The sequence below is a fragment of the Gambusia affinis genome, linkage group LG03 (genome assembly GCF_019740435.1).
Source record: "Gambusia affinis linkage group LG03, SWU_Gaff_1.0, whole genome shotgun sequence".
Lineage (NCBI taxonomy): Eukaryota > Metazoa > Chordata > Actinopteri > Cyprinodontiformes > Poeciliidae > Gambusia > Gambusia affinis.
Window position 1 is genome coordinate 4,016,892 of NC_057870.1, and position 63,098 is coordinate 4,079,989.

The 63,098-nt window shown below is 38.1% G+C and overlaps 4 protein-coding genes across 8 annotated transcripts; 3 read left to right on the top strand and 1 right to left on the bottom strand.

Moving 5' to 3' along the window:
- Window positions 1–11,074: 11,074 nt before the first annotated feature.
- LOC122828156 (microtubule-associated tumor suppressor 1 homolog A-like) lies at window positions 11,075–14,544 on the bottom strand. The gene is made up of 2 exons (XM_044111463.1): window positions 13,699–14,544; window positions 11,075–11,193 (listed from the first exon to the last, which is right to left on the bottom strand). The coding sequence occupies exon 1, from the start codon at window positions 14,485–14,487 to the stop codon at window positions 13,732–13,734; it is 756 nt and encodes a 251-aa protein (XP_043967398.1). The 5' UTR covers window positions 14,488–14,544; the 3' UTR covers window positions 11,075–11,193; window positions 13,699–13,731.
- An 8,928-nt stretch (window positions 14,545–23,472) lies between these two features.
- ncaph (non-SMC condensin I complex, subunit H) lies at window positions 23,473–37,718 on the top strand. Of its 4 annotated transcripts, none has more exons than XM_044112427.1 (18): window positions 23,473–23,606; window positions 24,687–24,912; window positions 25,007–25,097; window positions 25,724–25,816; window positions 26,131–26,248; window positions 26,916–27,067; window positions 28,122–28,311; window positions 28,472–28,554; window positions 29,972–30,165; window positions 31,169–31,314; window positions 32,710–32,816; window positions 33,452–33,571; window positions 34,312–34,419; window positions 34,624–34,767; window positions 36,291–36,401; window positions 36,563–36,639; window positions 36,918–36,993; window positions 37,357–37,718. In XM_044112427.1, exons 2-18 carry the CDS (start codon window positions 24,692–24,694, stop codon window positions 37,414–37,416), a joined length of 2,091 nt encoding a protein of 696 aa, XP_043968362.1. In that variant the 5' UTR covers window positions 23,473–23,606; window positions 24,687–24,691; the 3' UTR covers window positions 37,417–37,718. The 4 variants fall into 4 exon arrangements, with proteins under 4 accessions (XP_043968362.1, XP_043968363.1, XP_043968364.1 ...); XM_044112428.1 differs by having other exon boundaries at window positions 23,478–23,606; window positions 24,691–24,912; XM_044112429.1 differs by lacking the exon at window positions 23,473–23,606 and adding an exon at window positions 23,738–23,752.
- A 2,128-nt stretch (window positions 37,719–39,846) lies between these two features.
- On the top strand, window positions 39,847–46,557 carry vamp8 (vesicle-associated membrane protein 8 (endobrevin)). Its single transcript, XM_044109678.1, has 3 exons — window positions 39,847–40,085; window positions 44,342–44,509; window positions 45,216–46,557. Exons 1-3 carry the CDS (start codon window positions 40,071–40,073, stop codon window positions 45,399–45,401), a joined length of 369 nt encoding a protein of 122 aa, XP_043965613.1. The 5' UTR covers window positions 39,847–40,070; the 3' UTR covers window positions 45,402–46,557.
- A 154-nt stretch (window positions 46,558–46,711) lies between these two features.
- LOC122828412 (vesicle-associated membrane protein 8-like) lies at window positions 46,712–56,667 on the top strand. 2 transcript variants are annotated; one of them, XM_044111953.1, is made up of 6 exons: window positions 46,712–46,790; window positions 47,380–47,484; window positions 47,788–47,852; window positions 50,287–50,454; window positions 53,511–53,678; window positions 56,215–56,667. In XM_044111953.1, the coding sequence occupies exons 4-6, from the start codon at window positions 50,290–50,292 to the stop codon at window positions 56,398–56,400; spliced, it is 519 nt and encodes a 172-aa protein (XP_043967888.1). In that variant the 5' UTR covers window positions 46,712–46,790; window positions 47,380–47,484; window positions 47,788–47,852; window positions 50,287–50,289; the 3' UTR covers window positions 56,401–56,667. The 2 variants fall into 2 exon arrangements, with proteins under 2 accessions (XP_043967888.1, XP_043967887.1); XM_044111952.1 differs by having other exon boundaries at window positions 47,788–47,845.
- Window positions 56,668–63,098: the final 6,431 nt, after the last annotated feature.

Sequence of the window (63,098 nt, forward strand, 5' to 3'; positions counted from 1 at the left end):
CATTGTCTGGTAACCACGGGCCACAATGTAAACATTACATATTTTAGTTTTTCAAAGATTCCCAACTCTAAATTTCTTGTCTAAGCATATAAGCAGTATTTCAAAAGAACTTATATCTTACGAACAATATTATAACTTATTAATTTAGTGCTAAGAAATGAGCGTTTTTTTCTTTTTCTGGTAACAATCTGCCACGAAGTATAAATCATATTTTTACTTTTGTGATCTGTGTACCATTAATGGTAAAAAAAAAAAAAAAAAACATTTTCAAATTCTCCAAAATTCAGCAAAGTGACGATTTTTAAGTATTATAAGATACGTAGTGTTTCAAAAGAGCAGAGGAAATCTTATGTTCTTTGAACAATAACAATATTTGTTGTTAAGCAGTTGCTAAGAGATGACAGCGTTTTCTGGTAACCAAGGGCCACAATGTAAACATCAGATATGTTAGTTTTGCAAAGTTTACCAACTCTAAATTTGTTGTCTAAGCATATAAGCAGTATTTCAAAACAACTTATGTTTTATAAACAATAATATTACTTATTAATTTGGTGCTAAGAGATGAGCGTTTTTCTTTTTCTGGTAACAAACTGTCACGAAGCATAAATCAGATTTTTACTTTTATGTTCAATTTCTGTTTTATAGTATATCTACCATCAATGATAAAAAAAAAAATAAATAAATAAAAAAAACTAACTTTTCTGTAAAATTCACCAAAGTGACGATTCTTAAGTATTATAAGATACATGAGGCACATGTCAGCTTAACCAATGAACAGCGTCAGTGAGCTGTTTCTCCATTGGGCTGCCTTCAGGGACAGTCGAAAATTACAGTTTTCCTGGCAAATCTTTGCCGATCTCATAAGTATTATATTTTAAAATGACCATTTCCAGTGGGGTGGCAGTAGGGGTGGCAAGGTTTCTGTTGGGGGTGGCAAATGCCACCCCTGACACCCCTCTGGCTCCGCCACTGGGTTTGGGGCTGTATATAGAAGTTACTGCAGAACCTCAAGTGTTAAAGGAAGATTCGGCCCAATTAGAGCATTTAGAGTTCACAAAATAAACATCAGAGAAAATATTGTAGTAATAATTAGAACCGCAGCAAAAAGCCAAACACGCCACAATGAAATCAATCAAAATGTGTCTAAAGCATCAGCGGACTGACAGGGGCCACTGGTAGATTCCAGGTAGATTCCAGGTAGATTCCAGGTAGATTCCAGAGATGCGCATCGCAGCGGCTGTTCATGCAGGCCCGGCCCAAGGTAGAACCCGTCCTATTAAGAACCTCAGCATCACGAACATATTTAAATATTGATAAGATGAATCTGTGAGAGGGAGACCAGGTTTATTGGCTGAGTTTAAAATCAATCACTGATTATTGGTTATTTGCTGTGATCTATTTGTGAACAAACCCAATTCAAAGACAAAGATTACACCATATTGTAGCCATGGTAACACAACAATCAAACTATCAAGATGATTCTTTAAACTTTTAAAAAGTAAACTTCCTAATTAAATCCTAAATGTACTATTTATTTTTCTCAGCTGAATGCATTAAATAAAATTTAATAACATTGTCATTCTCTATAAATAATGCTACAGGTTTCGATCTATGGTCTGTGTTACAATTAAACCATTTCTAGGGGCCCCTGAATGTTTGGAGGCCCCTAAATGGCCCCTACCACCAGCTACTGAGTTTTCTTTATCTTGATATTCCAGTCTTATAATTCTAGGTCTCAAAGGTGCTAACATCAAGCTATTATGTAGTTAACCCCTTTGAGCTCTTTAGATCTATAAATCACTCTGCATCCAGGTTGTTCTAGAAGTTAAATAGATATCATCGGGGCTTAATTAGTAAAATGGCAGCAATTTTGCTTATTTCATAACTTCATAACCAGAGACTTTCTCTCCTCTGATCAGAGGAGAGAAAGTCTCAGATCAACTCAGCCCTCCAGGACTGTCAGCAGCAGAAACAGAAACTTTATGCTTGTTGGGGAAATTTTAGACTATATTTACTTTGGATTTCCCCATGTGATGGCAATGATGTAGTAGGATCCAGTTAGATTATTGATTAATATGGGTATGTTGTTGTACAGTGTTTTTGTTCAATGTGCCCCTTTTTCAAATTTGAGCCCCTGCCCCTCCAAAGGTCTCTGCACGGCCCTGATCAGAACCAAAATAGTTCTGGTTAGGGTCGGGTGTTAGCAAGACAATAAAAAACCTGAAAATTTTGGAAGAAACTGCCACTGGCCTGCCACAGCATTTCCAACACTGGGTCTCAACGCTCAGTGTTCTGTTCTGAAGCTGAAAATTTCTCACAATGGTAAGGTCAAGTAACACATGGTCAATAGCATGTGGAGTATCATTATTATATTGACTAACATGGACTAACTCCGTTCAGTATGCTAGCATTAGTGTATAAAGTACAAATAGCTAAAATGCTAAGGTTAGCTTGAATGCTGTCAGTAGCATGTTAGGTATCACCAGCATGTTGACTTACATTGACCTGCTTCATTTAGTATGATAAACATAGCTAGTAAATAAAAAATTAGGAAAAAATGCTTATTTTAGTTACTAGACTAATGTTAGCATGGGGGGCTATCATTGAGTTACTAGCATGTTACTAGGATGAGGGTTATCACTAGCATGTTGATTATCTCAAAATTTTAGGTACAAAGTTAATGTTAGCATGAGAGTGATCACTAACATGTAGAGCGAATAGCATGTTGACTCTATAGTAGGATGTGGGTTATCAGCAGCATGTTGACTAACAAAAAATGACTCCATTGTGTCCTAACATTAGTGTAAAGTAAAATTAGCCAAAATGCTAAGGCTAGCTTAAATGCTGCCAGTAGCACGTTTGATATCACCAGCATGTTGATTTACATTTAGTCAATCCATTCAATATGATAAACACAACTAATAAATCAAAAATTATGTAAATGCTTATTTTAGGTAAAAGCCACTCATGGCACATGCACTATCAGCTTAGAAAAAGGATGTGTCCCTACAGAATGCCTGCTTTTTTTTCTGTCTGTATCCACTTTTTCCTTCAACAAAAATTACTTTTTGGGGGGAGGGATCGCTTTAAATTGATTTATTTTTTTTCTCTCCGCCTGCATTTATGTCTTTGTTCAATAAAAATTTGATGCCTTTAAGAAAACTTCAGAACTTCAAGAGTCTGCAGTTTGTGGTTACAAAGGTTCAGCAGATTGAGAGGAAAAAAAATGAAATAAACTCAATATAAGTGAAAAATGAGTGGGAAAAGGTTTGCGGTGGCTACGGCAAGAACTCATCGTCCCTTCAGGTCAGGATCCATTTGAAGGTCAAACACACAGAAAATCCCATTTTTTTTCCTGTCAGCGTGTCCATTATTTTTTTTTTTTTGAAGACATTAGGAGGAAAGGAAGCCCTCAACACATGTAGTGTGAGTCTGACTGACTCAGACGTATCCAATATGACAAGATTTGATACGGAGAAAACCAATACAGCTAATCCACCAGCCTGTGTCAGAAAATGATCTGTGTTCTGAGAAACAGGACAGACGGACAGAGATAATTACCGTCTAGTTTATGTTGTTGAATGAATGTGCAATTTGAAAACTTTCTGTCAAAAGAACAACAGCTGGTGTTTGACGAGACTTTTGTCTTCATAAGAAATCTCTCAAATGTCTTTTGTCTCTTTTCCTTTTAGCTAATGTAGAGTTGATAATTATCCAATATAAATAGTCAGATTTTGTTGCTCACTAAGTTTCTACACTTCCAAGCAATGAGAAAATAAAAGAATAGTTTAATATCTTTTAGCTAAAAGCACATATGTGAATTAATAATAAACTCCGAAATTTCTTTTTTAATTTTATTTCTTTGATTGGCGCTCGGAGTCAGGAATTAATCAAATATTTAAGAAGAAATTAATGCGCCGTTTTCTAACAAGGAAAAGGTTTTTTCCATTTTAACGATAATCTATTATCATAATAATAGATAAATTTTTATAGCCCTTTACAGTAACCACTAGGTTAACCAAACTGCTTCACAGTCAGAGACATAAAAAATATGGAAGACATGTGCTGGTAGAATAAAGTAAAAAGATACCAAAAATAAATAAAAAATTAATAAAATTAAGTAAAATTTAGTTAGTTAGTTAGTTAGTTAGTTAGTTAGTTAGTTAGTTAGTTAGTTAGTTAGTTAGTTAGTTAGTTAGTTCGTTAGTTCGTTAGTTAGTTGGTTTTAAGAACTGAAAAATTAAATACCACAACTTCTTCATCTTTGGTTTCCATGATATATTTAGAAGGTAAAAATAATTGATTAGGCAAACATACACGTTAAAAGAAGATCAGAGTAATTCGCTGTTGCAGGCTTAATTGTTTTAAATGTCAAACAAATATTCGCCTCTTAAGGATCAGACCAGCTGCTACACACTTTCATCCTATTTTTTTAAGAGGAATTTGCTGTAAGCCATTTAAAACAGCAGTTCATAGGATTTTAACTACACACAAAGTCATCCTTAGTGTCTTTCCATCTGTTCCATGACTGAATAGAGAATAGGGAAAAATAAATGAGCAAACTTAAGTTAGTAAATAACCGACAGACTGGCAACCTGTCCAGAGATTTAAAGAGACAGAGGCCCAATTTCAAGGAGTTAAATGACAGTCAAATTTCTTTGAAGTCATATTTGATATGAAGAACATTTTCATAACAGCTGAAAGAGACGCAGTTTATGTTATAAAATGGCACTATGTGGCTGGAAAATACATAATACGGCCTCTTATATGATGACTATTTGGTGTGTGTGTGTGTGTGTGTGTGTCCTTGGATAAACACCACATTAAGATGCAGAGGACTTCTCAAAAGCGGGTTATATAGGCCGTCCAGCACAGTGCCTGTTAATCGCATCACAACTTATCAGAGGCAAAGCTGAAGCCCTGAAACATCGATGCATTTAACTCAAAGCCTAACAGCCATCTCTAAGTGAAGTTGAGAACTTCACCACGTGAAAGATCCAACGTCAGGCGCTGCCTGAGCACGAATGCTTACATTTTTCTGTGAAAGGAATTTAGCAGAGTCTGTGGGCTGAAATCTGCCACTGATTCAGTGCAGCTCAAAGGAGAATATGATAATGAAGGCAGTAAATCAGTCCATGCTCATGGAGTTTGGTTTGTTTATCTCAGAGCACGAGCAACTTGCTACTGCAAGACTAGCATGGTCAAATAAAAGATGGCAAGCTGCTGTAAACACCTCCTCCATATGGGGAATAAAATGGAATTATCTCACTCTGCAGCACACATCCTACAGAGTTTATGGCGTATATAAAGATTGATTTGGATTTGCTCCCACTCTTCTCTGTGAAAAGATCAGGCTGGTTGCTGGTGAACTGCAGGGTGTTAAATAAAAACATACACACTAGGAAACTTCTACAAAAATTACTTTTGTTTACTTATTTGCTAAAGAAAAAAGTAATATACATATACATTTTCTTATGCTTCCATCCAGTCGTGAATAAGTTCAAACAGTATTTTACCTAATTGAAATAGTGTTTAGCTGAAAATTAAAAAGTAAAAAAAAAATAGAATATGTTGGGTTTTTGGCATCTTGAGAACAAATTTAATGATAGTGGCCTTGATGTGAAGAAATTTGGCATAATCTGTTGGTCTGGGTTTAGTTTTGTAAATTTTGTTTCACTGTACGATCTTATATTTCTCATTGTATTCCTGTTTTTTGGTTACCATAGTGACTCGTTTACCTTGGAGCTTGAGTCTCCTGGTCGTTAAGAGCTGCTTCCCATCTTTTCACTCACTGACCTGTGAGGAAATCAATCATAAAACTCTTAGTCTAAATATTCTTTGTTTACAGTTTACTCATGACCTATCAAGAATTATCCTCAGTGTATTTACAGAGGGAATCCTTATCAACAACCATTTAGTGATGTTTCACGTCTTTGTTTGGTTCACTTTAACACTCAGTATGTTTGTTTCCACCTAAACCAGTGTTATGTTTCAAGTAGGAAACATGAGGACATAAAAAAAGGCCTTCACCATCTTTGATGCAGAGTCGCCCCCAAAGGGAACCATCACAGAGTAGTCATGACGACTGCACTCTACAGTCCACAGCCCTGGTCCTGCAGGGCCAAACCTGTTGAATGTTTTGATGCGACCCTGCAGAAACACACTTGATTGAAATGATTGTATATGCATCCAACCAGAGAAAGTCCTAAAACCCCGGCCCCTGAGGACCAGGGTTGGGAGCCACTGCTCTACAGGATGCACACTTCAACAGCCAGGCGAATATAAAGGAAGTGCTCTTCCCAGTTCAGGTTAAATTGGGGACCAAAATTACAACATTTGTTACATTTTCAGATGCTGTGGTTCGCTTTCACACTGCACTGTCAAACGAACCAAACGTTTTTCTTTCACCTGTGCTGGCGCTGCACCAAGAACCAAGAAGGGAGGAAATGACATGGAAACCTCTGAAAAAGACACTGGGCGCAACGTCTTTCTTCCCAAAATGTAAGCAGAAATGGAGTGGCATCAGATTTTAGCAGTTGTAGGATTTCTCTTTTGTCTTTGGTAAAAAACCACCAATCATTTCTCCTGCTAGCTCTAGATTCGCACATTTGTTTTGATTGTATTTACCCAGAAAGCCTTGCACTATAGTTCACTTCCTGATTTCGGGCCAGTCTTCCGTTCACTTGGCGTTCACATATGCATTCAAAGTTCACTTCATCCGAACCGAGCACGAGGTACGTAGGCAGACCGGAGTTCACTTCTTTATTCCACGTCAGAGTTTGATTACGCATGCACACCACCCCAAACCAGCTGGACTCAAACAAACTGGAGTTCAATTAAAGTGGGCCAGACAGGGCTGGTGTGACTGAAGCTTCCTGCATTCTGCAGTAACATTATGGAACAGTCTGCATTGCATCAGGAGGCGTTCAAGTCTTCAAAACAGAGCCTAAACTTTTCACTTGTCAGCAGAGGACCGCAAATCCCAAATACAAGTCAAAATATTCCAGCTTGTAAAATTGCCTAACGGGATTTTCTTGGCAAGTTCACACTCTGTATCTGCCAGAGACAGAGATAAAAGAAAAACATTTGCACCAAGATTGTGACTGCTTATTTTCACATGACAAATACAACAACAACAACAACGTCCAGGACCCTGAATAGGATTAAGCAGGTAACTATAAATTAAATGGCTTGACAGAGATAATAAAAAAAAAGATAGCAAAACATCTTCCTAGTTTGTTCCTAGCAGCTACATAAACTGTGGGAGCTCATTATCCTATTTAATATGCCAAAGGCTGGTGTAGTGTGTCCAAAGGTTCTCGAAAAGGAGATAAGGCAGGAAGCACTGCAGCACCTTCCTTTAGCATTGACTGAGATAACTTAAGCTTTGAGACGGTTGCCAGGGTAACTGTCTCTGTGAGTCTAACCATCGCATTTGGAGGTTTTCTCCAATATATTGGGTTGCTCTCAGACTCCTCCTCTCCTGCTTAGCTAACGTAGCTGTCAGACCGTCACACTGCCTTATTTATGAAGGCATCATGGAGCAAACACCAAAATACACAGAAGAGTGCAACATATCTAATCCACTAACACAAGTACTTGAAGTGAATGATTTAGGACAGGAGATAGGAGCAGCTTACAGTGGATAAAGTGCAGCTGTTGTTTAGGACGATCATCCCACAAATCAAGGAAGTCTGGTGGAGATTTACTACATTTACCAGACCATAAAATATATTAGCACAATTTGAACTTTTCCACATTTTGTCACATAACCACAAGAAGCTATTGTGCTGCGGCAACATGCAGCAACCTTTCACCTACTGCTGTTGAAGGAATTGCATCATGAGGGGTTACGGCCTTCAAACAGAGAGTAATAAGCTCCTCCTCGGCATGGGGCTGTAATCCCATTAAATTAAAAACACTTCAACATTTAAAATTATCTATCTGATTGCATTTTGTCTGAGCAGCTGCGGATCGGCATAAGGGACTTTTATGAATGCAGCTTCTGGATCTGCCAGATTTGTCGAAGAGACACGTTCTGCTGCAGTTAACACTGCAAAACCCTGGGCGGTATGTCTCCGCCCACTTTGCACCGCTGGACGTGTTTTGCCTTCTCATATTTGCAAAATAACTCCAGATCAGTCAGAATGGACAGACTGTGTTTGGTGAACCGCAGTTTTCAAGTTTTGCTACAGAATTCAGTTGGATTTAAATGATCAGATCATATTAGACCAGATTCATTGTCTGTAAAAAAAAAAATCGCAACATGCACAAAAGTCCATGCACGCAAAGAAACTTCAATGTTTGCTCCAAACTGAACATCGAGCCAGCAGACCATCTACTTCCATATATTTGTTGTGACCCTGCATGACCTGTGTCATGCAGGGTCACAGGTCATGCATGACCTGTCACAGGTAATTATAATTATTATAATTACCTGTCCTGGATAATAATTGTCCTGTATTATCCAGGACAATTATCCATTGTCCTGGATAATACAGGACAATGTACCTGTATTATCCAGGCACATTGTCCCATTTTATAACACAATTAAGTAACCATGTTACCTGCAAGTGTTATGAAAATGTTTTATGTATAAATATAAATAAGTTAATTAACAAATAATATCAAAAATGTTTGCAAATGTAGATAGAGCAAATCAAGTTAATTTTCACAATAATATTAGACTAAATGCAGCTAATACTTTTTAGATCTTTTTTATTTTTGAAATATATGTGTGTGTGTGTGGTGGGGGGGGAGTTAATCACCATTTTCCACAAATATCAACATCATTGAAGAAAAACATGTCCATCCTCTTTTTGCAAGAATTGTGTTATTCTAAAGCTTATCACCTAAAAATTAAATTAATTAACTGCTGGCTCTTGAAAACTCACACCAACTGTCCTACAGCAGGTATCTATTAAAATGCATAAGTTTGTAAATGTACATTAATCACAGATTCATCAAGAACAATTAGCTACCGTGAAAATTAAATTGCACATTTAATTGTGTCACTAAGCATAACGTGATAAAAAAAAATTGAAAGAGGTCTTAACTCATGTAATAACATTAGCAACTCTAAGTCATTTTTATTTAGCTGGATTGAGGACATAAATGTCTCGCTAGATCACGTGTCAAACTCGAGGCCCGGGGGCCAAATCTGGCCCATCATAGCTTTTTATGTGGCTCTCTAACTCCACATTACATCAATAAGTCTTTCCAGTTTTTCACAAATCTAGAAAATTCACACAAAATCAATAAATGTCCAAAAAATATTTCTGATTTTATTGCAAATTTCTCTCAAAATTGGTCAGAAACATTGAGTTGAAGTGATTGCTTCCTCAGCCTTACTTGATGTCAAGTTATAGTCCATAACTGATATGACAAGTAATCAAAAGTCAAATTTAACATTACACATTAGCTCACATATTGTAAACATTCTTTACAAACATTTCTAAATTGGCACCACAACATCTGAAAATTTGATTGCAAACAACCACCAAGACAATCACAACATCCTGGAGACTCAGCTATTTATTGATATTTTAACAGATTCATTTATCAATATGTTCTGGCACAACCAGCCCTTTAAAAACATTCATATTTTTGATATGGCCCAAAATGAAGATGAGTCTGACTCCCCCGCCTGCTTTAGTTGGTAAAGGGGTTAACATTAGTTCAAGTGTGAACATAGTCTATTATTTCAGGATTAAAACCGAAATACAACATTTTTATCTGTTTTTAAATTACTTCATTCTTTCAAATTTAATAAACTAACTAATGATTTGTTAACCTGACAACAAAAAAAAACAACAACACACAGACACTTTTAAAGTTTCTTTTCAATCATCCTTCGTCCGACTTCTCCACGAACATTTTTCAGACAGCAAGTCGACGCCGAGCTCTACTTCTCAGTGACACTGAAACAGAAAGTGGCTGAACCTCTTGTCCACTCAGTCACGTAGGCCTGTAATCACCACACTTCTCTGAACGCCAGCCCCGCTCTCGATTTGCCACAGTGATCTGGGAGCTCTTTGTGAGGGAGCTGATTGGTCGGGCATTGTGGAGCCCAGCAGGACGGCAGCATGATTAAAACGTTCAGATCGTTCCTGAGATGTTCCTCAAATCGTCGCTGCACTCCAACAAACGCATGATTGTTGCTTGTTAGTCAGCTTACATGGTTACATTTGATAAGACAGTGGAAGGATGGGAGAGCAAGAAAACGTCCATGACACCATGGCAGGATAGGCGGGCGAATGCACCTGCAGGTAAAAGATATTGAACATTTTGATCTACAAATGTTCTTTTTTTCATTATTATTATAATATCACAAGCAGCTTTTTTTTTGCATGTGATTGTTTGAAATACAATCAGATATTATTTTCACATATAATGTCATACCTTCATAACAAAAATGAAGAAAAAAAACATATCTTGTAAATGTTGCATACCACAGCTTTAAGTTTTTTTTATGTCTCCACAAAAACAATGCCTTTTTAAAATAAATAAATAAACAAATAAACATCTCAGCGTTATTTTTGCACAGAAATGTTTTCATTTTCTGATCCCGTCGCCAAGAGCCATTTCTGTAATGGCGTACCGCATGGAGAGTAAGGATGTGAATGCAGATTTTACGGGGGTGGACACACCTGCATCTCCCCCCCCATGTTGAGGCCCAAATTAGCATAATGACAGTTCTTGAAACATCTATAGCATTACAAAAGCAGAAAACACGTGAAAGCATCACTGACATCTACAGGTGCCGTTTATTTCATTTCTGTTTTACTCTCCTGGCTTTTCATCAAACTGCTTGCAGATTTATTTATTTTTTTCTCCCTTTCCTGTTCCGCCATCATCACTACCTGCCTTCAATTACCATGGCTGACTCCTTGAACAGGACAGAGGAACATTATTAGCATAATGCATTCCTGAATATTTCTCTTTTGTTGTGCTTGTAATGCCGTAACCTTAAACCTTGTTTTTTTCGTCCAGAACAAATACATGGGAGAGGAATTGGGCAATTTTATTTAGTTTTAAAAGAAAAAAAAAGCTATTCTCTGTTGTGTTTCTTTTTTTCTTTTTTTTTTACATTCTCCTCATCATTACGTCCATGTCAGCGCTCAAAGGTTTCCTCTTCATCTCGCTGCCTCCCCTTCTGATGGGAAATTGTGGATTCCTTATCACCAGCCTCTCCTGAAAATGGGATGGCTTTTATTCAAGATATCCTGTTGCCAGGGAACCAAAACTTCCTCCAAAGCATTCTGATTTGGGCAGATTTGTCATTTCCCTCAGTATGTGCATATATATATATATAAACATATATGCATAATGAAAACAGATATGTACAGAAACATGTAAAAAGATTTTCGCTTACAGAAAACCCATGAAGCTTGAGGAAGGAAAACCGAAACGTTTGTTCCAAGTCATACAGTTTAAAGGACAACCCCCCCCCCCCCCGCCCCGAAACTGACCAAATGTATGTAAACTTTTGAGTTTGAGGAAAGTTACGGAAATATTTCCAAAAAGTGTTCTTTGTAAGTTTTCTGACATTTAGCAAACACAAATAATTTGAGTAGTTAAGATCAAGCTAAAACAAGAAACGTTTGCTCTCAATTTAACTTAATACAGTAAGAAAAAAAAACGTGGTTGTGTCTTTTTATTAGGTGTGTGCAAATATCTGGTTTTAACTGTGTATTTAGATACATATTTTTTTATTATTATTATTACTTTGCAATGACTGCGTTTGTGCAATCTTATTCCTTTTAGATAACAAATTCCAGTCATATTTTGTTTGTGTGTAGGTCCTGGTATAGTAGAAGTTGCATCTTGTTGAAACCTTCAAAGGAAAAGCTATTTATTTTATCAATAGGCCCCAAGCAGCGTCGGATGTAATCTGGAAGAAAACTGCAATGATCACACTCGCATCACTGATTCCTAATTCTAGGCTGTCATAAACGTGTCCGGCACCAGAAGTTCAATTTTCCATGTCTTCGAGCGTTGGCTCGGGTTGAACACTAATTAAGTACCCGTCAGTCTTTGTATTGACATTTTATTTTTAAGATTTAGAACTCAAATCAATATTTGGACTGGCACCACCTGCCTCCTGAAATGAGCCATCAGTATTCACGGATCACCTCAGCGCTCTGCGGTGAAAGGTGTTGGAACTCCCTGGGGACATCACAGAGAGATGATTTTATCTGGTTAGCCTTGGTGTGCATTATTATATTTAAACAGATGCCACGCATAATGTGGGGCTGGGGGTAAACAAACTGTACTGCAATTGTGCTGTAATATTTCACATATTTGAAGTTTTTACTTTTGTTGTGCAATTTTTCGGAGAATCTAAGCAAAAGACAGAGAGCGTGCCTTAGCAAAGGAGTCTCACTCACACAATCCCAAATCAGAAAGAAAGTCATATTCTGATGCTTCCAGGTCTGAATCTGGATACTTGATTTGTCTTGTTGGCTTCATATTATCTGGTTATGTACAGATTTTTTTATTTTTGAAAGAATTTGTGGCTCTTGTGGTCTTTGGACAGAGGCTACACAGGAATGCTGCAGAGAAGAGTGAAAAAATGCTGATTGTCTGAGCTGACAGTCAAACCAAGGACACACAATGTTCCAACTAGCCGGCCCACTGAGTCCACATAGACAACCATTCTAATCTAAACGGCACAAAAATAACTTGATTTTGATCAATTCCCAACAGGCTGGTACAATACCTGTTTATTACAACTGTTGTGTCTTCTGTAAAATCGACTCTTTTTTAGCTTTACATCATGTTATAATGTTATTCCTTAATCAAAAACACAACTGGAGAGTTGCCTTAATGTTTTCATGCAAGTTTGAGAAATCCTCTACTCTCCTGTGGCAACCATTCAGCTGTGTGAAACACCTGTGTGGATGACGAAGCTCTTGCTTGGAGCTGCAGCTTCCAAGATCCCCAGCCAAGTGACTCCCCAACTCAACTCCTTCAGACTAGCCAGCAGCGATTAGCAAAGACCTGGTGGAACTGCGTATCAGCTGAGCTCATTATTACTTCTCAATGCATCTCTGGTAAAAACGTTGTTAATTAAGGAGCCTTTACACAATGACTTACTGAGTTTTGGAAAAAGCATGACTTTTTAAAGAGACAGAGACCCAATTTCAAGGTTTAAAATGGCAAAGTGAAATTTCTTTAAGTCATATTTGATATATAAATTAATAGCATTTTTTTCTAACAACTGAAGATGACATTCTTGACCAGGGGCGCGGTAGAAGGGGAAAAAGTTAGGACAATTCCAAGGGCCCCTGACCGACAGGGGGCCCCCCCACAAAATAGTTTTTTTTCTTCATAGAAATAGGGGGTCGGGGAATGGGACCCTGTCTATTACAGAATTAATATTATATCATGTTTTTACATTGTTTTCAAAGTAGAAAGTAAATGTTACCTTTCCCAGATCAAAAAAATACACATCCATATTTGTACTGAACCCCCTGAATCTGCATGAAATGGTGAAATTTCTGCGGCGGTGAGAACAAGAAGAGAACGACTGCTGTAGTTATTAATGCTGCTAAGAAAAACTATAAAGTCAGGTTTTCAAAGAGAGAGAGAAAAAAGACAAGAGTGTCAATTTGTAGCCCAGTTTTTCTCCAAGAGAGGGGAGTAGACTGTGAGAGATTATCAACCATTTAGCATATCCATATATTTAACTTGCACCTGCACCTTTTACCACACTTAACAACAGATGAGTCAGTCAGCAGCTGCTGTTTCCACACACAGGTCTGTCACTTTCATGGCTTCAGGATCAAGGAAACTTGAATCTCTCAGCATCTCGTTTACAAAGTCATTTAGCTCCTTGGGAGATGCATCAGGAAATTCAATATTCTCTAACAGATGATCCAGATCCATGGTCTCAGGGTCATAAATGGTTTTTACAGGGATAGTGTAGTTTTCCCTGTTTGGTTCTTGATGCCTGGCCACTTTTCTTCTTGGAGGTCCTAGTTCATCTCTGTCTTGGAGCTCCGTTTTCACATTTTCCAGCTCTGTTTCATAATTAACCTCACAGCTACAGTACCGTTGTTGGAGGACAGTGAGTTGCTTTTGGAGACTGTCCTTCTCGGCTCCAAGTTCACTGATGATCTTTTGGTCCCTCATCATTTTCTGTGACTGAGCTTTCATCTCTTTATCTACCTCCTGCTTAAATATTTCTGCTTGCTGTCTTAAAGCAGAAACATCTCCTTCATATTTCGATTGAAGCTCCTCGTAGCGAGTCTTGATTTGGTCCAGCTCTTGTTGGAGGGCGTCACTTTTCTCTTTTTCTTTCTGGATTTGTGACCTGAATGCTTCCTCACCCACAATATGAGCTACCTTCAATTGCTCAAATTCCTTCTGCAGCAGCCTTTTCGTCTTGTGTTTTATGTCGCTGTGCATCCTGGAAGCGATTATAGCTCGTCTGAGAGACTCTGAATCGGAAAACTCTTCTCCTGTCAGTAGTTCTCTCTTCATGTCCTTGAGTCTTTTCTGCCCTTGTAACTCGGCTTTTGTTTTCTCCAGTTCTCTTTGCACGTAGACAAGCTTTTGGTTCTCCTCAAACCATCTTGCTCTCTCCTTTTCCAGAAGAGAGCCAAGTCTCTGGATCTCTCTCTGTAACTCAATGGGAGGCGTTCTGTTCTGAGTCCAGCCTTGCAGATTTTGTCCAGCTCTCCATGCTCCATGCTGGGGTCTCATCTCACCGTTGGAGGAATGTGGCCTTTGGTTCCACATGTTTGGACAAAACAATGTTTGTTAAAATCCGTTTTGATCTGCAAACAATCTCAATGTTCAACTTTGAAAGCGCTTTGAGAACGTCTGAACTTGTCAGTAGTGCAGCAAACAATGACAAGAATGTAGAAGTTTGTTCCATACATACAGTGCTGATGACATCAGAAGCATGACTCTAGTCGTGACATCACAGAGTTTTCCTTCATCTCTGGAATGATGATGTGAGTGTTTGAGAAATCTACCACACTGACCAACCAACCTCCCCCATCATCCTTCTCCTCACCTTCCTACCCCCCATATTGGAGTTGGGATGGTTATATAGTGTTAGGGTGGCTCTGATTTATTCTTTCTGTTGACTTTTGTTCCTGGTTATTTTTGTTGAGGTTTTGCATCTTAGGACAGTTGTCCCCTCTGGTTTTGGACGACATGCAGTTGGAAGTTTTTTGCTCTTTCTCTTTTAGTTTTGGGCAGTCGGTTTGATGCAATACTTTTTAGGTTTATTTTTACGACCTGGAGACGCTGATCATTATCTCAAAAGCTCAAATAGTGAACTAACTAATAGTGTTGTGGATGTATATTGGATCACTAACAATATAAATATTTTGTATCAAGTAGTTATCAATAAATTCTGCTTACCTACACATTTCTGCAGTCAGAGGAATATGGAAAAAGTTTAAAGTAGCCCATTTATGTCTTCAAGTTTCCTTGTCAGCTCATTTATCAGCTATTTACCAGAGAGTCATAGAATCGGTGTGGAGGGAGCTCTATAAGACAGACAGGCTGCACAATGATTAATAAGTTGTCTCTCAAACATCCAGCTGGTGTCAAAGGGCGTGATAAAAGCTGATGAGAATTTTCTGCTTTGTGTTCGGCCAAAGATCATTTTTGAAATGTGATGTGTCAATCATGATTGTTCTTGTTTGGAACTGTGAAGTTTATCTGTTTATTGAATCCTGAAGACCAAATATTCATTATAGAGAGTCAAAGTGGGCTTGTTTATAGCAACCTCATCAGAAACTACTAGTTACCGTTGGTTACACTGTCTCTGTTGGTTTATGGAGAGACATGGCTTTTAAAGGGGGCCGATTTAGTTTTTTTGTCATGGGGCCCAAAATTCCTGGTGGCGCCCTTATACTTGACTGTGCTATGAAACGTCACTAGGAGGAAAACACTTATACTGCCCCTTTAAAGAAAGAAAGAAATATGCATGTTCTTCCTAGTAGAACTGAAACTACCTGGAGGGTTAGTCACTGCAGAATCAACACCCGTCAGATGGCACTTCCTAGAAAAAAGAAAAGGCTGAAATAATTACAGTCCAGGGACATTTCTGGGAGTCTTTGAGGATATCGTGTGGAGATGTTCTGTCTCCTTTGACTGGCTCAGTTTTCTGGTTCTGAGTCTTTCACCTGCTGCACGTTTCATCTTGCTTGGCTCTACGCCGTCCCTGGGCTTTACTCCAGCTGTTTTCTGGACCTGCGGTTCAGCTTATCACAGTTTAGCCTGAATGCTGCTGTTGTACCTGCTAGTAATTGCCTCTTCTTCTGTTCCTGCAGTTCTCCTGGTTGTCAGGCGCCCTGCAGGAAGAGTTGGGCTGGCTGGCTGTGTTCTGACATTAGTTTTTATTAAATTTGCTTTTCTTAAGCTCTCTCACACTACCTCTCCTGGCTTTGTTTTGTTGTTATTGTTGTTGGTCATAATACAGTGGAGACAGCTGATGAGTTTTGAATGAAAGATTAAGAAAAAAAAAATCAAAAAAGACCGATCAAAGCAAATCCAGAAACCAGTTTGCGTACAGCCATAGACTTGTTTCTGCAATCGGGCAACAAAAGAAAAATAAACATTTTACACTTCTGTGATTGTAGGAAAAATTTAGAGGAACCTGGTGATTTTAAGGCTACAGCTACCTTGTGATCTGACTCCTGGGATCGGCTCCAGGCCCCAGACGGGATTAAAATGGATGAATGGATGGTTGGACATGTTCAGTCCCTTATCTTTTCCAGTCACATCAGTGCATGTCCATAAACAAGGAAACACAAAACTGCATTTTGTACAAGTCATGATTGGAGTTAATGCTGGAACTGAACATCCTCAAACAAAGAAAATGGATAAAGAAGAAAAGAGGATTACCCCGCAAAGATATTTTAACCGTTTCTGTCATTTTTGTTCAAACCTAAAATTAAATGTATATGTGTATCACATGATCTTACATCTTTTGTGGTGAAATAATATCTTCCTTTGGGGTTTCAGATGTGTCACAGTGTTTAACAAAGTGGCTGCAGATTCCACATGGAAGAATATGCTAGAAATGGTGGCTGATGTTTTTCACGTCTCCAGTGTTGTATGTCATTCTACAACACATGTTGGTAATGACATCAAAAACTTGTGTTATGAAAGGCCATCTCTGGTGTGCAGGCAGTGATTGCCTCCGTTCAGCAAAAGTTATGATTTCCATTTAACAGTTGTGTTCATTACTCAACATGTTTCATCATTTCTTGGCACCGGCTCGCTGGTAAGGATTGGACTCTGTTCCTTTTCATGAAGTTCCTACTTGATACTAGATACTCAACATTAACTAAGCTCTCTTTTTTTCTGTTTCCCCTTAGCAAGCTGTTCCCATTTAACCCCTCCTTTATCCAAATTGTTTTGAGCTCTGCAGATCGTTGCGTTTGTTTCCTGTTTACCTAGAAAACCTCAATATTTTTCACTTTGCAGTTTTTTGCACTGCAGCTTCCTGGATGTTTCCTGAGCATCTTTTTTTTCTGTTGTTTTTTTTCTCGTCGCATCTTATACGTCCATTATTTACAGTTACAATTAAGACTAAGTGTATTTTATTCAGACAGGAAGCTTGCTTCGTTCTGGTTTTTGACCGTGTTAGGTTGGTTTAGTATTTTGTGAGAATTCCCGTTAAATGGCACTAATAAAAACCTTTACAAAGACCCAAAACTTTACAAAAATCAATCATTTTAACTCTAAATAATATTGTTGGTTGTGGTCATTTAAAACTGCAGTATGTAACTTTTATTTAAAAAAAAAAAAAGTATTTTTGTATATATTTGAAACTGTCACTGTGTCATCACAGTATAGTGGGCAACGGATAACGTGAAAAAACCTTTGACTCCCAGTGCTGATTAGAAACAACCAATCAGAGGCCAGAGGCGGGTCTTACTGCTGTCAATCAAGCCCATGTACATGCCGTCCTGCTCTCTCTGCCATCAGCAAAGTTTGTTGTGAATGCTAAGGCTGGTTAGCATGTCCACCAAAAATGCTGGATAAACAGTTTTTCTGTAACGGTTAGATGTTTCTCTGACATTACTACAATCAGCAGCGCTTTCCAGAGGTTGATTGACAGCGCTAAGTCCCTCCTGCTGGATAACTGGCTTCACTTATGAATTATTATATAGAGCCACATTCAGAGCTCAGAGATCTTCAAAGATATAGGAGAAAAAGTGGTTCAGAAAAAATATTAAAAATCCCTTCTTTTTTTTTTTTTGCCTTTTCTTCTAAATACTTGAGCGTGTGTAACATAATAGGACGGTTTTTTTCCAAATGTTTTCCCATCATAATCCAGAGTAAAGACCCTCTTGAATGTGAAAGTGCCATGGTATTTGTAATGTGGCTCAGTGAGAGATGGGGTGTCAGTAATTTTTTGTGCTGTTACTTATATCATGTTCTGCACTCTGCTTGTTAAATAGCCACACATGCAGCCTGATTGGTAAAGTCAGGGTCTCCCAATCAGGCTTGTTGATTAAGCATTTTGAATTATTAACCCAGCATCATCTGTGATAATAATGGCGACATCTTTGATTTATGAAAGGCTACGCGTAATGACTCTGCTGCTTTGCAACTCAAACACTGACAGAGTTCTTATATTCATTTTTAAATAATGATTTCTGGAGTTATTTTCCCTCGTGGGATGTCTCCCTTAGAAGGCTGTGTGGGGGATGGGGGCTGCTTCCAAATGAGTAACGACTTTATCCTGCGTTTTGATACGGCTTGCAAACATCATCAACCACTTTGTAACGATACTTTTCAAAGCATCTTCAAATTTTGTTTATTCTTAAACAGAAAGATGAAAATCATCGTCTTGCATTTACATTTCTGATAGCCTGCTTTCTCGTGACATGATTTATTTTAAAGCGTGCTGACCGCCTGGTGATTGTGTTTTCTTGTGCCGTCTTCTCAGACAGGCAGGTTCTAATCTTCCAGCCCGCTTAAAATAACTCGCCTGCCGTCCACCTTCAACCAAGTGTCATAAATTTGGGGAAGCGTTGCTGCAGTGAGACCTGGTCAGCTCACCATCATGGCATCCATGATGGAAAATGGTGGAAAATATGACACCATCTATAAAAGAAAGAGAAAAGTTGGACCCTGTAACACGAGAATGACCAAAAATATGTCTGTAAATTCACCAAGGACTGGCTGAGGATTGAGAAATAAAAAGTCCCTGAACTTCTATATTTAAAAGCTTCTTCACAGCAAGTTCTATACCGGTTGCCTCTCCAGCGTTTTCCTGATGGTTCTCACTTCTACGTGACTCCACAATATTGACAATGTGTCACAGGTTGAGGCAGGAGTCAAATGCTGAACAGAGAAGCCGACAAACGGACTAAATTCAACAACTTTAATAACAGACGACGCTGAAAGGCAGGGAAGTCTAGAAACATGCAAATGAAACACACTAACAATCATTCAGAACCGGAAAAGATACGTCCTGTAGGCGCAAAAGGAATCCCTAGAATCAAACCTGACTGAGTGGAAATGATTGGACAAAAATGCCTGAAAATGCTGAGTTAATGTGTTTAGCAATATCTTATGATTGGTCTATTTATGATAGATTTCTCTTTTTTTACCTCCAACAGTAACACTCTTATCTATCTGTACTGTATGTATTTATAGTCACTTTTTGTAATTATATGATAGAATATGGCCAAAACTCTCTAATATAGTTCTGTCTGTCATTCCTTTTTATGATAAAAAAAAACACAATTTCCCGGCAACCTTTCCAAACGAGTTTCTCTAACTTTGTTCCGGGTGGGGTTATCAAGGAGCGGAGGTGTTTGCTTTTTATCTAAATATTTCAGAGTCTGACCTTGGGGTAGATTTGCCGGGTCGTTGACTCCTCTGATGAAAGTCAGATATCTTCAGTGTTTTTCTTTGTGAGACTTTATGGCCATTCATAAACAGCAGCAATGTCTTCTCCAAGGTTGTTGCTGATTGTTTTTGCTCCTTGACATTGACCAAAAGTCCTGCTTTTAAAGAGCTGAGACTATTATGAATTATTACTACCCGACATCTAGTTTCTTTCCTAACCCCTTCAGTGCCTCCCAGGGCGTACTTAGTTTTTCATGTGTCACTTTTCCATAAAAAGCTGCAGTTTGTAATGTTCATAAAATAACATTTTGTATGTGTTTTTTAAAGCTCTCTCCCTGTCATGACAGCACAACCTGCAGCAGATAATCTGTGAAAAGCTCAATCTCCTCTGCCTCCTCCCTGAGATGCTACTGCTGTCTGAAGAAATACACCGCTCCCGACCAAAAGCAACCAACCAGAGCCAGGAGGCTCAATCTCGTGCATGTGTGGTGAAGAAACAACTCATCGCTACAGAAGAAATGTTTATCTGCCATGAGCGGCGGCCATGCGAACTGGCTTGGCATTCATGACATGCTCTGCTGATGGGGAGAAGCTGTAAGTAGTAGAGAGCGATTGCAATGTCCATGATTGACAGCTCTAAGACCCGCCTTCCTCACTCTGATTGGTTGTTTCTAGCTAGCAGTGGGAGAAGGCAGAAGATGTTTTTTTATTCACAGATCTATCTCATACACTGCCATGACAGTTTCAACTAACATGTCAAAAAGACAAACAAAAAAGAAATGTATGAAAGCTTTAAAGCTTTATTTGAAAAAATAAAATCAATAAAAATTAATAAGACTCGTTTGAAATTTGGCGTGCGTTTTCAGACAATTGAGTTTAGGTGCAATTAATTTTACAACCTTGTAAAGACCGGATTATTAATTTTTTTTTTCTTGTGATGCATGAAAGCCTGGGAAAGAGAGAGTGTGTGATTAACATATTTTCTTTCTCTAGGTTTGCTTTACTGCTTCAGTCTGTTCCGGATTTTACAAGCGAGTCTCTCGCTGTGTTGTAATTTCATTAAAAGCACTGGAGCGGGGCAGCTCTTTATTAAGAATCTGCCTTATTGGCTCAGGCGTCAGCTCGTCCTTGCCTCCACCAGGCAAGTAAAATATAACGGCCCTCAGTATATTCAGAGAGAGCCTTGTAATTTAAACTCGTCTTTAACAAGAGAATCATGTCAAATCCCATAATCAAAGTGAGTTCTCATGTCAGAAGAGACAATTAAAGCAGCCAACAAGAACGTAAGGCCATAAAGAAGGTTCAGCATCCTTTGTGAAGCACTCTGAATGTTTTTAGTGGGAGACAAAGAGGGCAGAAAAAATTGAGACGTTTAATAGTCGTCATCGTCTGCAATCAATGAGCAGGCAGGAGAGATCGATCAGACTTTCTTTACAAGGTAAAAAAAAAAAAAAAAGAAGAGCAGGCATCTGCTGAAGAGATGAATGTTGGGCCACATGCCGCCATGTGTACATGAGGGAGAGCACTAATGTTTGTGTGTTCTTGCACATAAAGAGCAGACTGATTTAAAGTTTGAATGCCACAACAATACATCACACCAAAGTGTTTTTCTCACGACATGCAAATATTTCAGAACGCCCCAACAAGCTGTGAGCCACGGCTTCCATTGTTACATTCAAGGCCATAAGTGGAGCCAGGAGCTGAGATCCACACAAGAGTTTTATTTGGATGTTGAACTGCAATTCAGTTACATTGACATATACCTCATTGATCCCAAATAGAAATGAAATTTTGCTGAACCTCATACTAGCCATGATCCTTCAAAACTAGCATTTAACACTAGAGAACAGCCGTCCATACCTGGGGGGTTTTTCTGCCAGAAACTAAAGAAATAAAGTTAAAAAAACAAAACTTAGAGTGTAACTAACAGTCACTCACATGCTGCCTCCTTGGGTGGTGCAATTCTAGAATCTGAAGATTTCAAACTTTAAAATGCACATGACAGGAATCCTTCTAACTGTACAAATCACAGACGTTCCAAAGAATTAGACTTTTCTTTTTTCATCATTCACATTGTGAAGCGCTGCAACAGCAGATTCATGTCAAGGAACCAACATGGAGGCATGCTCTGTGGCCTCATGCTGTGTGAAATGTCAGGCCAACAAGAAAGGGAAAAAAATAATAAGCATCAAAAATCTCCAGGACTTACACAACAGGCAACGGCTTTATTTTCACAACCGATCAAGAACAGACTGTGAGCAAAAACTGTAAAACGCTATTATATTCTCATATTTCATCACAACCTGCAAAATACACCCAAATCTTTAGAGGCATCTTTTTGTTGTTCTGATTACAAATCTGATTATTTGTGATTTTCTGATTGTTTTTCAAAAAAGAAAAACTTTATATAGTATTTTAATCATCATAAATCATAATCAATTATTATGACTTTGTTATGTACATTGGCAGACTTACATAAGTCTGCTGCTTTTGTTCCAGTTAAATGTTTCAGATAATCAAGCATTTATTATTATTCATTTATTATCAGACAAGAAAGTTTCCAGTGGAGAAAGCAATCCAAACCAATGAATCAAAGACTAATTGCTTTTTTTCTGTGTCACACTGATTCAAAAACCTGTTGTGAGGACTTTTTTTTAAATTCAGAATAACTGAGTTTCTCTTATTTCTAAATAACTCTGAAGAATTTGAATCAGTATGAGTTACACAACGTTTAATTTTCCTTTGGGGTCAATAAAGTGTTTTTGAATTCTAATTTTGTTTATTCTATTTTTTTAATACATTCTTACCGTCATGTGAAGGAGTTTGTGACTAATGCTTTTTAATATCCTAGATATATAAATGTTTTTTTGTTTGTTTGTTGTTGTTTTTTTGGAGCAGTGAGAGTAAGGCCTGGGTGTGATTTAACATGCACCCAGACTCATAATAGATGAAAACATTATTGAAAAACTAAGGTTTCTTATTTACTCAGGTCATCCTTGCTGATATTAAAATTTGTTCCGTGGTTTGGCATGAGTGTGCCAGAACAGCAAAAATAGAAGATTTTATTAAAATGATATGCATTTTATTAAAATGTTGCCACTGTGAGGAAGAGACGGCACATGTAAGAAAATGCAGGATTTAATCACAACAGCAGAGTTGGTGATTAAAAGTCTGGCTGTGGAGTTTACTGCCATCTAGTGAGCAGCCATTTTATTTATTTATTTATTCTTAATTCATTTTTTTTAGCTAACAAATGCTTATTTTTTTGTCTTAAATAATTAGGCTTTATATTGTTATTTCTGGGTTTCACTGTGAATTTTTCAAATGTTTTCACTTCACAAACACAGCCAATAATTTACATTTTAAATTATGGATTATTTTTGCTACATATTCTCTATTTTGAAGGTATATAATCATAAATCCATATTTGTTACATTTAATTGAACTTAAACATGATTATTTTTGAAATGTTAAAGATAGAGTGCAGTTAACACGTGATATTTTACGCCTAAGATCATTGAGAGAAAAAAATAAAATACTGGAGCATCCTACTTCCGGGGACGGCTTTACGGAATGACGTTTTATTCTATTACGTAAACCGTTCGGCGCAAAAATTCAAACGCTGAACAGGAATTCAGAAAGTGCTGCTTGTGATCCGCCATAATAGAAAAGAAGAAGAAGAAGAAAGTGCTGCTCCTTTCTCTCCTTTTGTTAAAATTCTAAAGAAAGTGTCCTCAGTCAGAAGGGCCTCGTCGGAACTTCGAAACCATTAGGTAGGTCGTGTTGTGAAGTTCTTCTGATCTAGTGAGACAGTTATCAAACAATGAGAAGAAAGTCATACCAAAGCTCAAGTTGTTATGCTAGTGTTGAGTTAGCATAACGTTAGCAAGGTTTGAGCTCGGCCAGAAGCTTTCATGAGGTGAGGATTTCTTTGCTGAAACAGATATTGCGATTATCTTATTTTTGGCGTTTTTCACACAGTATCACACATAACAATTACCGAAAATAAGATTATTTGCAAACATTTAACTGATTTAAAGCCGCTTTTGTTGGTGGATATCACCCGAGTCGCGTCTTTGGTAGTGAAGGGCGATTCTATGAAATGAAAAATCTTTCTGGTCCCAAGATAACCGTCCTTGAATTTATCAAAGCGGCCAGCTCATCAGTCATTCTTTAATCCACGAGCTTCTCCATCAATTAATTGCGCTTGTTTTATTTTATTGGTTTGCTCTTTTTTGTGAGATAGCTGTTACCAGGTCAAAAATAAATATGGTTTAAAAAAATAAAAGTTCTTCAAGCCTTCCGTGTTTATATAATCTATTCTTCCGTTCGTTCATCCATCAGTTTTGAATTCATCCAGCTGTCAGTCTTTCAAACTGTTTGTCCGTCCATCACTCTAGCAACCTTTTTTTTGTTCACTCGTGTTTAAAACTCTAGGATTGATAAATATTCTGCAATGAAACTACCTGAAATGGAGGGAGAACTCTGCTAATTTAAATATTAAAAATTACAGAATTTGAGCCTGAATTTGAGCTTGATCAAAACTTCAATATTTTTGGAAGCTTTTTACTAATTCCTCAGTGCTTTCTAGTGTATCTGTAAAAACTGCCACAAAGATGGCTTTCAGTCTGATTCATATTTTCATCCGTCCAAGGTAACGTTGCAAATTCAGTAAATCCAAGCCAAACATTATTAAATTGGAGTTCTGTTTTTAAGTAAACTTGAGCCTTGGCATTTTTCACATATACATTAAATGTGAGGTTTTTTAGAGTATAAACATAAAGTTTCTGTATTTAAGTGTAGCATCTTTTGTCACTCATTCATCTGTATCATCTGTTTTCCTCTGCGCCCAGACAGAATGAGTGCGACATGCACGCCTGTCTCCCGGGTCCGTCAGGGATGGAACTCATCTTCTCTGAACAAGAACATAGGTCTGTCGCCGGCAGCCTGCAGCACGCCGCTGCTGGCTGCCTTCCCCGGCAACGACGACGAGCAGGAACGCCGGCAGCGCAGGAGATCAAGAGTGATCGACCTTCAAGCTGCTAACGATTCGTCCTTCACTGACTCTGGGTCTCACAGGTGAGCCGTGGAGATCTGCAGGAAACTCTGTATCAGCTTGACGGGTTGCCATGTTTGTTGCTATTTCGATGGGTTTGTTGTTTCTTCTGTTCAGTACCGTGGGGACTCCTGCTGCTGTACCCAAGCTGTCCAATGCTCAGATCTCAGAGCATTACTCCACATGCATAAAGCTTTCAACTGAGAATGTAAGTTTGTCTGGACTGTCTGTGCTGCATTTATGGCAAATAAAAGTGAAAATGAATTGTAAAGAACTTTCTTTCTTTCTAATTTGATGGATTTCTGTTTTTTCCTTCTTATTGTTTTTATTTCTAATTTTTTTAATAGTTTTTTTCCTATTTGTTTTCTTCATGATTTTATTTTTTCTAACTTTCTAATGTTATTTCTTTGGCTTTTTTTCATCCTTCCTTTGTTCATCTAAAAAAGAGTAACCAGTAAGAGTAAACCTACAGTAATCATGAAATCCAAAGTGAACAGTGGGTTTATCACAAACAGGTAGTTGGTTGTAACCCCTATTTGTTTTTGTTTTTTTACCTGGATTTGATCAATAGGTCTAAGCGGTATGAGGATTTTTTTGTTTTTCTTCTGTGCTACATCCATAATTTTTTCTAATTTTGGAAATTATTCTTTTTAAAAAATGCTTATAAAATGCCTTTATGGATTCAACATATGAAACAAAAAACATGTTTTGGCTTTTTGTAACATTGTACCTAAAGGGGCAAAACAAAACAAAAAAAGAATTCCAATGAGAAAGTTTCACTTATAAAAACTAAGTATGATTCTTGGTTTTCATTTTTAATGCTTTCGTTTTCAGAAAATCACCACCAAAAATGCTTTTGGTCTGCATCTGATTGATTACATGGCTGATATTCTAAAGCAAAAGGATTCTGAGATCACCAACTTCAAGGTATGTCTCCTGAAAACTACTGCTTTGTCAATGCTATAAGTATAACGAACATGAAGGATAATATTTACATTTAATGCTAAGTGTTAAGTAAGAAAGATAAGCATTACGTGCTAAATGTCCTGGTTTTTTAGAGACACTGCTTGTATTGTTATGATTTTGGTTAAGAAAAGCATTTTGATTTTGGTGTAGGAACTTTACACCCCAACAGATCAAATTATGTTTTTTACTATCTACTCTAGAGTTTATAGAGTGCAGTCACACAGAGGTTTTTGTGAATTTTCATCATGTAAGCTGTGTTTTGTTTGTGTCTACAGGTGGCAGCTGGTACTCTGGATGCCAGTACAAAGATCTATGCTGTGAGAGTGGATGCTGTTCATGCTGATGCCTACAAAGTGTTGGGTGGTCTTGGGGCCGAAACAAAACCTGGAGAAGGTGAGAATCCAGCATCGAGTTCTGTTTGGTGATTGTCCTAAACACTAGGGTGCGTGCCGTGTATTAATAATCATATTCAGTTGATCCAGTATCAAGTATCCTATTCTTGGTTTTCTCACTCATGTGTGTGTGTGTTGGTATATACGGATGTATTTGGTTGCAGGTGACTACTCACAATAATGCATGAAGGGCTGTGTGTATTTAAAGGACCATTATGTGAAATTTACTTTTTTTTTTTTTTTTTTTATAAAGCTTTCCATCATGTTACAATGATGTTCCCTCACCAAAAACTTACCTGAAGTGTTGCTTTGATTCTTTCAAGCATGTTTGAGGAATCCTTTTTATCTCCGTGGCAACCATTCAGTAGGAGCTACTTCTCAGTGCAATGCTGGTAAAAACATTGACAAAGGGTTAATAGAGGCTTTGATGATTTCCTGAAGGCAGGATGTCAGGAAGAGCAGCAACTTCTTAAAGAAGCAGAGGCCCAATTTCAAGGCGTTAAATTACAATATAAACTTTATTTTCAGTCATATTTGACATGTATACAGTATTCTTTTTAAACAACTGAAGTTAACATAGTAACTCCATTGTGCTATAAAATTGCAATATGTCCAAACAATCTGCTCTTAGTCATCTATTTATTCTTGTACTTTTTGTGCTCATGCAGATCACGGTTTGAAAGATGAGAACGTGGATGGAGACGAGGCAGCCGGAGGAGACGTGGCTGCCAAGCAGCCAAAGAAAAAGAGGCCTCCTAAAAAGACAGTGGAGCAGAACCTGAGCAACATCAACTGTGCAGATTCTGAGAGGAGATGTGAGGTAAAAGTGGAGCTGTTGTTTACAATACACATTACTGCTGCTTTGTGTTTAGGAGTACTTGATTTTATCACTTTATCCTGTGGTTGGGCAATAAATCAGTTCAAAATCAGTTGGGGGTTTTTTGGGGGAGGGGTGGAGGTGGGTTAGGGTTCTGCTAATGCACACCTTGGGTTTCTGTAGTTCAGAGTGATGTCGTCCCGCTCTTGTCCGCTGGAACCCTGAGCATCTTGTTTGGCCAGGGTAAAAAAAAAAAATTAATTTCAAGATTAAAAACTAGTAGTATTACGAGAGTATAATAGTAGTATTAACAGAAGTTGTAAATTTTATGAGAACTCCAACACAAAAATAAAAAAAATTAATTGTCCAAGTTTTTTTTTTTTCCCCCCCAATTGAAACACATTTTTTCTTGTAATTTTAGGACATTCTGGTACAAATTGCATATTTATTCTGCTAATATTATGACTGCATTCTCATATTTAAGCAAAAAGTCTCGCAGCCCTAATACACTGTCGTACGCAGAAGTGATGGTTGAAATAAAAGCCACTTTTTGAAATTTTTTTCTGTCATTTGTAATTTTGTTTTTAGAAAAGAAAGCAAGAAAAAAAATCTCTTAAAATTAATTTTTATGCCATATTACCCAGTCCTAGTTTTCCCTAATAGAAGATACATTTCCATTACAAAAATGTGCAAAACTTTATCAATATTCCACTAATGTTGGGCGAGGACAACAATGCAATTGTGGCGGTTTCATTATCTGCTGTGTCTCTACTACCACTCAGATACTTGATTCTCCAAGTGATTGAAACTGCATAATTATATTATATTCGCCAAACGTTGGGTGGTGGCAGATACTTTAATATTGGATGAAGGTCAGGAGTCAGACGGGGGTCAAACAGAGCGTTCAGTTTCCTCTTTAACCTCCGTTTTAACATGGCCGCTTCACTTTTGTTCAGCCGTTAACATGAAGGCATAATCTCTTTGACTTTGTTACCGGTTTTTACTTTGTAGCGGTAATTCAGCGAGATCCTTTCTTTAACTTTGACTCGTCTCCCAGGTGGACCCCATGTTTCAGCGGATGGCCTCATCCTTTGATGAGAGCAGCACAGCGGGGGTCTTTCTGTCCGTTCTCTTCAGTGAGAGCAGTCGCTGCGAGCTGCTGTTTCCCTCACACATGACCCTCCTGCAGTCCACACCCTCCTACTCTCCACCGACTCCACAGAGAGTTTCTGCATCACCGTTCAAGGGTAAAAATAAAACACAGCAACCAGTACAAAAAGAGTACATCTTAATGGACGTCTGTGACATTAGTTGAATAGTTAGTTGAATATTTGAGCCACGTTTCGGAGCTGATCTCTGTAAGGAATGCTAAGTTCTCTCTGTTTTTCTGTGCTGTGCTCCTGCCAGCTGCGCTGCAGCGATCCCAGCAGAAGAGCTGCATCTGCCCCTCACTGCAAGACTTCTCATTCACAAGCTGGAACCCTGAGCAGGTCAGAGGAACCATCAAACTAAAATATGTGCTTTTGAAAATCTTCTTAGAGGAGATGTGAATTATCCCCAACCAGAATGTGCTCATTTAACTACCAGTTGAATTATCTTATTAAAGTGGAAAGATCCAGCTCTACCTTCTCATTCACGTGTTTGTGGGTTAAAATTGGAACAATATATATGGTTGTGTACTTTATCTAGCAATATATTTCTAAAAACGATCAATACCAACCCATTGATATGGGATTGGGAATATCTTAGAGTTCTTTACTTCTGTTGTGATCTCAAGTTTAAAGGAATATTTTATGCTGGATTTCTATAAGTACCATTTAGTGGTTGGCACTTATCGTTTTATCACTTAGCGTGATAAATGTCTTATCATAAAATTTTGATTGATCTTTGTCACCTTAAATTCCGATCGTTATTTTTACGTGTCTTCACTGTTTGTTCAATAAAGCTGAATCAATAAATATCGGTCATTTTGAAAATGTAACTAAATGCCACAAGTTTGTGGATTTTAGTGGTACACATCACACTTCTTTATGTGACTGGTGTCCTAAAGAACCCTGTTGCTGATTGGTCCGTTTCTTATGAGCAGAAATTCAAACTCAAATATACTTTATTGATCTAAAAGACAAATTAACTTCTGTTCCATGGAGTCACAGAAAAAAGTAATAAATAGTTCTTATTGTCACTTTTATCATTATTACAACAGTACAAAAAAAGTGATAAAACTTCAATTTGACACCCTATCTTCTTATTCTAACTACATAATAAGAAGATATAATGGGGTTTAACATGCTAGCCTATCGTTTTAAAAGTGGGATCTGATTTAAAAGTATTTGTTTTTTTTTCAGGGTGACTTTCTGTTTTAGCTGTAGGCTGACCTACTAGTCATTCCAGATTTTTTTTGTTTCATCAATAACATCAATAGGAATATGCTGTATGTTTTTGGATAGAGTAGTAAATTAATTTTAACAGAAAATTATTAACTTTGTTATTCACGTTGATTACGTTTTTGGAGATCAATATTTTTACTAAACCCAATAAAAGTGCATGACATTATTCATTGATTAATACTTTCTGGACCAAAAATGCTCACACTCAATAGATTTTATGCATTTAATGAATATTTTAAAAAAATCAGCATTTTCTTTTTTAATTCTTTAGCTATTTAACTTCCCAATTTCTGCTTAGAGTCTTTGAATAGAAAATTGGACATTTTTATTCCCTCTAAGTCACTTTAAAGCTCTAATTTCAAGAAACGTTTTAAAACTGTTTTCCAGCTCATCAGAATATAACGTCCAGACTAAACTGAAAGTCGTCTAATTTTCTATCAATGTTTTAATTACTGGATATGAATAAACGGAGTCGGGTCAAACCATGAATCTGTCTGTCTGAATGTTGATCTGCCTTCAGACCATGAACCAGCTGCTGGAGAAGATGAAGCAGGGCGAACACGTGTTTGACTTGAATGCTGAGCCGGAGCCGGAGCCAGAAGAAGACGACTGCCCTGACTTTGATGCTGATTATGAAGAGGGACTAGCTGACTGTGAGGAAGGATCTAAGGAACAAAAGGAGGGCTGCGAATCGTCCGGCCCCAGCAAAGGAAGGTACGATGTCGGATGTCGTCGGCCGACACTGTGGGAATATTTGTGGTCATGATTATTATATTACCAGGAGATCTGTTTTATTTTTTTTAAGTTTTGGGTTGTGGTGGGACTCGGAAACAACAACAAAACAAGCAACATTTTCTAATCCAAAACCCTTTACTTATTGTTTTTAATCTGTTATTTATGTTTTTCAACCATCAGCTTGGTTCAAAGTGCTGTTATACTCACTCAGCTTTCATGTAGATTCTTCGAAAAGAAAAAAAAAATCTTTAGAAATGTGGACGCTTATATTAGCTTTAGGGACGTCTGTCCTGCTACATGTTTAGCATTGAGATGCTACTTTAGGCTTGCATAGCTTTGGTGATAGGCTAACTCCATTTAGCACATCTTCAACACAATACTCTTTGCTGGCATCCTATCAGATCATTTATAGAAACAGATTTTTTAATATATTTTTTTCAAGCGCCAACAGAATCAGCTTCCTCATACGGATGTAGCTTGTGCATCAGATTTACGGGCGTACCAGAAACGGAATACTGGCCGGAACCTTTTGTATGTGTATTTATTTTTTTTAATTAATAAAAGTGATTAATTTCATCAATGAATTGCTCTTCAAATTGTTTTTAATGTATCAGAATCTATTTGGGGGAAAACGTGACCTTTGTTTTGAGTAAAAATATTTAAAGATTAGCACTTCAACAAGCTAAAACATGAGCTGGTTCCTCAACCTGGTGGATTCTTTTCCTTACATCTGGCATGTCTGTGAACAAAACAGTGAATGATCAGCATGTTGATCAGAAAACACATTTTCACCTCAAAAGTGTTCAGCAATTTGTGTTTACTTCTCTCAGCTTCAGATTGTCACTTTCACACTGCTCCTTGTTACAATTCAAACTGAAGTGTAACAAAGTCCTTTTGCAGAGGTTGAGAGTAGGACAACTGAGTTCTGCTCCTTTCCAATGTTACTGTTTTCTTTCTGATGATTCTTCTGTTGGTCCTCCAGGGACGTGATTCCCATTGGAGAAGGAGACATCGCCACCATGTGTCTGCAGCTTTCCTCTCAGCCCAGAGAATATTCTTACTTCAGCCCGAGAACCATGGCAGCCTGGGCCGGCCCCGGATACTGGCAGTTCAAACCCAAACACAAACGTGAGTGAAGAGAATCACTTTCCTGCTCATCTTATAACTCCCCATAAAATATCATATATTTTATATTTTATTTTATTTTATCTACAACTACTACTCAGTGGTAGTTGTTACTGTGTCTTGTCTCTATGCTGCAACTGCGAAGTAATTTCCCTGCTGGGATGAATAAAGTTATTCTATTCTATTCTATCTTAAAGCTACAGTATACAATTTTTATTTAAGAAATCAGTTTTTTTACACACTTGTTAAAATGATTACTATGAAGTGACAGTATAATGCGTGACAGTCTGTGTAAAAATCAAGCTCGTCCTCCCTGAGCTACTATAGCTGTCTGCAGAAGTGCACAGCTCCCGGTCCAAAACAACCAATCAGAGCCAGGAGGAGGGGCTTGCCGCTGTCAGTCACACTTGTGTACTCGCAATGTGTTTTTTTGTTGTTGTTTTCACAGATTGATTACCCGTCTCATACCATACTGTCACAACTAGTGACAGTTTTAACAAATAAGTAAAAAAAAATGTTTTTAAAGTAAGTTATAAACTGTAACTTTAAGTAGAACATGCTAAACTTTATAGACAATTTATTGGTCTGTCCATGTCACTGTAGCATCACCATAATTACCATAAGTATGAATTTCAAACTGAACTCGGTTTGACGTCTACTTGACTTCCAGTTGATTCAGAATAGGATAAAAAGAAAAGAAGTTCCTGTTCAGTCAGAAATTTGCCAGACATTCACTCATGTTCTCACTATAATGGTTCACACTCTTTAGTTTATGATTTATAACAAATACTGGCACACGGTTTTTATTGCATGTGCAGACTGGGGCTTCCTAAACCTCTGACTCGCATTAAGGAGTGGACACTCTGAACACTCGCACTAATAGGCAACAATATTTCAGAAGCACTCATTTCTTTCAAATTAATTTAATTAAAACATGACTACATAACTTGAGGCTGAAATATGGGTGTGAACAAAAACCCATATTTAAATTTCAAAATGTAGTGGATTCTTTGCTTGCTGAATTGAACTTCCTGAAAAGAAAGAATTAGATTATAAGTAGTGATGTTTTAAATCGGGACTAATGAGAAAATGGTGCATGATTAAAATCAAAACGTGCGCCTGCTCATCACCGTACAGACTTGACAAGGACTTTCTGTCCATTGCATCTTTTGTGTTTTCCAGAGGAAGGCACAGTAAACATGACTGCATCCTTACACAAATATTAGCTATCCTAACACACTAAGCTTGTTTTGTGTTTTGAGTGACCTGCAAGAAAATGATGCTCTCACATTCTCTCAAAATTAAGAGTTTATTGATCCTTGCGGTTCATGTATACAGGAAACTGATTGTTTTTGTTGTGCTTTTATTTGACTTTTTATCCTGTTTGTTGTGTTTCAGTGGATCATGTTCCTGACAAAGAGACCAGAAAAAGGAAGCCCAAGAAGAGCTTTGAAATAGACTTCAACGATGATGTCAACTTTGACACGTACTTCCGCACCACGAGGGTAAACCTGCTTTAACGCCCAACACCTGAATATTTTTTCAAACTGTTCAAAAAAACTAAAGTGTCTTAAATCCTCATCTAAACTTTTTTTTTTTTTTTGTGCATCGATTGTTTTTGCTGTTTAATGCCAGACGGGATGGGATTAGCTTCAGCATAAAGGGCAAGGCACTGGTTTGGATTGTCTACTTAATGATAATAACACATTTTATGCTTTTCAAGACACTTTGACGCTGTACACAGTAATAAAAATTTTTTTTTAAAAACGGGAATAGCAGCAACAAAGAATCAGAAACATAAATTAGACTTTCAATTTTAATAAGTATAGTTTTCTTGGGATAGGGAGTTTCCTGTTTTCATATAAATCTTTATCATTTTTTGCTTCAGTCTTTTTGACAAAGGCAGGAGGAATCGATCAGAATGTGTCGTTGTCGAAACTGTCATAAATGGTTAGAATATGCCTTGATCCCAATAAAATGCATTACAGTTTGCAGATGGGACATGAGTGAATGCATAATAACATGAGGCCCTGTAGCTCCAGTAGCCTGAAGCAGCTAGCTGAGACAGCTGAATTCCTGATTCCTCCCAAACATTTTGTCTTTTGAGTCTCTTTTTTTTTTTTTTCCTCCTTATTTCCAGGCAGCCACCACTAACAGTAAGTCCGCCCTCAGTGCCAGCAACAAGAAGACGACCCTGCCTGCGGATTTCAAGTTTGCCCCGGAGACTCTCTCCCAGCTCAGCCTCAAACCGTCCAGCTCGGTGAGATAATATGCCCCATCTGGTCACTGATCTGCTTTTTAACTAAAATACATCAGAAGTAATACGTCATAATGGACAGTTCTTATGTTGGAGTGAGTCTGATTAATCGGACGATATTTAAGTGTTCAGGAGAACTTGTGGCAACATTCACCAACTTTGTCTCATTTTATTCTTTCATTGAAAGAACCTCCAGTTCTACGTCTTTACAGTCACACAATAATCCAAGGCAAACACTGATTTCTTGAAGCTTAGTGTTCATTTTAAATCACATTATACTGTGTGGGATTTCTTTTTTCAGTGGGCACTTGGAGCATAAAAGAAAATTGTTCTTCACACATACTAACAGGATTCTAACAGGTCCAGAATACAAAAGTAACATGTGATTTAAAGTTTCTTTGAGTGGAAAAAGAAATGGGAGAAAAATGTGTTTTCCCACGTTTGCTTCCCTATCTGTCTCTTTATGTATTGTTTTGTCTTTCTGTCTTTTTCTTTCATTCTTTCCGTCTTTCTGTCTCTGTTTTTCTTTCTGTTCTGTTTCTGCCTTCCCTGTTCCTTTTTTTTTGGTCTCTTTCCATCTTTGGCCTTACCACTCTTCTAAACATTTCTATTCTTATTTTCATAGGATGTTGAAAACATACATAGAAATCTGGAAGTTTATGTCTGGAAAGTCGGGGATTCTTTTGACATCTGACATGTTGTCTAGATGTTCTAACATAGAATGTGTTTTCTGCTCTGTGTAGTTGAGTCAAGAGGCCCAGAAGAGGCTGTCTGGAGAGCTTGGAGAAGGAATCGGGGATTATGACTACAACAATGCCAACGACACAGCCAACTTCTGTCCCGGTCTTCAGGTCTGGAAAACATTCTTTATGTTAGCAGAAATCTGCTGAGTCTGCAGTACGCGTTAGCAGAACAGACCATCTGCATAGCAACATGGTCATAGTCATACTCATCTTAGAGATTACAACGTCCAGCCGTGATGATACGCTTACTGAATCTGCTGTTTGACTAGACGGTCGACAGCAGCATGAAAGCGGCCGTCCACTCTGTTTCAGGGGGGTGACAGTGATGACGACGTGGAAGGGTTTGCTGGTTCAGATGACACTCAGCCTTCAGGTGACGGTCTGTCTCAGCCCTCACAAGACCTGGAGGGAGTTTCCACATACGGGGAGGAAGATCTGGTGCCTGAGCCACACAAGGTATGCCCTCCGTTTGATACTTTCTATAAGACAAAGACAGAGCCTTACAGCAGGGAGCTTCCATGTTACAATGTTTTTATGTTTTTCTGGTGTCGTGTTAAAATAAGATATCAGTGATTGGTTCTTTTAGATCAGGGGTGTCAAACTCCAGTCCTCAAGGGCCAGTGTCCTCCAACTTTTAGATGTGCCTCTGCTGCACCACACCTGAATAGAATAATTAGGTTATTTAAAATACACTGGAGAACTGATTTACACAAGGAGGAGGTAATTAAGCCATTTCATTCCAGTGTTTTGTACCTGTGGCACATCTAAAAACTGCAGGACAGCGGCCCTCGAGGACTGGAGTTTGACACCTGTGCTTTAGATCTATTCAATAAGGAGCATCCAGCTGCCACAAATTATAAAAAATGTAAAAAAGCAAAATGGAAACATCTTCTGTTTTTTTCTATCTAGTCATTTTCGCCACCAGTGGAAAGAATTGTAAAAAAAAATAAACTTGTCATAATTCTAGGGCTGCTGCTAAAAATCAAGGGATCTGTGGGAATTAATCAGATAAAAAAATTGGCACATTCTGCAGATTCTTCATTTAAGCCTTTTTTTTAATACAATATTAGGAATTCATTAAAATAAACAAATCAATAACAAAAAAAGCATTTTATGCCCTAAGATGTAACAACACAGCATTCCTTTAGTAAACGTTTGATCATTTGAAGCAGAGGATGCATCGCAGCCAAAAGTCTTTCCAACAATACTGCTGAGCTCAGCTCATTCTGCTTGACTTCACATCAATGCAGTGTAGGGCTGATCTGCTTTTTTATTTTTTTGCATTCACAACTAATACTTGAATAGCAAAAGGTGCTCAGTTGATTTTTTTATTTTTTATTTTTTTACAGAATTTAACCAAGTGAAGCTAAAACTAGATTAATTGTTTCAGCCCTATATAAAATCCAACTAGGTGAAAATGTTATTAAATGTCCTTTCTATCAGAAATGGAAAACCCCCTGGTGTTCAGTCAGGATGTCCTAATCCACTCCACACTTTCACTCCAGATTTTTGCGTGTAAAACATGTTGAGGACTATATATACTTTCCATTTCAGAACTACGATTTAATACAATTTCAGTTTATTAAATGAGTGGATTGATTTGATATAGAGTATTTTTGTAATGGAGAGAACAGCCTACAGAGTGAAGTCACGAGGGGTGGGTTTGGAAAAGCGTTGGTCAAAAATGATTGAATTACGTCCAAAACGTCAGACCTGATTTTGTGTAGTTATTTAATTTCATTTTTATTTTGTCCAACACTGGTGTTCCAGTTTGTTTACTCAAGTTCATTTATGATGTTCAAAAACAAAAAGTTCATAAAATACAAAATTTCATTTTAGTACATTAAACCATGTGGTTGTAACGGAACAAAACGTGAACATGCTTTACCAGTCCGAACACTTTAGGCACTGTAGTTATATTCTTGTGTAAAATGTGTAAATTATTCCTTCGAGGCTTACTGTGTTGCTTTGCTACGAAGGTGAACAAAATTGAAATCAACTACGCCAAGACAGCAAAGAAAATGGACATGAAGAGGCTGAAGAACAGCATGTGGACTCTGCTGACTGACAGCCCAGAAAAACCAAAACAGGTGAATCACTTCTCTCTCTCATTTTTTTATTTTATTTTTTATTTTCCCAACATCTTGTCTTGAGAGTTTGCACGGGGCGAGCAAAGTAGCCAGCCAGTCGGCCTGAGCTGGATTTGTTTGATTCTGTGTGTTTTATTGGCTTTTCCCCTTGATGCTCCCAGCAGGTGGAGGACAGTGCAGAGGCTCCAGTGTGTGGAGAGAAAGCCTTCAGTCAGACCACAAAGACTCTGCTTCAAAGGTACTGGCCAACCTGCTGGCCCGGCCCGCTACCACTTTAACACTTGTGAAGAATATTAATCAGAGTTGGCGCACGCGCTGCATGACAACCGTGAATACGAGTTCATTCTGCGCAAAAATAATCATCGGCGTACTGTTCCCTAATTAATCCCACGTTAATTTCAAAGATGACAGTTTTTGACTTCCAATTAACGGAAAAGTTAAAAAAAAAACCAAAATACAATAAAATTTGTGAAAGCGTCTGTGTTTTCCTGTTTCTCTCCCTCTGTGTTGGTTCAGATTACCCAGCAGTATGGCTCAGAACCTGTCGGTGCCACTGGCGTTTGTTGCCCTGCTTCATCTCGCTAATGAAAAGGTGAGCGTCACTCAAACACAACGCCTAGATGCTTAATAGGAAGTAACGTTGTGATTGATGTGGCCACTTCCAGTGGCTAGCAGATGGGCTCTGAGGATAAGTCACAAACTGTTGAACATGCACATGCTAAAGCTGTAGAGAACTCTGAATGTCACAGGAAACCTTTAACTCAACAGATATCCCTGCATAACATACAGAGAAATGTATGTATGTAAAATGTATGTTTGTGGGCGCATAGAGACGTGTGACAAAAAGGACTTGAAAAGAAATATGCAGACAGCTGCTTGCTGTTCACACCATCTGTGAGCTGTACTGGGACAACAAGTACGGGTATTGATTTCTGATTTTTGATTTATTTCCCAGAACCTGGAGCTGGTGAAGGTTGATGACATGTCGGATATCATCATCAGACAAGGCCAGTGAGCTGATCAGAACGGAGGATTTGAGAGCAGATTCGCTATTTTCATCTTTTTGTTGTTGTTGTTGTTGTTTCTAAAGCCTTATTTTTTATTCTCTGTGTTTATCTAAAACTAATTTTTTTCTTTGAAAATATGTTTTTAAATGTCTTTTCTTATCTGAAGAATGAAGATAATCTGCTTTTTGCTCCCGCCAACAGCAGGCCTTTCTCAACTCTTTCCTGTCTCTGTCTGTCTGTGTAGATGATTATATCGGCTCAACCAGTACTCAAAAAATGAATTGTCGAAATAAATACTTTTTTTTCATAAAGTTCCAGTAATTCTTAAACACGATGATAACTTCATTGCGAATCGTTTTCAGATGATTTGCAGTGGCAAATAATCAGATGGCGCTCAGCTATTGTTGATCCAACCAGCAGGAACGACATGCACCGCCTCCCTCAGGGTGGTGGTCAAACCGGTTGGTGGAGGTATGAAGTTTCTGGCTGGGTGCAGCAGGTCAACAAGGAGGAGCTGCTGGGCTAAAAGCAGGACACCAAACTTTCCTGTTATGAGAGCAGAGAGAAACTGGTGAAGTCATTTTTTTTTTTTCACATGTATGTGAAACGTAGAGGAAATGCTTGATTTTTCAGGTTTTGTCATGAAACCCAGCTTCTAATTCATTAAAAGACGAATATTAAGGAAGCAAATCCTTTAAAAGGCTTTACAAAGAGGGCAGTAGGGAAATTATTAAAAGCATCATTCTTGGTGGAAGTTCATTCAGTTCTTTTGATTTGTAGAAAAGAAAATAAGGAGTCCAACGACTGTTGTTGTAGTAATAAAAACTGATTAATAGCTGTTCTTCAGATCAAAAATAGGGGATTGCCTTCACAAGTAAGCAAATAAAAGTGGAGCAAGTTAATTATTTACAGTTTATTGAGATTTGAAGCTTAAAATATTTCACAACATTCAACCCTCGAAAAGGAGATAATTTATGTGAAAGCCAGAGAAGGTTTTATTAAAAAAATTCCAACCTGAAGCAAAAAATGTTTCTTTTTTTCTTTTTTCTACATTAAAACCAAGAAAAGGATAAATGCTTTCAAGAAGTTTGTTGGAGGAAAAAAAAAAAACACACCACTACTTTCTGTAGATATCTATTGAAGAAACAGGTTTCACCAATGTGTTGGTCAATTTCAATATGAATACAACTGTCATGTGAACAAAAGGTATGAGGACAAGGAACATAGATGGGTCAGGGATAAACTTGTGGAAACGGTTGGTGTAATTACAGGCGGACCACAGAAAGTAAGATATTCTACAAACTGTAGAAGAGCTGCAGAGATCCGCAGCTCAGGTGTGACAATGTGTCGACTTATAAAAGTTTAGAAGACGGCGCTCTGGTCAAATGAGAATAAAATGAAACCTTTTAACCAACAACATGCAAAGTGTAGCAGAAAACTAACTAGGATGGACCAGATTTTTTTAAAGAATGTCTGTTTTGCAAAAATTGTGCCTTATATAAAATTCAGGCTCAAATAACGTGAGTTGACTTAATATTTTTCGATTTTCATCAATATAAATGATATTAAAGTATTTGAAAATTATGATATGGTTTTTTTTCTTTAGAGTAATCAACCCTAACTGATGTGCTGTAGTCCTACCGTTCATCTGTTCATACCCGCAGATATTTATGACCAACTAACTTTTCTTTCATGAAAAGGCACCAAAACTCCAGTCCAGGGGCCCACATTTATGGAGCTCTGGCTCTGTTTGGATTAAAGTCCAACTGAGAACCTCTTTCAAACTGATGTTCACAGATTTAATGCTTGTCTTTTATTTTTTACAAAGTAGTGATTTAATTGCCATCAGTTTGTTTCTTAACTGAAAAATATATCGATTCTATCCACCTGTATAAACAGACTCCATCCTCATAAATATTTATTTCTCAATCTTCCGATTTACTTTTTTAAGGAAATATAATTTTTTGCCTAGTAATTTAAATTTAAATTCCTGTAAGTCTAAGCTCTTTGCCTTTTACTGTAGACCTCTGTTGAGTGCTGTTGCTTAAAAATGAAAGATGACAAAGCGCACAGCCCTGAGCTTTTCCTACAGAGAAAAATACAAAGTTCTAGGAGAGTTTATGACTCAATAATTGTGACTCGGTAAGATCATATTTAGGATGTGCTAGGAAGAACATCTGAGTGTGACGCCACAGTAGGAGTGGCTCAGGTGTATTTCACGACAATGAGAAGTACAGGTGCGGTTTCAAAATAAAAGCAGTTTGATTTCGCCGTAAGGTGTGGATATTGGCCATAAAATGTTGGCATTCATCCATTAGCCCATTAAATAGTTTAAACATATTAAACAAGCTTATTATTTTAGTGTTTGCTCGTCGAGAAACAAGTCGTATATCGCTGCGAGGTTACGTATTTTAATGTGACGGAGGAAGCAAATTGTGATGCGGTTCACTTGACACCGGCGACGCGGAGGAATTTAGTCACTAGGAAAAAAAAACATCTACCAGGAAGTTAACTTGGGGAAGGAAACGTAGTTGGAACTTGGACGTATTAAACTTTTACATTTTAGATCAGGTTTTAAAAAAGGTCTCAAGTGAACGCAGCAAGGTTAAATTAAAAGTTGGACAACCAATTTACGAGCAAGAGGACTTTTGCTTCTAACAAGATGGACTATGATCCGGTAGGTGATGAGAATAATGGCTGAAGCCTGTTTGTTGCTCAGTGTGAGCCTTTCCAAGATGCCACTGCGGGCCGCCATACAGGCAGCAGGTCCATTTCTAGAGAAAACAGATTCTATGGAAGGGAAAGAGGAAAAAAACAGGCTCACTCAGATAATATATTAATATTTGAACGTAGAGGAAGAAAGTTCTTGCAACGCCGAGCTGAAAAAAAAGGCTAATAACACCACCCAATGGCCAGCTCTCACCAAAAACTGCGTCGTAGAAGGATATTTTCTCTAATTTTAAATAAATATATTTAATAGTTTTTCCCCAAAGAGTGTGTGCGTCCAGCTCTTTGGGACTTTTAAAAACAAACCTCTCACTGCGCCCGAAGGCAGACAGGTACAGTTAGCAAATTAGTTACGTCATTTATACTTATATCCACTTACCTGTTATTAAGTTTGGTAAAGAAAAAATAACGTAATAAACCCACTAAACATGTACGACATGCTGTTATTTCGATAAAGTTAGCATTTTTGGGTTAGTAATACCTGCTTTGCAGAAATGCTGCCAATTTAAAACATCTGAGTGATTACCGTAGTTGCTGTTCTTTCTCATGACTGTTCCTCTTTTTTTCTCTTTTTTTTATAGTGGAAATATTTGCTAATGGTTAAATGTATCTTTCTTGCAAGCCATGCTGAAGAATTTGTTCACCCAGCAGTAAGCAGCAACAGGTGGGGGAAGGGTTCTCCAACTTTCATCTAGTCAATAGAAATTAAAGTCAGTCATTCAGTTGTGTTTAATTAAAACGACAAAGCTGCGATGAGTTGAGAATTTGTATATCAAACTTTTTTTAATATTAGTGGCTGAAGTTGCAGATCCCAAAAGACTCAACTTAAAAATGTTACAAAATTATTACCTTTATTTTGTGACATTTGCAGTAATTCACCTTTCGCATTTTAATAATTTACATGGAACAGCTTATGATTTATATATTTTCTTGTCTGGATCAACCACAGATCTATGTACAGTAATGACTATAAATAAACTGTGGAAAGAATTAGTTCTCAAACATTATGACATCTCTAAAGCTTCACCTCAATAAGTCCAGTTTTTATGAGAGATGTTTTCATACCCAGTCACGCATAAAAAGGATCTTTCAGCAATTGGGCTTTTCCAAGTGAAGTTGGTCCGTTTTAAAGCAACCAGGCGTTTCTTGGTAGATTCCAAACTCAATTTATGGTCTAATTGTGATGAAAGAATCCCAGAGTAAGTTCATCACCTCTATACCATTCAAAGTTTGGCACTTATTATCTTTGGGTAGTAAAATCAGACAGTTAGGATTTGGAGTTGTGGCTAACACGGACAAAGGAAATCAGTCACTTTGCATTCAGAGCAGCAGTGAAACACACACTGTAGGCTTTGTTTGTTTTCCTCCAATATCTTTAGCTTATATACACCGGCTAAATAGCTGCACTCCTATCATCTAACAGATGATACGAGTTACTGAGTTCAACTGGAATACCAAGGCCACTTTCCATGAATCAGACACATGCCCCTCTTTCTGTGAACAGAGATAGCTGTCTGCCAGGCAGTGTGCCTTGAAGGAGTCATTGGTGTGAAGAGATCAGGAAAGGACTGAGCTAGGTCTGTGTGGCAGGCGAATAAAACGTAAGATTGGATGTCACTCCTTCCTCAGTGGACGTGGAATTTAGCAAAAGAATAAAAACAATAAGATGCAGTTTAAGCATTGAATGAAGCTATTAAAAAAATCTATAAAACTTGTAACTGGGATGAGAACAGTATGAAGACAGGAGATAGCATGAGACAGACAACGGATGACGCAGGAAAAACCTGCTGTTTCCTAGATACGGCTTTGTTTAGAGGCTGTTGCCGTCTTCTGGGATAAGGAGGTCTGTGTGTGCGGACACACACCTGCTGCCATTTCCGCTTTGAATTCACACCCACAGCATTGAAAGATGAGTTTACTTTACACTGTATCAAACAACCCCATGAAAAAATAATTTGGCATTCAGCAGGGTCGGCTGCCGCATGCCGGAGTTTTGATCAGTGACCTGAAAATGGCAAAACGATACAAATCAGTAGGTCATATTTAGTGGATGGCAAACCTTCGGTAGGTGTGAATGTTTTCTAAAGGTCTGTTTGGATATTTATGATGAGTTTAAAGTATGAAGGAATGTTTAGCTCGTCACGCAGGAAAGGGATTCTTCAGCAATTGGGCTTTTCCAAGTGAAGTCGGATAGTTTTAAAGCAGCCAGACGTTTCTTGGTAGATTCCAAACTCAGATTTTTATTTTTCTTAAAACCAAAGTTCAAATCAATAATATGGCAAATGACTGAAAAATTATTAACATTAAGGGAAAGCTAAAATATTGAGGATAAATAAGCGAGTTGTCTCACGTAGTGGTGTTAAATGGATGTACCGTAAATTAAGCTATCGGATGGGGATTCTAGTTAAGGACAAATTGAAACTTTTTTTTATCCCTAGTGGTTTTGTCCAAAATGATGGTTTTTTTTAAAACTATTTATTTTAGTTCTGACAACAAGATAGGTATCTATTACCTACAGTGATGTATTAGGGACATTGTATATTATTAAAAAAGTGTGTGTGGGGGGGATTTCTGCCATAAAAACTTGCAAGAAAACATCTTTGACTTGAAACTCATAAATATTCAAGTTTTGTTCTAGAAAATTTTTCAAAATTTACTCCTTGTTTTACACTGTTGTACCAGCATAAAGTTGCTAAATTAGACCTGCAGACTTTTCTCCAGCTGCACTGACTACCTCGGTTACTGCTGCACACTGCCGGTCACCTGACTGAAATTAGGCTTCTTGTTTTCTCTGTTGCCCCGTAGAAAGATGAATTCAGTGATTCAGAAACATCTTCGGTCATAACAAATAGAGGTAGCACAGCTTTGTATTCCTACTAAATATGATATTTTGAAAACTACACCTGGTCCCTGTAATAATCAGTGTTGTATTATTTCAGTAGCAGTAGGAATAATTTAGTTTAATATCAAACAGTTGGCTCACAATACCACTTTTTGTTTCTAGTGTCAGTAAATCTGCTTAAACTATATTGGATTTAGTTGAGATGATCGTACCATGAGACTACAGCTCAACCTCGTCTCACTATGTCCTCCATCTGGTCAGGAACGTCTCGAGTTTCTGCTGCCAGAAGTGTCTAACATAGATCAATCTGAATAGATAATATTAACACTGTCTATTACAGCCACATACCATGCAGCTCAGACACTCCTGGTCATTTCCTACATAGTTGAAGAAATGAAAAAGAAATCTCCCATGGACAGTTTGATGGAGGTGATGCCTTTAGAAACCTAATTAGGCTGTATAATGTCAGGCTTTTGAAACAACTCACCTTTATTGACGGTTGACAGTTTGAGGAACTCCGTTTTTTTTTTTTCTTATTGGTTTTTAAGCGGTTGTGTGTTTGCACCATGTGTCGCTCTACAGATTACCCCATCTGTTCAGCCAGACAACCGACGTTGAGATGTTTTATCACCTGCTGTTGAGTTTAGTTTTCTCTATAAAATGAACAGTTTTGGTAATTAAACAATGATTTAATTACCATTGTTTGTATGCCTTTAAAGAGAGAGACATCTATGAAATGTGTAAATCATAGAGATTTAGAATAATCTCTATGCATAATACATAGATCTTACTCTGTATTATGGTGAGTTTTGGAATCGAGTTATTTAAGCCCTAAAAGTTTCTTCCTTCCTGTATCTCTGCCTAAATTTGGGTGGTATTTTTTTTACTAGACACTTAATGTAAAACTTGTTAAGATTTGTAGACTGTGAAGTTAAGTTTATCCTGCATGTCCAAAGCCTTGTGCTTATTCTGGAATACATGATTCGTATCGGCTTTTAATCTTAGTCCAGAGACGCCCACAGGCCTTCTGAAGAGAAATAAGACTGCATACATTTAAATAGTGTCTCTGATATTGGTGCTTGAGCTTTGAAACATCACAGTTTTGTGGGAATAGGTGAGAGTAGTTTGAAAGAACTTAAGATTTGAGTGCACAAACAGTATTATATATTTGACTGCAACATATTTATTGGGTCTAATTTCTAATACATGTAATAAAATGTGTATTGATGCAGAGGATTTCTAACATCCGCAAATTGTCATTGAAGAATGTCGAGTCCACATTGACATTGTAAAGTTGATGATAACTGGCGTATTTCAGGACTTTTAATTACTAATTTTGAGTACTTTGTTCTTTGCCGCCGTAGGAACGAGGAGGAATCGAGGACGCCCCAGAGCCCAAGGACAAGGTCCAGAACCTGAAGGATCAGGTGGATGGAGTGAAGAGCATCATGACGCAGAATGTTGACCGGATCCTGGCGCGAGGAGAGAGGCTGGACGACCTCATGGGCAAGTCAGAGGATCTCCAAGCAGGGGTCAGTGTGACCGCCAGATTTTTATTATTATATATTTTTGCTCTCCTTTTGGTTTATCGGAAACACCGAGTTGCACTGTGTAGGTTTATTGTTGAGCCATGGTCACAGTGGCAGTCATTATGAACAACTCTGGACAAGATGGTTTCGCTGGTGTATTTGGGGGGGAAACAAGGCAAATAAAGTGTTGTCTCATTCTTCTGCTGAATGTAACTTTTAATGGAGAGCGTTTCAGTCTGGCACCTTGGAAAGAGAATGAGCTCATTAACCCCACAGCTTGCTACCTCAGGATCAGATGTCTCATTACACAGTACGCTTCAACCCATGTCACATTTTAATTTTAGTGTTCATTAAAGGTTCACTTCAAGTCTCTGGGAGCGAAACCAATCAGCCGCTATAGAGTCTAAAGATTGGATTTGGATTCAATCATCAAAAGTCCACACAAACTCCCTGATTGTATGTTTTTTGTTTAAAAAACAAAACAAATGAAGGAGCAATTTTGATTGGGAAGAACTATGAAAAATATTCCACTAAGTGTGTTTCCATTACAAATTTGCATAAAAATTGTGTCCTCATCCAGTGACATTTCTAGGAAACCTTCTGTTTCATTTGAGCATCTGAGGCGTCTGCTTGGTGTCTGAGAATCGCAGCTTGCAGCAGAATGGATCCTGGGGTTTGTGTGATCCTTCTCATGTTCTTCCATTCCCAGGCTCAGAACTTCAAGCAGACTTCTCACAAAGTGGCCCGGTCCTACTGGTGGAAGAACGTCAAGCTGATCGTCGTCATCGTGGTGGTCGTGCTCATCATCGTCCTCATCATCATCCTGCTGGCCACCGGAGTCATTCCCGTCAGCGCGCCTGTGGGTCCTGTGGTCACTCCCACCAAGAAACCGTGAAGGCACACAGCACGTCCAACGAGACACAGCGAAGTCGTAAACACAGAACACCGAGTAATATATTGACCCTAGAACATGAATTATTACTACTTCTGGTAAATATTTAAGGTTTCTTAGTTTCTTCAGGTTACTTTCATGTTTTGTTACAGGCACTTTTAATGATAAGCTCTTTGAAACAGTTTAAATAAAACCTTCCTTTTCTAACTTGTTTTAAATGCTTTTTTTTTCTTTTTTTTTTACTAGAAGCACCTCAGTCTTCTTCTCCATCTATAGCTAGTTAACAGTTAATCTGAATGATTGTAGATTTTTATATCTCATAGTTCATCATTTATGTTGACTTTTCCAAAGATATGCTTAATAAGTCTAAACCGGGAGAAACTTGTCCAACGTGTTTAGAGACGCACATTAGATTTTGAATGTTACCATTAACTCCATTAAAGGAGAATCTACTTCTTTACACTTGCACAAAAGAAAATGTGTACAACTAAAACCAATGTCTGATATTGGTACAGTGAATGTCTTTTTTTTTTTCTTTTTTTTACATTCAAGCATTTATTACATAATTGAGAACAAGTGGGACGCACCATCAGGCTCTTCCAGAGAACAAACATTCAGGCCCACCTTCTCCTGCCCCACCAGCTGGTTAGCTTCAAAGAGGTCAAAATTAATCAAATTATCAAATGTATATAGTTCTCACCAATGTGTATATTTACTGTTCACAAGTGTCTTTTCTGAAAATGTCTAATCATTAGAACCAAATTATTTAATTCTTTATTTTATTCAATGAAATCAAGAATGATTCCTACATATTTCTGTGAAAGTAAACTATACTGATTTTTGATTAAATGGCACAGTTCTGTGTTGTTGTTGGGTTTTTTTTTTTGTTTGTTTGCTGTTTATCAGATGATTGTACAAAGAACCAGAATGTGTTGAAACAAATTTTCTCTGTGTATTACAGTTGTTGTCAGTGATTGTGGGATGCAGTAGCCTCTGTTCTGTTAGCCTGTTTATTTTTTGACTGAGTGCTGCCGGCCGGATAAATGCTGTCCTGATGGCAGACCGCCGCAGAGCAGCTGTACGGTGCATCTGCTCGCCAGGGTTTCTGGTGTTTAATGGTTCTACCGTCTGATGAAGTCAATAAATAGTATTTACCTCAGCCTGGTTGTTTGGAACTTGTTTGTTGTTCACCGTCTTGCCTGAAGATGGCGACCTAGTAGCGGTGCCGGTGTTCCGTTGCTAGCTCAACCTTTCTGGTTCCGCATCCACGTGTACGTGACAGGTGTTATGCCGAGAATTGCATTCCCTTGTCGCGGGAACCCGCATCGCTCTAAACTCGCATATTGGTGAGAAAACGGACTGAAGTATGACCGAAGAGGCAACTTTTAAAAGGTATTCGTAACATTATCATGTTTCTTAACCTCCCTAAAACGGTGGGTTTTATTTTTCAGATGAATTGAAATAAATACGGTATTGACACCTTTATTGAGACATATGAGTCGAGCGTTTTACAGTCCCTGTCTGATGAATATGCTCTTCCCCGCTTTTTCTTTTAACACCATAATAGCTTACCGCATGAGAAAACAGGGCTATTATGTATTTGATATCACCCATAACTGTTCAGTCTATTAATATAAGAGGGGATGCGTTTTAATTTCTGAGCCTGCCAATATCTGCATCCCCTGTCAATTGACCTATTGATAAAAAACTTACAAGGAAAAGCAGGACTGTTGGTAGGCTCACTTTTTGAACTCTTGAATCCACTCTCTAAAACTTTTATTTTGGCTGAAAAAATGGTTTTGTATTCTATTAGTGTGTAAATGATGGCTAAAGTTTACCTTTTAATTGCATTAGGCCTTAAAATAAGCATTCACCGAAGACAAATTTACCAAATTAACTGTTTAAGGTTTGCATCTAATTTGCATAAGTTAAAGTTAGTGAGGAGGGAGAATGTAACTGGTCATTTGTCTCTTTTTTTTAGGGAAGTCCTGCTGTGGTCTGAGTGTCCTTTCTTCTACCCTCATCTACTGGGGCAACAGCATCAGAGCCAGGGATCTAAAAAGACTCAACAACCTGATAAAAAAAGGTCTGGGAACTACTGTAGAACCCATGGAAAAAAGATGGATTCTTCATGAAATCAAGAAATGACAGGAGAAATCCTGTTGAGACAAATGGCTGTGCAAGAGTTCTTGAGAGTTGCATAAATACTGTATTAATCTCATGTGGGATTAATGCAGTATGTTTTTTGTTTTTTTTATTTAGACTAAATTTAAATATCTTATATTCTTCCTCCCTAATGACTAGTACATTTTCCGGGTATTTGTCTGAGTCATAAACCACACATTCAAATGAATGAGAAATAGGATCATCTAAAAACCCTGCTCTCCAGGAAGTTCCAGACACATCAGAGGATCTTTACAGTCACTTCAGCAGAGAGCTGATCCAGAGTAAGTAGTAAGTATTAAACCTTTCGATGTTCTTAGAGCAAAGAACAGCAGAGTTTTTAAAGTTTTTGTTTTATCAATATTTCTCTAGAACAAGGCACTACACTTGTCAGAAAAGCTGTCGATTTTTAATAGGCAACAGGCAGATTCTTTATTGAAGACAAAAATGCTCCCATAATGTCTCTATTCATTGATAATTTCTTCAATTGTTATTTTACAAACTTAAGTTTAAAATACTAATGTTTCTTTTTAAGTCATAAAGAAACTGTACACGTTATTGCACTTTTAAGATTGTTTAAAGAACTATTTAATGCACTCAGTTATATATTTCTTTCTGTTTTGAGAGCCATCACCTGCAACAAATCTACTCATGAAATAAAAACACTGAGAATCTGAGCAACTGGTGACAAACATCAAACGACTCGGCATCATTTTCGGCTTTTAAACAGTGATGGAGGACGCTGAGTTTTTGTTCTTGTTTTAGGATGAATAGAAAATGACATTTGAGGTCAAACTACTGCAATATCCCAACTTTTCGTTCCCATTCCTTTGGGTGTAACTTCCCCTTCCCCCCCACCAGGAAACAGATTTTACAGTAAATGTTCTTCACGTGGGGAAAAATCGTCCCGAACTGCATAGATTAAGTCTGGCAGGAGTGATAACACTTAATGTTAGAATATATTAAGTCTGTGGTGGTTGAACGTTAAAATGAACTGAATGGTAAAACTGTACACTTTGCTTTTTGTTTGAAATATTTATTGTTGTTCGCATCGTTTCTTATTCTTGAGTTTGTCTCTCAGCCACAATAAGCAATTTGGAAAAATTTAACACACTCGCATTAAAAGATTGTTTTTCTGATCAAGTAGAAAAGTGACCTCGTTTTGCTTTAACGCAGTGGTTCCCAAAGATTTTCTGGGCCTCCCTATGGATTACGATAAAATTCCCCCTCCCAAAAAAGAAAAAAGAATCAACTGGGCACACACATCGTTCAACCAGACATAAAGAGCCACAGCGTTCAGAGGCTGCCAGGTGATTTCAATGCAGTTTTTTTTTCTCAAAACAGCTGCTGCTGAGAGGGAATAAATATAAAAGTGAAAAAAAAAAGGCTGCTGTTATTTTAGGCATATGGTGTCATTTGGCATAGAGATCTGATGTTTTACAGTGTGCTCTACTTTTTCTCTTACCACTGAGACTCATTTGAGACTCTATATTGGATCAATTAGCAACTGTTGTAATGAGCGCTGGAGCAGCAACGCTTGTAAGACACGGGGCAGAAACATTGTTTTCATTACACAGCCTGGTAAATCATTCTTTAGCACATCAGATACGTTAGCATTCACACTTTGATATGTAGGTAGGTCAGGCTGCAGCACATATGTGGCACAGCTAGAGAATTTACTGTAACGCTCCTGAAATGTTAGCCTGATTGTTGCCTTCTCACGCTGTTCAGCTCGATTTAGATCTCGCTTCGTCTGGGCTTTCTCCCATTCACTTTGATTCCCCTCTAGAATTTCAGAGAACTGCAGAAAATGTGAACAATGACGTCAGTTTTCTGTGCTGTTGTAGAATTGTATTCTATCAATGGCAGCAGAGGAAGTGAACGAATATTAGATTATCATTTGGCACGGCTCGTCTCTCTTCAGAGTGGAGGATGGTTGTTTACAGTGCAGGCAATTTTCAGTAAGCTTCACAGCGTCGAACTTGCACATTACATGCGTCAACATTAGCAACTGGGTAAAATGCAAAACCTGGCCTCCAGGAAGTAATCATTTTCATACAGTCAAGAGCCAAGACTCTATAACCCGTAGAGCAGGGAACTGGTTTTTAGCATTATGTAATCTCATACTGCATTTATAAAGATTTACCTACCTCAGCATGTCAAATGCTTGAAGAGGATCCAGATCACAGCAACCTGAACAGTGACCATATATTCCCTGATAGGTAGTAGATACTCTGAATATACAATGAAATACGTTTTACCAAATTTAGAACAATTCCTCTAACCTCTATGACTTCTCCTTCACACTTGTGAAAGTTTGTTTTTGTTTTGAGATTCTTTAGTTGTTGCTGTTTTGTTTTTTTTTTCTTTAAGCCTCCCTGGTTCTTTAAATAAACATTTCTGTTGGCGTTGCTTTTAGTTATTTCAGGGCATCTGATGAATTTTAATATTGGACCCCCCCAAAAAAATAGGAGTTTACATTTGAGCTGATGATAAGGTTAAACAAAATCATGAAAATTGTAATTTTAACTTTGTGGTATGCAATTATGTAATTACACTCAATGAAAGGTAAATAAATGTGCTACTATAGATGATGGCATGAAGACAGGAAATCAAGTTTTTTAAGACACTCAGTGCATGCGGTAATTTGACGTTGTCATAATAATTATAATGATTTCCACAAACGTAGTTCAGCTGTCTGCCGTCTCTCTGTTCACCATCACAGGAGATGGAAGAAAAAGGTGGCGAACAGCAGCTGAAACACAAGACCAGAGACCTGTCCAGGCAGATCGATGAAGTGAAGGAGACCATGAAGAAAAATTTGGAAGAGCTCCTCCGCCGAGAAGAAAATCCGGAAAAACTCATGGAAGTGTTAGAGTATCTGAAAAACAGGGTCAGTGTCTTCAGTCACACGTAGATCTTCCTAAAACCGAATGGAATATTTGGACTCTTTCTTTCATAAGAAAATTTAAAAAAAAATAAATAATAATCTGTGATTGCAGTGAAAGATCACAGCCAAACCAGTTTAGCAAGACAGGAGCTAAAGTGAATAAATGACGTTCAGCCTTCGTGAGCTGCTCCACCAAACCTTTAATTAGGTGCTTTTTAGTCGGGCATTGTCGCAGCTCGCAAAGAGAACGAGCTCATTAACCCAACAGCTCTCCGTGGTTTGATCAGACGCTCCTCTGTGCGGTCGGGGTCATGTAGCTACCAGACATCACTGATGAGCTTCAGTCCTAATCAAGTTAATGGACACATTCATTACCTACAGCTCACATTCTGTTTTACATTCAGAATTATTACAATTTAATGCCAATATTTATTTATTTAGTACCTTTCCAACAGCTTAACCTGCACAGGTTAAATACAAACAAGGATAAGTAAAATACTTAACAGTAACACAATCAAATATTTGTTTAAAAAAAAAAGGTCTTAAAAAGGCTATAAGAGTAGCTATTCACCTGTAAGATAAAGTATTAAAATAAAACTTGAAAACTAATTTCTGTATTTACTATCTTTGTGTGGTATTTTACCACTTTAGGATAATTAGCACATTTTTAATTGAATTTTGAATTTGAATTAAGGTTTGTTTGACAATGCAAAATCTTTAAGTGCGGGGGGGCCGGGGCGCCGAACAGGGGGGGAAAGTTATGACAATTCTAAGGGCCCCTGGGCGACACGGGGCCTCCACAATTTATTTATTTATTGTTCATAGAAATTAAAAAACACTGATGCCCTGTGAATTACAAAATGAATCACATTGTGTTTTTGAATATTGTTTTCAGCAGCAAAAACTTAATGTTACCCCTCCCAGACCAAAAAACACACATCCATATTTCCCCTGGATCGGCATGAAATGGTTCGTTCCTCGTGGCGCAGCTTGAGTGACGGTGCTCAGCAGCAGTTAGAACAAGAACGACTGCTGCAGTTACTATGCTGCTGAGAAAAATAATAAAATCAGGTTTTCAAAAAATAAAAAATAGAGAGAAAAAGAAAAAGATGTCAATTTATAACCCAGTTTTTCTCCGAGAAGAGGGTAGAGAGATTATCAACCATTTAGCATAGTTAGCTTAGCTACAAAATGTTTGCCTCCTTTTCACTAGCATTTAATGAACTAAAGAAAAAAATTACCAACATATTGATATATTTAACCTGTCCCATGTACCTTTTACCACTTGACAACAGCTGAGTCAGTCAGCAGCAGCTCTAACTCACGTCCTCTCCTGACCCGTCCTCTCCTGAGTGAAATTAAAGCTGCAGTATGTCACTTTTATATAATTTTTTTTTTCACATATTTGTTAAAACTGTCATTATGTCGTGACAGTATGATATAAGAGATAATCTGTGAAAAATCTATTTTCTCTGCCTTCTCAAAGTGCTATCTAGAAATAACCAGTCAGCGGCAGGAGAGTTTTAGTGCTGTCAATCACAATCTCATGTGGTGCTGCTCATCCTTTCTCCCCCTCGCTCTGTGCTATGCTACAGATAGCATAGCCTGTTGTGAGTGCTCAGTCTAGTTAGCATAGCTACCAATGATGGCAGATAAACGGTTTCCTGTAATGATAAGTTGTATTTCCACCATTAGCACATTTAGCAGTGAGTGAATGAAGTTGATTGACAGCACTAAGACCCTCCTCCTGGTTCTGATTGGTTGTTTTGGTTGGAACGTTGCATTACTTTATCTAGCAAGAGTAACTGAGGAACGAGGTGGAAGAGATTGATTGTTTTCACAGATTATCTGTCTCATAACAAACTGTCACAACATGGTGACAGTGTTAACAAATATGGAGAAAACATATTTTTCATTAAAGTTCTATACTCCAGCTTGAATAAAAAGCAACTACAAAGCATTTTTTTGAGAAGTCTGGATTGCTTTATGTGTATTTTCCACGTTGCTCTTGATTGTTGCTCATGGGGAAAGACATTTCAGTAATCTAAAACTAATAGAAAAAAATTGAGCAACCTACTTGCAAACTGTATGCAGACTGTTGGATGTTAAATTCATGAGCAGTAAATATTCGGCTAGTTATCAGTATTGAACCAAAGAAAGCAAGGCAGTTGGAAGCCTTTAAAATTTTGACGCTTTTTATGGTCAAATAGACTCAAAACTTTGTAACAGAGGCTGCGCAGGGGGGCCCCAATCTATTTTTTTTGTCAGGGGGCCCAGGATTCCCGGCAGCGCTCCTGTAGGGGTTACGGGGCACATTACATGCGTCAACATTAGCAACTGGGTAAAATGCAAAACCTGGCCTCCAGGAAGTAATCATTTTCATACAGTCAAGAGCCAATACTCTATAACCCGTAGAGCAGGGAACTGGTTTTTAGCATTATGTAATCTCATACTGCATTTATAAAGATTTACCTACCTCAGCATGTCAAATGCTTGAAGAGGATCCAGATCACAGCAACCTGAACAGTGACCATATATTCCCTGATAGGTAGTAGATACTCTGAATATACAATGAAATACGTTTTACCAAATTTAGAACAATTCCTCTAACCTCTATGACTTCTCCTTCACACTTGTGAAAGTTTGTTTTTGTTTTGAGATTCTTTAGTTGTTGCTGGTTTGATTTTGTTTTTTCTTTAAGCCTCCCTGGTTCTTTAAATAAACATTTCTGTTGGCGTTGCTTTTAGTTATTTCAGGGCATCCGATGAATTTTAATATTGGACCCCTCCGTCCCCAAAAAAATAGGAGTTTACATTTGAGCTGATGATAAGGTTAAACAAAATCATGAAAATTGTAATTTTAACTTTGTGGTATGCAATTATGTAATTACACTCAATGAAAGGTAAATAAATGTGATACTATAGATGATGGCATGAAGACAGGAAATCAAGTTTTTTAAGACTCTCAGTGCATGCGGTAATTTGACGTTGTCATAATAATTATAATGATTTCCACAAACGTAGTTCAGCTGTCTGCCGTCTCTCTGTCCACCATCACAGGAGATGGAAGAAAAAGGTGGCGAACAGCAGCTGAAACACAAGACCAGAGACCTGTCCAGGCAGATCGATGAAGTGAAGGAGATCATGAAGAAAAATTTGGAAGAGATCCTCCGCCGAGAAGAAAATCTGGAAAAACTCATGAAAGTGTCAGAGTATCTGGAAAACAGGGTCAGTGTCTTCAGTCACAAGTAGATCTTCCTAAAACCAAACAGAATATTTGGACTCTTTCTTTCATAAGAAAATTTAAAAAAAAATAAATAATAATCTGCGATTGCAGTGAAAGATCACAGCTAAACCAGTTTAGCAAGACAGGAGCTAAAGTGAATAAATGACGTTCAGCCTTCGTGAGCTGCTCCACCAAACCTTTAATTAGGTGCTTTTTAGTCGGGCATTGTCGCAGCTCGCAAAGGGAACGAGCTCATTAACCCAACAGCTCTCCGTGGTTTGATCAGACGCTCCTCTGTGCGGTCGGGGTCATGTAGCTACCAGACATCACTGATGAGCTTCAGTCCTAATCAAGTTAATGGACACATTCATTACCTACAGCTCACATTCTGTTTTACATTCAGAATTATTACAATTTAATGCCAATATTTATTTATTTAGTACCTTTCCAACAGCTCAACCTGCACAGGTTAAATACAAACAAGGAAAAGTAAAATACTTAACAGTAACACAATCAAATATTTGTTTAAAAAAAAAAAGGTCTTAAAAAGGCTATAAGAGTAGCTAATCACCTGTAAGATAAAGTATTAAAATAAAACTTGAAAACTAATTTCTGTATTTACTATCTTTGTGTGGTATTTTACCACTTTAGGATAATTAGCACATTTTTAATTGAATTTTGAATTTGAATTAAGGTTTGTTTGACAATGCAAAATCTTTAAGTGAGGGGGGGCCGGGGCGCCGTACAGGGGGGGAAAGTTATGACAATTCTAAGGGCCCCTGGGCGACACGGGGCCCTCCACAATTTATTTATTTATTGTTCATAGAAATTAAAAAACACTGATGCCCTGTGAATTACAAAATGAATCACATTGTGTTTTTGAATATTGTTTTCAGCAGCAAAAACTTAATGTTACCCCTCCCAGACCAAAAAACACACATCCATATTTCCCCTGGATCGGCATGAAATGGTTCGTTCCTGCGTAGCGCGCTTGACGGTGACGGTGCTCAGCAGCAGTTAGAACAAGACAAGAACGACTGCTGCAGTTACTATGCTGCTGAGAAAAATAATAAAATCAGGTTTTCAAAAAATAAAAAATAGAGAGAAAAAGAAAAAGATGTCAATTTATAACCCAGTTTTTCTCAGAGAAGAGGGTAGAGAGATTATCAACCATTTAGCATAGTTAGCTTAGCTACAAAATGTTTGCCTCCTTTTCACTAGCATTTAATGAACTAAAGAAAAAAATTACCAACATATTGATATATTTAACCTGTCCCATGTACCTTTTACCACTTGACAACAGCTGAGTCAGTCAGCAGCAGCTCTAACTCACGTCCCTCCTGACCCGTCCTCTCCTGTCCCGTCCTCTCCTGAGTGAAATTAAAGCTGCAGTATGTCACTTTTATATAATTTTTTTTTTTCACATATTTGTTAAAACTGTCATTATGTCGTGACAGTATGATATAAGAGATAATCTGTGAAAAATCTATTTTCTCTGCCTTCTCAAAGTGCTATCTAGAAATAACCAGTCAGCGGCAGGAGAGTTTTAGTGCTGTCAATCACAATCTCATGTGGTGCTGCTCATCCTTTCTCCCCCTCGCTCTGTGCTATGCTACAGATAGCATAGCCTGTTGTGAGTGCTCAGTCTAGTTAGCATAGCTACCAATGACGGCAGATAAACGGTTTCCTGTAATGATAAGTTGTTTTTCCACCATTAGCACATTTAGCAGTGAGTGAATGAAGTTGATTGACAGCACTAAGACCCTCCTCCTGGTTCTGATTGGTTGTTTTGGTTGGAACGTTGCATTACTTTATCTAGCAAGAGTAACTGAGGAACGAGGTGGAAGAGATTGATTGTTTTCACAGATTATCTGTCTCATAACAAACTGTCACAACATGGTGACAGTGTTAACAAATATGGAGAAAACATATTTTTCATTAAAGTTCTATACTCCAGCTTGAATAAAAAGCAACTACAAAGCATTTTTTTGAGAAGTCTGGATTGCTTTATGTGTATTTTCCACGTTGCTCTTGATTGTTGCTCATGGGGAAAGACATTTCAGTAATCTAAAACTAATAGAAAAAAATTGAGCAACCTACTTGCAAACTGTATGCAGACTGTTGGATGTTAAATTCATGAGCAGTAAATATTGGGCTAGTTATCAGTATTGAACCAAAGAAAGCAAGGCAGTTGGAAGCCTTTAAAATTTTGACGCTTTTTATGGTCAAATAGACTCAAAACTTTGTAACAGAGGCTGCGCAGGGGGGCCCCAATCTATTTTTTTTGTCAGGGGGCCCAGGATTCCCGGCAGCGCTCCTGTAGGGGTTACGGGGAGGCAAAAGCAAATTAAGAGTTGAAAAGCATCAAGCTGTAAACCTGCTTGAATTCTAAGGTCCAAGCTCTCTCCACGGACTCCAGTGGGACTTTTTTCCTCTTTGTTTCAAACACACCTTCCTTCACAAAGCACATCCTCACCCTTCCAAGAATCACACAAATTGCTTTTTCTTTTTTCTTTTTTTGTTATTTCCTCTGCTCAGGCTTATAATTTCCGCCGTACAACTAAGAAAGTGTCTCGCTCCTACTGGTGGAAGAACGTCAAGCTGATGGTAGCCGTGGCCGTGATCGTCCTCATCATCGTCGTCGTTATCGTCCTGCTGGCCGTCAGGGTCATTCCCACCAGCCCGCCTGTGGCTCCTGCAGCCACGCCCACCTCCAAGCCCTGAACACACATCAACACAAACATTGATTATTGATTATGGACGCATTATACAGCGTTTCACAACAAACTAAAATAGAATTGACAAATTAGTTGATAGTATAAATTATTGTATTGTAGTCATGTTGCTATTCAGTCAATTTAAAGCAGCCATTTCACTACACAATCAAGAAACTGTTATGTTCAGTTGTTCAGAAAACCCTGCATAGAGGAGGCGATCAGATCAATTTGAAATATCCATAATCCTGATACTAAGTCGGTATCAGTATCGGCTTGATATTTGAGATCAAAACTTTAGTTTCAAATTCCCGCTTGAAATATTTTTTGTTGTTGTTTCTCAAATCTACTTTTAAAGAAAATATTTTACTTTAATTTGCTCTGATCTTTTTTTATTATTATTTTGCACTTTATTTTAGGAAAAATTTCCACATCTTTTTTTAATGTTTCTGGTCATCATGTTAAGAAAGAAATTATTAAAATATTTTGTGGACACCTTTTATATTTGTGGACACATTCATATTGCTGTCCCTTCAATGGGGCTTACACCAGCACTACACACGTCACCCCAATGATTCAATAATAACTTTACCTAATCACATGCCAGACCATGCAAAGACTCTGTCTGCGTTGGTGAAGATTCTCTCACATGAGCGTACTGCAGTCTGAAAATAATTTGACTAATTCAGCTACTAAGTGTTGCTATGAACATGCTACGAGTTTCAACATGTATGTTATTGTCTCAACATAGATGGCAGGATAGGAAATAGTGTGACTGCCTCTCAGTGCTTAAAAGTTTTAATGCATCTTCTTTGTGAAAGCAACTCATTGTGGCAAAAGTTAATTTTAAGGGCTATTGGTAAAATGTGGACAGCCAACAACCCCACTATGTTTATTCTATTGTTATAACCAATAGTTTCATTATTTAATCTGTACTTTAACTTGGATTTAGCCAAAACATCAAGACAAACGTTTTGCATGTAGTAGCAGTTTTGCCCCACCAGAGGCGCACTACTAGAAAGTTGGAAGCTTGAGAGTGCGCACAGAGAGAGAAGTAAAGAAAAAAAACACTCCCTTGTGAGAGATGTATGCCACGTCGTGAGGCAATAAAACGTCCTTCATCGTAGAAAGTCCAACATTATTAAAATGATCAAACAGGCCGATGAAGGCTTTCACCAGTCAACATGTTTCTTCAGTTACGGGATTCTTTACAGTATGCAGGAGATGAAACCACTTTTTTTTTCATAGAACAAAATTTATTTTGTATCACATCTCGCAGCAGAGTCTCACACATACAGCTTATTTCCAGGGTCTTTGCTGTCCAGGATCAACAGTCCTTCAGCTCATTTATTGCCAGGAAGCTTTTGCTTTTTATGCTATCCTGCAAATTTGATAAGAACAAAGATTATAAGTCCCAAAATGATGAGTCCTGCCACCACACTGACGATGATGGCTTCTTTGGGCTTCTTGGGCTTCAACTTCCTGGTTGTTTTTTCAAAAACTTTACTCTGCGGACAGAAAAACACATGTTGAAATAGGTTCCATTACTTGGTACTTTTCAATATGTGTTATAAGGATGTGTATCATCTACAGTTGATTCAGTTGACATATGAACTAACAAGTCATTGATAAGTGGGCATTTTCTGAAAAACTTGAGTTTTCTGTCGTATCAAGAGGGCTCACTGTCTTTCCACGTCAAAGTTTTAAAAGCTTCATATGCTGAATTAAACAAAAACAGCCTGCTTCATTCATATTAGCTAACAATAGGAAACGCCTTTCTCAACATAGAACCATTTTTACACAATCAATTAATGTAAATACACATAACTATTACACAGGATTAATCCCATGACGAATTTACTTTTGATAAAAAAGATCTTTCATAAGCGGCCCAAGCGACGGTGTGGCAGCCATGATGGGTTTTGCAGTTGGACGGCGCCTCCAGCAGCTACCTTCTCCAGCAGATCCTCGGCCTGCTGCTCCAGGTCTCCCAGGTTGCCAGATCTTTCTTCTGCCTTTCTCTTGTTGTCCAGCATGATCACTGTCACCTGCTCTACCTTGTCCTGCGTCTGCTGCAGGCGGCTCTTCCCGTCCTCCTGGAACGTAGAGACAGATGAGAATTTAATGTCATTTGGAACAGCTTTTAGGTCAGTGCCACAACGATAATGGATGTTTGTGGTACGATTGGGATCATAAACAAGCCATGACTCTCCTTAAGTTTTGGGGTAAACAAAGGATTTGGCGTTATGGCTGGCAGCCATTCAGATCTGCTGTGAAAGTCAACTTCAGCGTCACCAGAAAGGACTCACACCCTTTCCTTTTCTAACATTTTTCTGTGTTGCATACATTTCTAAAAACAGATTTGAACATTTGTGTTGTTCAAGATCTACACAAAGTATCATGTACTTTGTGTCTCCCAGGTTGCCAGATCTTTCTTCTGCCTTTCTCTTGTTGTCCAGCATTATCACTGTCACCTGCTCTACCTTGTCCTGCGTCTGCTGCAGGCGGCTCTTCCCTTCCTCCTGCAACACAGAACTAGGTGAGAATTTATTGTCATTTGGAACAGCTTCCAGGTTGGTGCGATATAAAAGCACCAAAAAAGAGCGGTGACGATGGGTATTTGCGACATATCCTAGAGGTTGGTATCCATGGAAAACAATCAGATATGACCAAAATTAAACAGAAATAATCTGCAGGTAGTTTATGTCATCATTCAGATTAGGTTCACCGTCCATGGCAACCATTCTTTTCATTGTAGTGTTGACACAGGCTGTCTCTGAAGTGAGAGAAAAGCTTCAACTCATTTAAACTAATAGTTTCCATGTTTAGATGTTCATTTGCATAGTTTCCAACTTCACATGTTCACAAAAAAAACCCAAATAAGACAATAAAATTCAATCAAAACACCATCACAGGCAATCAACCAGGAGGAGGTTCGGTGGGATTTTACAACTTTAACAATCATCTCATGTTAGCAGTTAAGCTTATCTGAATTTCTTTAATACATCCACTTTCCCTGTGAGCAAACTGAAGCTCAGTGCTGCATCCAAGAGGCTGACTAACATATATATGGAAAATACCACTGTCTGCAGAGCTACAATATTCAGAAGCTTTTCTTATCCTTCAAATATGGGGGGTAGGAAGGTGAGGAGAAGGATGATGGGGGAGGTTGGTTGGTCAGTGTGGTAGATTTCTCAAACACTCACATCATCATTCCAGAGATGAAGGAAAACTCTGTGATGTCACGACTAGAGTCATGCTTCTGATGTCATCAGCACTGTATGTATGGAACAAACTTCTACATTCTTGTCATTGTTTGCTGCACTACTGACAAGTTCAGACGTTCTCAAAGCGCTTTCAAAGTTGAACATTGAGATTGTTTGCAGATCAAAACGGATTTTAACAAACATTGTTTTGTCCAAACATGTGGAACCAAAGGCCACATTCCTCCAACGGTGAGATGAGACCCCAGCATGGAGCATGGAGAGCTGGACAAAATCTGCAAGGCTGGACTGAGAACAGAACGCCTCCCATTGAGTTACAGAGAGAGATCCAGAGACTTGGCTCTCTTCTGGAAAAGGAGAGAGCAAGATGGTTTGAGGAGAACCAAAAGCTGGTCTACGTGCAAAGAGAACTGGAGAAAACAAAAGCCGAGTTACAAGGGCAGAAAAGACTCAAGGACATGAAGAGAGAACTACTGACAGGAGAAGAGTTTTCCAATTCAGAGTCTCTCAGACGAGCTATAATCGCTTCCAGGATGCACAGAGACATAAAACACAAGGTGAAAAGGCTGCTGCAGAAGGAATTTGAGCAATTGAAGGTAGCTCATATTGTGGGTGAGGAAGCATTCAGGTCACAAATCCAGAAAGAAAAAGAAAGACGCCTCCAACAAGAGCTGGACCAAATCAAGACTGCTACGAGGAGCTTCAATCGAAATATGAAGCTGCAGGTGAGGAGAACCTGCAGGTCGACATGCAGATGTTTTATGAAGAACAAATCAAGCATGAGCAAAAGATCCTTGAAAACCTGAGAGCTGAGAAGGACGATCTCCAAGAAAAAATGTCCAAGGAGATTGTCTGCCTGCAGGAAACAGAGAACCGTCTGCAGAGTGAGCTGGTGCTGTACAAGATTTCATACCAAGAATTAAACAGGAGGTATGAAGCAGATGTTTCTGCCCTGAGAGAGAAAGCAGACATTTATCAGTATGAGGTGAATTGTGAGAAAGAAGCTAATTTGGAAAGAGCCAAGAATGACCATCATCTTATCAATGCACTTAGAGCTGAAAAGAACAATCTGCATCAGAAAATGGAACAAGAGTTCTCTTTGCTGCAGCAGCAATCCACAGAGACCATAAAACATCTCCAAAGTGAACTGGAGCAGGCTAAAGTTTCTTGGGAACTTCAAATGTAGTCTGTATTCATGTAGGTATGGGGTGAGAGGCGGGGTACACCCTGGACAGTACAACACAGAGGTACAGGATGAACAACCATCTGCACACACTCACACACCTAACATTAGAACATCATATTTTTGAACTGTAGGAGGAAGTCGGTGGATGTGAAACACCGACTCTCCCAGTTTATGATCAGGCACATAGATGAATACCTCAGCTGTTTGTTGGTTTTCCACAAGGTGGAGACACCAATCAGTTCTCTGACTTGTGAGGAACTAAATTCTTCCTCATGCCTCTCATCAGCTCTTGTTGACAAATGCACATTGAAGCACTGTCTTGTATTTTTTTATTTTTGTGTGTTTTAATCCAGTTTCAACAGAGTAAAAGAAATTGTAAATTCTTTTATTTTTGAGGGGGGGGTTGTGTAGCTTTTAGAGTTTTAAAAAAATTATGTAAAATTTTGCAGCCAAATGGAGACACTGCAGTTTGAAGCCTAAAAGCAAAAGAATGCATTGAGGAGAAATAAGTGGCTATGAAGGAAATTAGAGTCAGCTGGTGAGGCTGGCTGCCAGAATGCCTGCACGGCTCACACAAACTATCTCAAGAGGTTAAGTGAAACCAAAAGCTTCTCCAGAAAACAGATTTATTGTATTTCAGCTTTAATAATCGACCCAGAGCATTTTGAAGAAACAGCCATACGAGATGGGTTTTTATTCTCATCTCTAGGCATAAATAGAATTGATCAAGCTGTTTGAATATTTAGTTGTGTGTCTGTTTGTTAGTCTGATCACACCTCATGCAGCAACACTCTGCACTCAACAATATAGCACCGCAACGTGCATGGAAACGACGAGTGGATTTACGGGAATTTGTTCCTGTGACAAAAAGATGCCTGACAACTTTTCAGAGCAGCGGCCTCTTGGGTAACAAAAAGCCCATTTGTTCCTGATGGGAAATCGGCCCTCGCTCCCACTGCCAGGCTGAATCGACCAGCAACAAGAGGCAGTGAGGACGGAGGAGGGGTCAGCATGCTAAACGCAACCTTTGTGTGAGTGCAGCTTTTCCCAGAACAAGGCTTCCAGTCTGTGCTGACGACATCTCATAGAGGATTTAAATCAGGAGCTGGCTATTCATTCTGACATGGTTTAAACCGTAATACAATGAAGTTGCTATTGTGGTTTGTGAAAGTTTATGATATGGGCTGTTGCACAGGGCGGCATCAAAAGGGATAGAGCACCCAAGAACTAGAAAATAAAATATATCTTTATTGCATTCTTTTTTTTTTTTCTTTTTTTTTTAGGGAACTTAATTTTTTTTTTTACCATTTTTATATATCAAGTTAGTATGATGTTAAAGTATTTTGTACAGACCTGTAAACTTTAACCAAATTCTGTTTGAGGACTAAGGAAAGTAAGTCAATGGAAAAACCACTGAAACACCTTAAAAATGACCTAAATAATAAAAAGTATCAACTTTGTTATTGGTAGTGCAATCAGCGATACTGTCCCAAAATATGCAGAATGGCACATCTCTATTCAACATATCAACTGTGCTGAAGTAAGAATCTGATTACAACTTTAGAATCACCATACATGAAAACTATTCGAAATCTATCCCAATAAACTGAGGTTGTAATTACTTCTGGATGTAAAAATATTTTAGCAAAGGGACAGAGAGAGAATTTCATACCCCAGAAGCTGGATCTTTATAGTAAGACATGATGGGAAGGGGCAAGTGGAAATCTTGTCTTGAACAAAATCTTGAGCGTGAAGTTCAAATTCGAGGGCTGTCCTCTGGCTCCAGCAAAACTCTCTGGTCAGTCTGGGGATCGTCTTCCTCCCAAAACCCTGCAAATAAAAGTCTAGATTGGGATCCCTGCTCCCAATCTTACTTCCAAGAAACTCAAACTGAATTCTTCTCCGCTCGTCGTTTTATAATTCCAAGGCTGCATAATGACGTCACGGCGGACGTAACTTCCTCAATTTGCACCTTGCCCGATGTTTTGCAATTCCACGTGCCTTGCTATGCTGGAAAATACCTTCAAGTCTGTATTTCTGTTTCAGTTCAGCGCTTCAGTTTTTTTTCTTGCCTCGATCAGCCTCCTTTAACCATCCTTACTTTATTGCATACACGTATGATATCAATACACAGAATCACATCACTGCCATCTATCATATTGATTACATAAGAATAACACTGCAGCCATAAACCATATTTTTCCATCTGATTATTGCCTGCAATATTTTTCTTAAAATCAGCATGGAGTTGCACGTGATTATTCTTTAAAGGTTTTTCACGCGATTTAAAAAAAAAAG

Bases quoted from the DNA above. Each gene is read 5' to 3' on its own strand.
- LOC122828156 (XM_044111463.1), bottom strand. From the start codon at position 14,487: ATGAAGAGAGAACTACTGACAGGAGAAGAGTTTTCCGATTCAGAGTCT.
- ncaph (XM_044112427.1), top strand. From the start codon at position 24,692: ATGAGTGCGACATGCACGCCTGTCTCCCGGGTCCGTCAGGGATGGAAC. The intron at 27,068-28,121 runs GTAAAAGTGGAG...CTCGTCTCCCAG, and splicing joins ATTCTGAGAGGAGATGTGAG to GTGGACCCCATGTTTCAGCG. The intron at 32,817-33,451 runs GTAAACCTGCTT...CCTTATTTCCAG, and splicing joins CGTACTTCCGCACCACGAGG to GCAGCCACCACTAACAGTAA.
- vamp8 (XM_044109678.1), top strand. The intron at 44,510-45,215 runs GTCAGTGTGACC...TTCCATTCCCAG, and splicing joins CAGAGGATCTCCAAGCAGGG to GCTCAGAACTTCAAGCAGAC.
- LOC122828412 (XM_044111953.1), top strand. From the start codon at position 50,290: ATGGAAGAAAAAGGTGGCGAACAGCAGCTGAAACACAAGACCAGAGAC. The intron at 50,455-53,510 runs GTCAGTGTCTTC...CCACCATCACAG, and splicing joins TAGAGTATCTGAAAAACAGG to GAGATGGAAGAAAAAGGTGG. The intron at 53,679-56,214 runs GTCAGTGTCTTC...TCCTCTGCTCAG, and splicing joins CAGAGTATCTGGAAAACAGG to GCTTATAATTTCCGCCGTAC.